The 72089-nt window shown below is 34.1% G+C and overlaps 1 protein-coding gene across 1 annotated transcript; it reads right to left on the minus strand.

Annotated features, from left to right (window-relative positions):
* Positions 1 to 9267: 9267 nt before the first annotated feature.
* On the minus strand, positions 9268 to 9579 carry LOC145669747 (ADP-ribose glycohydrolase MACROD1-like). The gene has a single exon (XM_081738083.1). It carries the CDS (start codon positions 9577 to 9579, stop codon positions 9268 to 9270), a length of 312 nt encoding a protein of 103 aa, XP_081594209.1.
* Between the last annotated feature and the right edge of the window lie 62510 nt (positions 9580 to 72089).

Below are 72089 nucleotides of genomic sequence, written 5' to 3' on the forward strand. Positions count from 1 at the left end.
AAAAGCGGTTGAATGTGGCACGGACCCCTCCAAACCTTTGATCACGAAATATGAAAAGTGCTAAGAAATATGTAAGAAATACCTAAAAGACATGAAGAATTGCAACGAAATTTGTGTAGTGAAAAACGAAAAAAAAAACAAAGGAACATGTGTTTCCTATTTTCTGCGGGAAAACGCTTTGAGGAGCAAAAGGCCCCACTCCAAAATTTGAAATTTCAATCCCGAAATGCAAAAAGAAGTAGACCGAAGTCAATGAAATTGTGCAATGGTGTTGTAGAATTAAAATGAGGGAATACGTGTTACGTATTTTCCTGGAGAGAAGGTAGAGTGGGGCACGGACCTCTCCAAACCTTTGATCATGAAATATGAAAAGTGCTAATAACAATATGTCAGAAGTGCCTAAAGTACATGAAAAATTAGAGCAAATCTCTCTGTAGTGAAAATATGCAAAAATAAACGAGTACGTTTTATTATTTTCTGCGGAAACACGGTTTTTAAGGGAACTCTCCACCGAAAATTAGGGACAAAATCTGTCATTCAGATTTTACTATTTTTCTTGCAAATTTGCGACAACAAACAATAGCTCATATAAGTTTAAAAAACAAAATTCGTTATATTTATGTTTTATCAAGTTCTCAATTGCACTTCTCCACTTCATAGCAAATTTTAATGTAATAACATCCCTGTATACAACATGAATATGAATCGGACTTTACTATGTTGCACCCAACCTTCATTATAAGGTTTGAAATGATATTTTCTTTTTAGCTTTGCGTGTAATTTATGTAAATAATATTGAAGAGGTCATCTTTTGTAAACCAAATTGCCCTAACTAACTATCTCCAATGATGAAGTTATAATTTCCATGAAAGAGACAGATTTATATTTCGACATCCAGCATATGCAACAACGATTTGTATTATGTTTAAACAGTGAATAGATTTGATAAATTGATTATGAGGTATTTCAGTATAAGTCACACACAAAAACATCGCTATTTCTAGAGTAAGTTCCTGAAAAATATCATATTTAAGTATCCCTTAGGATTGAATTTGGCATTTTGTCACATGCCAGTATTGAGAAAAAAATTAGAAAGCATTTTAAAGAATTATGTTAATAATCAGGAAATAGTTTACATTCTCTGCTACGAAAACATGATACAGGAGTGGAAAGTAAATGTTATTTACATAGTGTAAATATTTCTGTATGTATCAAAGAAAAGTCTGCATTATTATTACAAATAGCAATAGAATATGGACCACATGATAGTCAAAGATCAGACATACACCAAATTTAATGATATCATGTAGGGAAATGAAATTGAGATACGATAATGCACCGACAAATCGATGGAGATAGATATTAACAAAAAATACGTAATGGACATTAGTCCAAAGCGCCATGCTTTTCACGCCAGTAGCGGTTGGCTATAGCAAAGAAGCAGATATAGTTCTGAACATCTTACAAACAACGAAAGTGTTCACTAATGGTCAAACATATCGACGGATAAGGATTCCCCCCCAAAAAAGCTAGTACTCAAAAATGCTTAAAACAAGGATATAGTATGTTACAAGGTGTTACAATCTACTAACAGGGGCCCGGAACAGGTGCACAATGAATTATTTGACATGCATTAAATGACATGGAGCCAGAAAAATCGGGCATGTTGTAAAGGCATAGGATGTTTGCATCCCTGACGCTAAGAAAGCAAAATAACCCATTGCTGCGAGAAATTGCCACCAGTATTGCTAATGCACATATGGAAACGTACCTCTAGACCGGAGTATAAAAGCACTTCCGTGTAAATTGAGTTTTAAGCAATTACAGGACCAAACATCCTGCGTAATCCAGGATGTGACATATACAATTGGCGGATGATCGGAAGATTTGACAAGACGCAACTATTACTCGCATTATTTTGTTGACATCTTGTACCTTAGCATGTTCATGAGCGGAAACTTTAAGTCAACATTGTAGTAACTGTGTGTTGTTAAGTTAATTGATTTTTGAAGCGCGCGAAATGTGTAAATGACCAAATAGGCCCAAAAATTTCTCAAACAGGCACAAATATTTTTCATGCATGGATGGTCAAAGATCAGTAAGAATTGCAACACGAATAAGGATGACTAACATCATCATAATGCAGCAATTGAATTATGTACCTTCAACAGAATGAGACGAGGACATTTAAACAGCAACCCTGAATCCAGGGCGACAATATGTAGCACACACGCCTGCAGTCATCTTAGAGCACATTGTGAAATTTATATTTAGGCTCGGAGCTTATGACTTTAGTTATATATTATCTATGTCGAAACATCATGTATCCGTACCACTTACAACTTATGCAAGTTTGCCGGTTGATTACGTATCATTTAATTGTTATGATAGTTGCTTTTTCAGCAGGTCATCAACCATGGACCAATTATATTATCCCTGGTTCTCACCTATCAAGTTAATTTGAATTATCTGTGGCTTCAAAGATTACATTAATGTTCGTATATAAGTATACTCCACGTGTTCAAACCCACCACTATCTACGATGTCGTGTTAAGGTATGGGCTGATGTTGTCACGTGATACTTTTCTTAGGCCATACGCGTTGGCTCAATACCCACGGGCACAGTTTCTGCAGAAATAATTACAAGTGTTCTAGAGAAGGCGATGGTAAATGTACAATTATTGAGACGAATGTCATTTATGAAAGAACATTTTACCAGGCCTCTTGCATTTTAACAGAATATAATAGCTTTCAGTTGAATCGGCGAACTCTTTCTAATGAATACGTCAGAGTGTTACTCAAATGCGGACTTCACTTAGAAAGATTTTCATTCCAATTGATTATTATTGTATTTTTCTTTAAATATGATTTTCAAATCTAAATCTGCGCAAGATCAAAAGCACACATACTTATGAGTAATTCACTAGTGTGCAGCGTTTGAACACATCCTAGAATATTCGAATGTTTAGTATAGTAACTGAAGCGACGATAGACGATTGATATTCTGAACGCATAGTGCAATAGCTATAGATCAATATCGTACTTTCTACTGTTCAATATATTATTTCAGTTTCAGTTATTCTCTTGTAAATCTGTTCAACCTTGGGATACCATAGTATTTGAGCATGCCATGTTCCGTTTCCTGCAAGCTCCATAGTTCTATTGTTATCCCTACTATCATATCCATACTCCCAACTTGTTTTCCTATGTGCAGTTGGCTAACCAGTCTGCATGTTTCTTGTTCCATGATAGGGCTGTATTGCTATTGTGTCATATATTAATTGATAAGGGGTCATTACAACTTGTTTTTCTGTGACATAGTAGTTTCCCCTTTCAGAAATTGTGTTATCTTAAGCCAGCATTTGCCAGATATGTGCGTCCATGAGGGCAAGTATCATTTTGAGGAGTAACAGTCATTACAAATCTGTGTCTGCTATTCAATAACACAACACTAGTTCAATGGATTTGAGGGACTTTTGTGTGGATAACACAACCCTAAATCGATTATTTACCTTTCACATACACTCACCCTGACTTGTAGCAGCAATATCAATGATCTACTTACTAATTATTTACCATACAGACTCTAACAACCCTTTAGGTCTCAATACAAATCAGGATGGTATTCCTTTTCATCCATATATCTCAATAAAGGATACTGATTGATAATTGTAGCATTAATATTAGTCTCACTATGAAATACATATATACTAAATGAAACTAAAAATTTCATATCAGCAAATCCATTAATAACTCCAATCCATATTCAACGCGAATGACATTCTCTCTTTCCATATGTTAAATAATGAACTTGAAGGAATTATTTAACTCGTTAGACCTATTATTATTTTAAAATTATGCCATTATTTTCTAATAGAAGGATGCAAAGATCTCACCAAGATGGTTTTACCATGCTAATCAAATCGTATTATCGTACTAGGCATTATTTTATTAACTTGAATCTTTGCTCGCAAAGTAGAAGATACTTACATTATGACAGGAACAAATCCTCATCATTTATTTTGCTTATTTCTTATTTAGCCCTTATTTATCCAGCTTATGAGAGATTATTATGAATAAAAATTAGTTATTTGGCTGAATATAAGTAAATACGTCTTGGAAACGTACAATAGAGTATAACTTTAAAAAATTTTCCTCCTAATTTAATACAGTCAAATCAAAAGGAAAATGTAAACAACCTTTACAACGCTTAACCTCTACGGTCCCCTAGTGCTCATTTGAGTACATTCATTTTAATACTACGTAAATATGTGTTGTTTCATTTCAATCGCATCCATACACGTTTTGCTACTGAAGTACTTATTCGAGGACATATTTAGTGCACTATGGGTCTATTGGATGGCAGCATTGAACACACAGTGTGAGATTCAGAAGAATGGCTGTAGCAGGAGAGGAAAGGATTGAAGGTCCTGCCAAATAAACGTGAGTATATTCGTTTATTTACCTTCGGCATGGTTCAAAAAATTATTTTCTTGTAATAATTTTCTTGTAACTTCTTGATATAAAGGTATTATTAGTAGCAGGGACGTTCTCTACATTTCAGAACTAAGTAAAAACTACCATGTACTCAAATGAGTACTTTGGTACTTACGTATACATATTATTCCCCTGTACTCATTTGAGTACTTTTCATATTGCTAGATATTTTTTATCTCTCAAAAGCTATTTTAAGTTTTGTTTTGTTTTAGTTACATTTAGAAATAAATATACATTAGATGCTGGATTAAGAAAATGTGTTAAAAGCAGTTGAGATATAAATAATGTAACAAAATAGGGGTGTATTGTAATATTCTCTTTATAACAGTTTTACGTCTATTTATGCTGGGCGTAAGCCGTAATTGCCGTTACCGACCATTACATCGATTTTATCCTTTCTCTGTTTATGCTTTTAACTTGTTTTCCGATTAAGTAGTGTTAATGAAAGTTTTAACTGCTGGAATATCATGAGAGGTGATCGCTACTATAATTTCTAAATATTTTTATATTAAATTGCGCTCTTTCTTTGTTTTAATTTTACCAGTTTTTCTTTGCTTGCGACTAAATTCAAGTAACTTTCTTTTATGGAATAATGTTCAGCAGTAGCTACTTAACCCTTTCACAGAGGAAGTCGACTTTTGTCGACAGAACCAAATTTCCTTAACATGCGAATGTCGACTACAGTCGACGTGTTAAAATTTGTTTGTCCGTATCTTGGCTTTGTCGAGAGTAGTCGCCAAAGTTGTACCGTTCATTTTTGTTTGTGTTCTATTGTTTTCGATAAACAATAGAAATCACACAGAAAACCTTTGGCGACTACAATCGACAAACCCAAGATACAGACAAATTTTAACACGTCGACTATAATCGACATTCGCAGGTTAGGGAAATTTTTTCCCGTCGCCTTCCACATTGAAAGGGTTAAATTCTAAGGAATTGTTCTTAATTTATTTCAGGATCTTATAGAAGAAAAGTACTGTATAATCCTGATCACATTCTACAAATTTAGGTAATGTCTTAGTGACATTTCAATATCAGACGACAATGAGGCCAGCAATAGTGACTTCACAATGAATGAACCCAGCATCAGTACTGTATGAGAGTATGATGCTCAGCAGACTAAGGTGGAATTAGATTCTATTTCTTATTTTCCAAATGAAGCACCAAAAAGAGACATGATATGAGAACACAGCATGTATGAATTAAATCAATGTGATAGTTAAGGACATTAAGAGTGTTCTCGTTAAAGTTATTTTCGTGATGTAAAATGTACGATTGTTCTAATGAAACATTGACGGAATATGATTATAATAGTATCTTATCTTATAAGGTAATGAAGGTAAATATACAATTAATACATTTTCTTTGTTTCTTATTTTGTTACGATACATCACAACAATATAGCCTACTTTGTTCTAACTTTGTTAACAATATTTTTGTCATTAACATTCGATTTTTCATTTAATATTTGCAAAAGGTCGTTTATGGTATGGAGTGAATTCAACCAAATTCTCAGGAGTAATTATACTCATACTGAATGGATCTTGAATGATGTTAAAAGAAAGAATTCTGTTTGAAAACGAAAGCAAATAAATTTTTATTGATAACTATTGTGCTGCCAAAATGTCTTGAGCCGTGGCAAAAATGCGAACAAAAGCTCACACCCTCACACACCCACGCGTTGAACCAATAAGGGTTCAGCTGTTGCTAAGCGAGAGAAAGCGAGTGGAATTCCTTCAGCCGATAGCAGCGCTTGCAACGGAAGACTAGGGATCAAGTCAATGTGGCATTAGTATAACAGCTAATATTTGCCTCATTCCTAACAAAAACATCCTTTATTTATTTTTATATTTAGAATAAATACATGTAGTACGCCCCAAAAGTACTCAAATGAGCACATGCCCTACCTGTGCCCCTGTGGCACTTTTTAATAAGAAATTTCTTCTAATACACCCTAATACACATATTTAACCAGAAAATATTCAGAAATAATTTTTTGGTGCAGTAAAAAAAATTCAGGTCTGTAGAGGTTAAAAAAGACAATTTAAAGAAAGTGACAAAAATCACTTTCAAGATAGTTACATTAACTTATTACATCGAAATCCATTAGTTTATTGAATCTAAATAAATGCAAAAGAAATTAATACTGTCTTTAAAGAATATAGAAATATATTACGACTCAGGAAAGAATTCTAAGCAATGCACTTTTAAATAACACTGTAGTATATTCTGCAATAAAAATAAAAGAGCAAATAAGGCTCCCTTATACTCAACATTAAATCCAGTCACCAATTTCAACTCCACCTCTGCAACCCAAAAGGAGTACAATTCGGCTGTACCAAATGCAAATCAAGCATGATGCAAATCAAACTGATAAAAAAGAAAATCTAATTCACAAAATCCGCACTTCCTCCTTTTTAACCAAATCTCAACAACAGACCTTGTAAATGGACGAAGAGAGAAACGGTGGGTGGGAGCATCCCGAAAGGCGTTGTTGAGCAGCATGACAACAATTTCAAGGTGTGATGATGAAGACTTCAATCCTCGAAAACCCAGTTATGGAGAGCCATCCTACTAGACTCGTACTGATATTGCGAGTATGGAAAAAGGTAATTAAACGGTAGCTTGGAAACACTAAGATATGAAAAATGAAGAGAATGACGCCAAAAACTGAAATTCGTTTGACTAGAATTTAAGAAGCTACCTACTACTCAGAACTGGATAAATTGGACAAGAATACTAGAATCTGCTTTATAGACGCCACGGAAACAGATAGGAATTATGTGGCCTCAAAACTGTCAGTTTCTTATTAGTGTAAACAACCAACTTACCATGACGGAACCACAGCAATGTCACGGGTTAAGACGCAGAAGTAGAAATACAAAATATTCATAAAATATCCCTGAAAGCCTTAAATTCAAATTAAATTGGTTTTTCTTATATTTATATAGTATAAAATTAAGGGCTGTCTAAATAATACTACCGCCTGTACACTTCAGGATAAAGCCATTCTTAGTAGAGTGCTCAAGTTAGTAAAAGCTCATATCTGACTGGATTTACTAGCAATAGGTTAACTCATTTATCAACATGGGATGACAACGACCCACTTAAGTGTTGTGCCGGAGCTGTGCCATAAATTTAGGGAAATAATTTAAGATTTTACACAGTTATCTCACAGTCATGTCACTATAGTTACACTGATACTTCACACCCCCACCTCGAAATCGGAAATACACGAAAATTTCAATTTTCTCTAGTACAAAAAATTGTCGAAGATATTTAAAAAAGAATATTTGTTGAAGGTAAAGAGTTCATTATATAATATATTGTTTGTTTTGAATCAAGCTTCCATCGCAAACTGCTCAGTATGTATTTCAAAGATAGTTCAAGTCACCGGGTAACCATGAGCGTGAGTCAACAGCGTCTCCGGGAAAATGAAATGTAAGAAAAAGGAAAATAAACACTAGTACTTGCACAATATTATAGTGAGTGACATGTGTTTTTAAGGTGGTAGTGTGGAGTACAATTACTACTCTTTAGGATGGGATGGGCATGGTAAGAGTAATAATTTAACTATTACCAAAATTCAATTATCACTTATACAGATGATCTTAATCTTAGATAAGTATTATAAAAATTCACAATAAAATACAAAAATAAATAACACATAAATGAACTAAAATCCAATATATACCTCTAAACATTTATATATAGTATATGATCCTCTAATGTAGAAGAGAACTTATGTATAAAACATGGCTAATATGAGAGAAGGAAAAACGTTGTAAGACTATCTAGCTAACCAAAGATAGTAAAGTTAGACGACACAAGAAGGGTGCTGACTTCAGTTTAGAAAAAATGAGCTTTAAGTTATTCAGGCTTAAAGCGTCCGTAGACTGGAAAAGAGTTCCAAAATATGGTTATAGCCCCATATACTGGTTGTAATCAAATTATATGAATCCAGCACAATAGAACTATTCACCACATATAACCTAAAACCCTAACTAACATATAAATCCTTCTTGTCTTCATCTTCTCTCTTAAGTCTTCTCCTCTTCGGGCATCGAAAAAATTCTGGATATCAATAACCGCATCAAATTCTGGACATCTAAAAGGATGGAGCAGGGTTCTTGCAGTCTTGGCATTGGTCTTCGTGCATCTTCTTGATGTAATATCAAAATATCTTTTCATATAAATGACGTTAATTTTCTTCATTATTCACATACTCACATTTTTAAAGAAAAAATTAAGAAATTTCTGTAGTCATACGATATCGAATCAAATGAAATGGCAGAATTCTTGAACATACCAACATGTTCCAAATTTGTTAACGAGGTTAGTTGATTGTAAATAACCAGTAATTCAAATTTGAAGGTGTTCTAAGTTTCAAAGTGTTCTACCGGTAGATTTGGATCCACAATTCAAAACCAAGATAAATGAATTCCTAAGATAGGCCAGCGCTAAATAAGTGCTCAAGAAAGGTAATCCATATAGACGTTATGTGCAGACAGACGGACTAACAGGTTCTTCATCAATAGGAAAATATGTGGGGAGTAATCGCTAAATGTCCCAATTCTCTCTAACTTAAACACAAAATACGACACGGTCTAAGACCTCTACAAATATTCTTGTTGTAGCCAAGACAATTTTGGCAACTTCTAATTTCGGAAATTTAAATGCTCCAGTAGAAATGTTAGATAGTAGACAATTGTAGAAAGGTCATCCTCAACGTTACTTTAAAACAATTGTTGTACGTTTCTCGTAAAATCTTTACGAATTCCTTGGTCCACATGCAATAATTACATAGTTACCTGGCAAACGATAGCAACTGACAATCTTCGCTTCTTCTGGATTCAATAATGATCTACTCAAACATTCTTCTAAAAATTCAATTCCAGCTGCGTCTTGAATAGCTTTATCTGCACCATCTAAATGAGTTAAGGTTTTATTGATCAGATTTACTGCATCTGCTTTTATATCCACTATGTTTCTTTTATAAATGTTAATCTCCTGATTGATGGCAAAATTACAAGAAAATTTTGGTTCCTCTTCTGTGGATTTTTTCCATATAATTGTGCTCATCGGTAGATTTTCGGCAATCACCACATCCTTAATATGAAGAGAAGGAATGCAAATTTCTTATTCTATACATTATCTCCTAAGGTTGAAAAGCTCTTAAGTTGGTGGTCCTTGATGATCTTCATGTCTCGTTTTCTTCTCTTTTGCCGTAGTGTCTTCCTTGCAGACGTTGATACGCATCTCTTCGTCAAAGTATTGAAGGTGGTATTACTCTTCCGGGTTATGTTTCTCATAAAACCTGAATGATCTCTTGACTGCTATGCTGTCTATCTCGTAAGATCCTCGGGCGGTCTTATACTTAACAAAATACGAATTTGGATTTTTCACTCGTTCAATTATGGCTGGACCAATGAACGTTCCGCTGAATGCTTTGGCCTGACCTTTTCTCCTCGTAGTGTCCAATATCCAAACTTTTCTCTTCTGTAAAAGCAGGTTTCGTATGTCTCTTGTCAAAAAAAAATCTCCGTTTTATGACGTTTGTAAAGATTTTCTTGTGCTTTATCAAAGATCTCTTGTAACTGGTGTAAACGAATGGCATTATCTTCGTATTGACACGGGTTTTTTTAAATTGCCTGATGAAGTAAACTAGGTGTGAAGCCAAAAATACATTCAAATGGTGAAATTATTTGTAACACTAAGGGAAAAAACTTTGACTCGTAATAAGTCAATCCATACTCTTATATCTTTGTAATATAAAGCTGATTTCAGTCGTTGTCCTATATTTCAAACACTAATTTCACATTACTGTAAGGTAATGTGAACATTTACAAAACGCATCTTAGCACCAATCATAGCACATAATTCTTTAAATAGTCTACTAGTGTATAATCTCCACCAGGTTATAGAAGGATTTTTTGTGGACAGTCTGTATATTTCGTAAAGACAGTGATCATTATTTTCGATTTATACTTTATTCTGCAACGCATATAAGTTCTTTCTTCGGTGGGGATTGCTTCTTTCCCACACAATTGGACAAAGAAGTCTTTCATCGTTTTCTCATATATATATTTAAAACATGGCTTTTGCTGAGAGCATTTCAGTTAGTAACAAACCATTTCAGTGTTTCTCCCTGACTTATTATATGCACAGTGTATATTCTATAGTTATTTGGAACTGAATTAAGCGTTTTCTTTAATCGCTTATGGAAATATTGAAATAGATTTGAGAAATACGGGCTGACCAGATGTTCCAGTGACGAAAGTGGCACCAACTGCGTTGTTTCGTAGCTCGTTATCTGTACTTTCTCACGCCAGGGTTATCGCCGTGTCTAGTGCATTGTAGGCAGTTAACTAAAATTGACATAAATTATTTTCCGTATTCTGTCTGTATGTGCATACAGGTGAGTTAACTGAGTGATTTTTGGAATCAACTGCCAACACTTTTGGTTGAGCATTGCAACCCGTACCTTAAGCTTGGGTGCTCAAAGAGTTTGACTCCGATACTGTCCGTAGCCACCACGCACGTTGCGTCGGGAACCAAGTACGATTGTGTGTTAAGGGGCGCAAGCTATTAGCCGGTGAAGGACGTTTTCTTACGGCTAGCCCCAACTAGTAAAGTCCCAGGTCCGCAGACCTTGTGCGTCTAAAATGTTATACACGCGCCCTCCAACATCAGCATTCTACTTTGGAGAATTTCTTGTTTAGTTTGCTGAAGATTCATATTTACGCTGCACTATTGTCAGCGCAGCAATTGGATTCATGGGACGATCCAGACAATTTTTCCCCAGTGCTAATCCCCCAGGTGTGTCAATGGTGTGAGAGAAGTATTTACAGTGAAATAGGAATTATAAGCTTATATATTTAAAGGGCTATCGCGCACTGAAAAGGGCAAAGTGTGATTTCAGTGCCGAAAATTATTATACATGTTCAGTGTTCAGTGTTGTGTCCATTCCTCTTTGCTATTTTTTTATAATAGTGTTCTAATAAATAAGTATAGTGTTATTCAATCCATTGTTTTTTCGTTGTTTGTGTGAGTGATGTTTGTGTGCGTTATGGTCTGGATGACCGTCTGATCGTTTTCGAGACAAGACACCTCTCGGCGCGTAATGCTCATCTCATCATTGAGACCGACGAACGATTTGGGAACAGTTTGTAACTCTTCTTGGAGAGGTCCTTCATCGTCCTGTCCAGATAAGTTCCAGTCTCAGGAGAATACTTATTGGTAGGACCACGAACCACGAAAAGCGACTAGATTACACGAAACGGTTACAAATATAATGTTCACCCAAATAGAGGCCTCGAACAGAACGGTTACAAGTGAATGCAGTGCCTTTGTATAAAACAATTTCATACAAAATTCCAAACTTTAGAATTATTTTATGATAAAGAAATCAAGCCAAAGTACTTGCTGTTTCAAGTCAGGAAGGGAATCTGCAATTATGTATCTGGTACAACAGTCTACTACAACCACTAGATATTTGTGATTGAAAATGTTACAGGGAGAAAAATTTCCACCTGAATCTATGTGCAAGCGGTAGAAGGGCGAAAGTGAAGGATAAGTAAGAAATGTACCATACGGAGAACCAATTTTTGATTTCGCTTCTGACAGGTCGTACACTCACGACATTTATGATATATATATTTCTTCATGGTGGGAAAATACACAGTTTTCACTAACATCATAGGCTTTAGAATAACCAAAATGAGTTGAACCTAATGAAGACGTGCCACAAGCATTAAAAACTTTATAAAACAAAGAAGTAGGAAACACAACTAAAAGTTTCGAACATTGAGATGTTTTCTGTTTTCTATACAAAATACCATCTTTAAGAGTAAAATATAAAGCTTGGCGATCAATTTTAGGATTTTCATTTTTTTCTGTTCCAACCAAGAAGGCTATCTTTAAAAAACGGATCTTTACGCTGCTCTGTTCCCAAATTTGGTTTATCTAAAATTGAAAACGAATTCCCTATGTAATGAGTAAACAAATTTTTGGATTTTCTTGATTCTTTTCGTCATCTTTCAAATCTCTAAAGGGTTGGAAAAACGTCAAATAGCATCCTCCTCTGTGTTGATGCAGCTACTGATATATGAAATAGTAAAACTGTATGATTTAATTTCTCTCATAATCCGGAAATTTTATATACATTCTTTGCTTGCTTCAAATACAGTAAACCGTGACAATCCGGTTTCAAATAAAAATGACGCCCGGAAAAAAATATCTAATTGAAAGTAAAGAATGATTGCAATCTAGTAATTCAAGCTGATATAGGTGTAATTTTTTCTCGCTAGGAGACATCGCACGACTAGAATTACTAATAAGAACTACGTTTGTATCGTCTGGTGAGTTTTGAGGTTGATTACTTAGTCCAAAAAGGACAACTTTGTTGGCATCTAAATATAGAAAGAGAGAATAATCAGGCTTATATCTCATTAAACAAGGAGCTGAAGTAATTGCTTGCTTGATATTATTGAATGCTATGTCTTGCGCTCCTTTGCAGTAAAAAGGAGCATCTTTTCTCAACAAAGCAAGTAACGCCTCTGCCAATTGACTGAAATTAGGTAAGTATTCACTCACAAAAGAAGCCAATCCCATAAACCTTTTAACTTGCTTTTTAGTTTCGGAACGTTGATAGTTGGAAATTGAGTTAATTATTCCTTTCGAAATAGCCAAAAAATCTTTGTTAACAGTGTACTAAGATTATCTAATGAAAAATATCCCACTTTCTTTCTGGGGAAAGCTTTAAACCAGTTTTATTTATTCTTTGAAGCAACTGCACAATTTCATAAAAAAAAATCCGAATAGACTAAAAATAATCGTCAATATAGGCAGACATTTTATCCTCTGGAAGACATTCTAAGGTGAGTATCACTAACCTATTCATACCATTAGTAGATGTCTTAACACACTGGGGCAAAAAATTAAAATTGTATGTTCCGAGGTTAGGAATCGAAAAAGCTGTAGTATGTTTTGTCTCTTCAGTGAGGTGAAAACTAAAAAATGCTCCCAAAATATCACTAGAACAGAAATATTTGCGTCCTGCTAAATTAGTCAAAATATCTTTAATAGGAACAAGCGGAAAATTGTCAGGAACCATTTTTATTGATATATCTGACATACTCATAAATCGATGCTGTCCATTACCGGAGACTTATTTGGACTAATACTGGGCTCAATGATCTCACTTTTCAAGGAAATATCTATTCGTTTTTTGATCTCATCACGTAGATTATATGGGATGGGAAATTGCGGGCGATTGAGTGGAATATTGTCAACTAATTCAATTTTATGCTTATATCCTTTAGCACTACCATAATAAAATTCATTCCAAAAGAAACTAGAAGAAAATTCTTCTACTAAGTCATATATTTGCTGTTGTTGATGTGGCAACAATTCAGGGTTAACATTCACACGATATTTATCATAGCCTTCAGGAAAAGGTTTTGTAACTAGTGCGTTGACTTAGTGGAAATTACTGTTAGCGCAATTATGCTTATTTGAGTTGGTGCTACTGATAGCATGTTCGACAGAACCAAAAGCCACATCATTTTTCAAATAAAGTTTACTTTTAGTAGGATTAATCACATAAACTACTGGATGAGTTTGGTCTACAACAGATTTACGAACAAAAATCTGTGCTTGCGTATCTATTAATTCATTAGGAACAAGTAAATGTCGAGTTCCTGCGAGATCATTTATTTCTTCAAAATAACCTGAACACTTGAATTCGGAGGTAAAATAACAGAAAGAGCAACTAAAAATTGAGGTTTGTATAATTTCGCTATATGATTAGAAATGTTATCAAAAGATACATATGGCGGAAATTCGTCTCTTGGATTAATACCAAATTTAGCAAAACTGAAAGAATTGTTATTGTCATCAACCATTGCAAGATGATTTTTCAAAAAAATCTTAGCCAATTATACTATTATACTGAAAATCTTTATACACTCGAAAAGGGTGCGTAAAATACTGTCCTTGTAATTGAAATTTCACTAAAGCAATTTGATCACTTTCTTGAGAATTTCCACTAACGCCACGAATAAAAGTCGTCCCTTTGAGTATGTTATGCGTATTACTTAAACTATTACTAAGAATTATGCTGATAGTGTTGCCTGAATCCAATAGAAATAAATGCGGCTTGTTATCAATATATGCTTTAACATGAGGGAAATTAGTTTCAAATTGAATAGAAATATGATATCGTTAACTATTTCTAATATTATTACACATATTACTATCTGTTTTATTCATATTATTCAACTTAACATTCTGATTTACATTGACTGTATTAACTGAAGCTATAGGCTGTATGTGAGAGGAAGATGCAAAGAAAGGATATCTATGCTTCCAGCGCCAACTTTCATAATATTGTCTACACACATATTTCCTTTATGTGTGTGAGAGCCTTTTGCAAGCTCAGTTTGTTGTACGAGATTTTCTACTAGGACTTTGATATCGTTTAACGGAGATATCAAGGTATTTTTCTCTTCAGGCTGAATGACAACTTCATTTACGTTCAAAATGTTAAAATCTAAAATAATTTCTCTTCGCTGTATAGCATTATTACTAAAAGGATGTATATTATGATCCTCTGTTACTGCCAAGGACTTCGATCGTTCACTACGCATGCTGACAAGAAAATTAATTCTTTCCTCTAACCACAAAAACTTTCCTAACTCAGTAACAGTCTTAAATGATTTCCTTGCGACTACAGAATAGAACGAAGGCAATAGCCCGTCAATTATCAAGTAAATTTGTTCGATCATCGGCATCTTCGGATCGTACTCTAGTATTAATTTCCACTCATGAAAATGTAATCTAAAACAGATTCAAAATCAAAATGTCCCCTATTTCTCATTTCTTGCTCTAAAATTTCTGAAACTGTGTTATCTTCATTAACCTCTATTAATTTCTTCTTAATCTGAACATACATAAGATTATCATATTCTGCGGTTGATTGTAAAGCCAACAAAAAGGTACGAGCTCCATGTTTTAAACAATACGGCAGCAAATGACGTTTCTGTACATCACAAAGACTATGAAGGATAGAAAAATCCTCAAAATATTATAGTTCAATTTGCCAGAAAATCTGGTGGTTGTAGTAAACGATCTAACCCAGACGAAATAACACAAGTTTTCTCCATTATAGCTAGTTTCTAAGTCACACTTCCTAATCACACTAATAAATAAATACTGTATATGGGTTAATAATAAACAGCATAATACTTACATCTTCATTTTCATCATTCTTCATTTTCAACCTATTAATTTCAAATTCATACTATAAATTGCAATTAAATCGTCATATATTTTCTAGTACAAATTTACACAGATTAATGCTTAAATCTAAATATGATTATGAGCCTTGTCCTATTTTGAAACAAAGTTTAATAATAGTTTTCCAGAGGTAGTTAAATTGTTACAGTAATCTTTAACGTAAAATCTACAAATTATTTTAATTACGTAATACATGCTTCAAATTTTTTAAAAGGTAAATGTAGGTTAATATGATGCAAACTTAAATACATGTCCGAGATCAATCTTCACAGCTCTTAAATTAACAGTGAATACTTAAAGATAAGAATGAAACCTTATTCTCGTCTGGAGTCATATGTTTGGAGGCACCCACATCACAATTGTTGGTTTGGAAAGTATTCGTTTAAAACTAATTATACTAACGGTACAATTCTAGCGTATGAGAAATTTTGTGTGTAACGACGACATAATTATGTATAAATCCAATTTACAAAACATTTTGAATTTTAAACCATGTTATGTAATGAAGTGTTCTTTTAGATTTAATTTCCAATAAAGGACTTTAGATTCTCAAGTACTGCACTACACCTACTACAATTTTAATATTAATAAGAAATTCGATAAATTTTCTACAACAGATCTTCTAAGTATTGTTATGGACCATTAATCTGGAGTTCACTACAGTTGATTTATTATTTGGTTTGTGTTTTTTTTTGTCCTTTTTATTCTATTTATATTTACGATTTTGTTATCTCAACTCTTCTGACTTTTCCTTACATTTTTACCTCAAAAACTTATCTTATGCAGAGGATAATAAAATATGATCAAATGAAAAAAGGTGACAATCAATGTTAATATTTAATTTATGTTGGTCATACAATCTAATACGTTCAACTTATTTATGTAATTTTGCAAGGTATTAGAATGCTGTTTTATCCAAACATTAGGAAGGAAATTCAGCTATTTTTAAAGAAAGTATGGTCCAAAGAATTTTGGATAGTTAGTTGATGAAATACACCGTTAGATAGTTTATTGTAACGTTATGTATTCAATATTGTGCTTCAGTATATTACAAAATTTGATTATGGAGTGATAAGTATGTTACGTGGAAAAATATTCAAATATTCCTTTCTTCCAATAATGATGCCAAATGCAGACAACATGAACGATTGAAAAATTCACACATATTAAAATTCTATTATATAAATATTATGACTATTCATGGTCAGTGTCTCTTTAAAAAAATAAATATTATATAGAAACTATTTCTAATGCATTTTAAACTTTTTTCTGTAGAAAGATGTTCCTATTTGTGTTGTCAATTGTGTTGTGTATCGTCAATGTTTAACTTGCCCTTTTGTCCTATTATAATTGCTAATATAAAATTCTTTAAAGTGTGATGCGGTCTTGATATGTGATAAATCATGGTAAATATTTGTTTGGAAGTATTTGGTAGTTAACGCCTGTGTGATATCACAATTCATCTCAGCAACTGCCAAAACTATGGATTTGACACTAGAGTACGTTTGGCACACTTCCCGCCATTAGACTTGGTTGGCTTTTAAAGTATTTTCTGCTAGCGCTCACGCGAACGTTTTGATCAAACAGACGTCTTATTGGCTTTGTCGTGGAGGTGATTTTAGTTTTCAGCGAACCCATCAAATAAGGTCTTTGCTCTTTGTCGTGTAGTTAAACTGCTTAGTTGCAACACGAAAACAACTGTCTTACATTGATTTGTGAGTGATGTCCCGTTTTTCTGTGATTCTTAGCGTATTCCAGCTGTCAAACTAACTATGGCTTGCAACAATTCGTTGCAGACAGATCCATCATTAGGAAGGAAGCGTGCCAAGATAAAATAAATGTACTCTAATATCGGTCAATTTGTATTACTTTTACTTCTCTCGGTATCCCCTCTCAGGTAAACCTGGCACGCACACAATTGTAGCTGAATTTGAAACTCATTGCTATTGATCTTAGCGACCCTTGTCACAATTTGCCTCATATGGATTGGACACTAATATTTGCCATTTTAGATTATTCTCATATGTCTTGGTATCTCCCCCGCCGGTGACACCAGCCCGTACCCGAATAGGGTGAATTCGCAAGTTAATGCGATTGGAGTTTCAGCTTTGGTATCAGCCACCACTTAAACTATGAATTCGACACTAATATCTGTCATTTTCTATTATTTCTGCATGCCCTGGTAAACACCCCCCACTGAGACCAACTGGTTCGAAATTAAAAAAAAAACGCATCGTCTTGGTCTGAAGCCTGGACAAAGGTAACCGTGACAAAAAATAGGTAGTTCTCGGTCGAATAGTCTGGTTTCCGGTCCACACACAGATAGGCATACAAATTCTTTATTTTATTTATATTATTATTATTCGAAGTAGTAACCGCTTTATTGTTAAAGAAGAACATTAATTCGTTATGATTAGTTAGCACAGTTACTAGGAAATAAATTATGAGGATTTAATACTATGCCAGTAATTAAGGTATAGTACCAAGGTACTCATTTATTTACATTCCATATGACATTTAATGGAATACACACATTTTGGCATTTTTGAAAGAAAATGCAATATCCAACTTTGTCAGTGTTTTACTTGGTGACGTGCGATTTGTATTCTCATCGAACACCACATCACTACTCAAGACAAATATTCCTTCATTACAATCTCTCTTCATCTTTTTAGAAAAAAATATATTATTCTTATTAATTTTGTTCTTGATAGCAGACAAATTCTAATAATAATTGTTTCCTTCTAAGATTAGGTATCGTAGGAATTGAATGTATATTTAGAAGAAATGAGAAATCTAGATAAAAGCAAAAACATTTATATACAATTTTCAAATACAACATATAACAATACAACACTTTTAAGGATTAAATATCTTGTAAATATTATCAACGGTAAATTTTAAATATAATATCAAATGTGTCAAGCAAGTAAAAAAACAAAATATCGAATGATCGATCCAATAACAATCCAATCTAAGTTAAATTGCACAATTAGCAACATTTCCTATTGTATCTCTATAGAAAATATATTTGATAATATAACAATTAAGTTTTTGAATTACAATAATTAATATACACAAATATAAACTCAGCAATTTACTAAACACTTACATTCACAGCTAAATTTTAACTAATGTCGCACACTCACGTTAAACAAAAGTGCGGATTCTTTCAATATTTTTTTGCATCTTGTAGATTAGTATCTCTTTTGACCTGTTGGATTATGCCAAACAACTGACACATTTATCCTGACACATAAAGCATAAAACACCAAAACCGATAAGGTAGTTACCAGAATTGCCACGAAAAGCATTCCAGTCGAAGAAAAATTTACCGACCTTTATAAGTATTCTTCAAGGTGACGACAATCCATTCCGACCTGACAAGAAATAAGTTGATATATTTTTCACATTACATAATTGTCGTGGGTGTACAGAAGAACACCCTCAAAATGTCTAAAACTTCCAACTCTGAAATCATTCAGAATACCCAAATGTCAAAACGTTCAAAGCCCCCAACAAAAATCAACAACAAAATCATTTGTTACATTCAGAAAAGGATCAGAGTGTTAATAAAAATAATCTGCAGATGCTGGATGGCACAAGGGTCACAATACCTAAACCATAAATCGGATAAATTGTCCATAAAACAGTCAAATAGATGAAACGGTTAAAATCGCCAATTGCTAACACGATTAGAACACCGAATTGTCTCATTACTCACGAAAATCGTCAGATCAACCAAAAGTTCGGACACAACGCGTATTTTTTGTGAGAACATAAATTATCATAACAACTAAACGTAGTTACATATAATAGGCTAATTCAAAACTATTTCACGTGTCACTTCAGTAACATAATTTTTTTACTGAGGTTTGCTCAACAATATCATTTTCCCATCTGATATGCAAATTAGATTGTCTTCTTTCAAAAAGTAACGTTCGAAATCAATTAGGCCTACTGAAATTGTTAATTTTGTTACTCATTAGAAAACGAGCTAGAACAAAATACTAAAGAAACAAATTTTAAAAAAACCAAAAAAATCAAAGCCAAAACTATGAAACCTCAAACAAGCATATTACTTAAACAAAATGAAATATAACGAACGGTTTTACAGCACGGTAACCAAATCAGATGACTTTATAGAAACATTTCTCTTCTCATTATTTGATAGTGATATTCTGGATTTGCAATGAAAATAACTGAAACCATGATATGTTGTAGATGTTCTAATCCTGAGAAAAAGTCGCAATAAGCACAACCACCAATCACTACCGTTTGGCCACTAAAGAGCCACAATTTTGAAATCAGTAGAAGGTAACGTTATTCTGAATTTCGGTGGAATTACTTGAAACCATGATATGTTGTAGAAATTGTGATCCTGACAAAAAGTCTCAGATTGCACAACCATCCATCCCTGATTTTTTACCACTACAAGACCATATTTAAAAAAAAGAGAGCTAAAGGTAAAGGTATTCTGGATTCCGGTGGATTTGCTTCAGACCGTGATATGCGGAAGATATTGAGATCCTGGAAAAAAAGTCTCGCCAGGCACAGCCACCAATCAATAACCGATTGGCCACTTTACAAAAAAAAAAAAAAAAAAAAAAAAATAGAAGGTAACGGTAATTCTTGATTTCGGTGGAATTACTTGAACCCGTGATATGTTGTAGATATTATGATCATGAGAAAAAGTCTCAAGAGGTACAACAGCTCACAACTTAACGTTTGTCCACTATAAGGCCACTTCTTTAAAAAAGGCAGGAGTTACGGTTTTCTGGATTTAGTCGTAATTGCTGGAAATTGTAACATGTTGCAGATATTGTGATCCTGGGAAAAAGTCTCAATGGACACAACCACCAAAGTGATCATTTGGCAACTACTGGGCCACATCTTTTAAAATAGCAGAAGGTAAGGATACTTTGGAATTTTTGTAAAATTGTATGAAACTCTGACAAATCGTATCCCACATCCCGGAAAAGGGTGAGGAGAGTAGCGGCCAACATCATTTAAACATATACAACATTCAGATGTTCATCTTGTGGGACAAAGGAAAACCCTAGACATTTTGTCTCAGGATCACGACATGTACAAAATTTTACAATTTCATTCATTTACACCCAAATATAAATATCACTATACCGGGCTGTTTTAAAACATCTGGATCTGCAGTAGCCAAATAGTCATAATTCGATGATTGTGTCCATTAAGACGTATTCTCATGACTAGAAGATTTTCAAAATATCTTAGTTTTATTCAATCTTACTGAAATGCAGAACATCGTTATATCCTACTGTTTTCAAGAAAGTAGCACTGTAGTGACCAGACGATTAGTGAATTGTGATTGTGTAAATCGAGACTTTTTTCTCAGGATGGCAGTACAACAACATATCACGGTTTCTTTCATTTGACGAAATGATGAATATCACTATCTTCGGCTTGGCTGATTTCAAAAAAGTGGCCTCGTAGTGGCCAAACTGTCAGCGGTTAGAGCTTTGAGAAAAATCTGTTCTTCCGACAGCGGTATATTGTACAAATATACGGAAACCTTTTGCTTAGTATAGAAATCAGTACGGAGCATATGTTATCCGTATATCCTTAGGTATAACATTATGTCGTTGCTGGATGTCTGATCTCTAACAGTCTTCCTTATATTACATACATTTATGTTGTTACCCTCGTCAGCTACACGATATATACGTCCATTTGTATGTGAGATCGTGTACGCTATATTGTCTCATACGTAAAGTATGTACAGGTGGAATACTTATACAGAACGTATTATGAAACATGCGTTTCCAGTTATACGTTTGCTGTACGTTAAGTTAAAAAAACTACAGGATATACAAATGAAACAAGCGATTTTACGTACGACATATACAGTTTTTCTCAGTGTGTTTGTGCCCAGTAAGACCTTTTCTAAGGATCAGAATGTGTACAACTTATAACAGTTTCAATCATTTTCACAGAAATCTACAATATCACTATCTTCGATTGCTTTAAAAAATATTGCCCTGTAGTGGCCAAACGGTGAGAGCTTGGTAGTTGTGCCTATTGCGACTTTTTGTCAGGATCACAACATCTACAACACATCACAGTTTCAGTCATTTTTATCCAAATCCAGAATTTCACTATCTTCGGCTGCTTTTAAAAATGTGGCCCTGTAGTGGCCAAACGATAAGTAATTGGTGGTTATGTTCATTAAGCCTTTTTCTCAGGATCACAATATATAGACCATATCACGGTTTTAGTCATTTTACGAAATCTAGAATGGTGTTATTGTCGGCTCTTTTGAAAAAAAAAGTGACTCTGTAGTGGCCGAACGGTCAGTGATTTGTGGTTGTGACCATTGATACTTTTCTTAAGGAACACAATATCTACAACATATCACGGTTTCAAGCAATTTGACCTAAATTCAATTTCCGTAAGGATTGTGCGGAGTTCTTTTTATTTCTAAGGGCAATGTTGCCCACTGCAACACTTTTCTCGTAAAAAGGAAAAAGAAACATATTTCCTACTTTGAAATGATCTTTGCAACGACAGAGTTTGGTTTCTTTAATGTGTCCTCTTTACTACACCAACCCTTTACTCATTCACCCTTTGAATTTAACGGGTTTCTGCCCCAACATGTTCAATTCTAAGCAAGAAAATTAGAAAAAGACCTTAACAGTATAAGACTCTCAAATGTGGTACGAAATGTAAGCGTTTTTTATTTTTACACATTACACAGTTGCAAACCATAAAGAAGTGTGTAAAATTATGTTTTCTTCCATAAGTTAAACATTGAAGAATATGTTAAATTAGATTTTCAATATAAACTAACATTTTCAATGAAAAATGAGTTTCTATTTTTAGGCAGCCAATACCACAATGTAAGGTTAATGTAACAGAAATTGAGGTGTACGGTTCCAGGGTTAAAATCAAATCATTGGATAATCAACAGAACAAGAAACCAGTCATTCAAGACTGGAAATTGATCGTACTTAAGGTGTGTCTTTCTTTTTAACTGACTTAAACCTAGAAGTCATACATCGTTGAACTAAGCAACACATACTTTTTGGAAATGTATATCTACACTTACGAGTCACTCTCTCGTTAGCTTGGGATGTGTATTTATATAACCTCTCAACAAACCTGGATGACTGATCAAAGTTTCGACAATTTGTTATATCCTTATGTCATTTGTTACATCTAATTGCACACTGCTGTCAACGGATAATATGTTTTGTTTCTAATATGTTTGTATAGCTTAAATAACCTTCATTTAATAGCCAGGCTTGTGTCATATTGAAACACTTTGCCTTGATTTACCAATTGAGGAAATGGATGCAAGTGGAAGTAATTAAGTCCACTTCTAGAATGTTTCCCGGAGCTACCTGTTTCTTGCTTTAATTTCACGATAAACACTGTACGTAGGTACTTTCTTTGCATTATAACACTGAATATGATCATCGCATCCACATGACTCTTGCATCCGTCGCATCCGAATCAATCATACATAAGAGCTTATATAACTTGAAAAGAGTATTTCCGTTATTTTTTATGTTTTTCAAACTTCTTTCCACATCTCCGTTTCGCAACTATGACATTTCAATTTATTATTCTCTCTGTATATACCCTGAACATAAAATGGACATGATTTGTTGCAAACAATGTTCGTTATATAATTTGGAATGACACTCTGTTTATAACATTTGTGTTTTTCATAGTAATTATAGTTTGTAATATATAACGAAAGCACTTATTACATGTAGCACAAAATTATGCAATTTTTAATCTCTGATGATTGCGTGATAATTCATATGCAACGGGAGGATGTATGTTTCAAAATGCAAGATATGTAGTAATATCTCTTATGAAGAAACAAATTGTCGAAAGTGGTGGATAGATGTGCTTGAATGTGAGTAAGTATTCAAGTGTATGTCCTACGCAGAACCGTTCTATAATTTTGATGTAAGTTTTTCTTAGTATTCAATTTCGGCGAAAGAAATTATCAATTAATATATAGTCTAACATTGGTAAAAATGAAAAGTTCATATTATATTCCGCAAAAAGATTATAGAGTTGTACAAATGTGCACTTTATCCTTAATATCAGAACAATTTACAATACTATTAGATTAGTCAAAAGAAAATGTCACAAAACAAGACATACAAGAAGGAAGAGGTAAGTTGAATATGCCAAACCAATTATTTAACACTCCACTCCATGGTTTATGAAAGAATCATTAATGAGAAATGAGGATCTTTAAGATTAAACCGCACATCATTAACAAGATAAAGGTATCCATCTGATACAGTTATAAGAAAAGAACCAGAAGAGATCTACAGAAGATGATTCGCAAAATAGTTCATAGTGGGAAACAATATGCTATGGAAAGCAACATCAAAATGTAGAATATCATGGAAATATTCTCTGAAAACGCGCCCATACGCATCATAGTAGGACAAAGAGAACATGAAGAGAACGATAATAAGTACATAGGAAATATTTTGACGAGAGACACTTACTACTCCAAGGAGATCAGGTCAAGAATTGCTACAGCCAAAGAAAAATTTATCAAGAAAACATTACTCTTAACTAGCAGGTTCAATATTGGTCTTAGGAAGAAGTTGTTCAAGCATTAGGCTGTGTAGCTCAGAGACTTGAATATTATGGAAGTTAGAGAAGAAATATTTAAAAAGCTTCAATATGTGGTGTGAAGGAAAATGGAAGTTTTCCTCATACCGCAGTAAACGGAAAAGTGGAAGGAAAGCGACAAATAGGAAGAAGTAGAACACAATTAATCGATGAATTTAAAAACACAGGAAAATGTTTGCAGTTAAGAGGAGAAGTTAAGAGCAAGAAACGTTGAACGGACATTCCCAAGCCCAAATCTGAAAGTGAAAAAATCGTTATTATTCCGGGGAAATCGTGAAAGGCAAAATACTCAACAATAATAATAACTTTAGGTATTAAATTAATTCAAAATATGTTTAATGGTCATGCGTAAAAAGCGGTACAATTTCCACGTCAGGAGCCTTGGAAAAGTAGAAAATAAGCTGTATGTTGCTGATTACTTCACAAATATAGAAAGACATCTCTATCAATCAAAAACAATACATAAAGTTTCATATGACTAATGGAATAACAAGCTGTTGGAAGGGGCTTTGTAGCCACGTAATAGAAGGAAGAAGAGAGCTTTATTAGATAGAAAAGTGCTCAAAAATAGCTTTAGAAAGCATAATGAGATCACTAAACAGCGATACTCTACGAACAAGAGCCAACAACTGACTCATCAATAAACACATCTCAAAACATACATAAAATCACGCGGAATAAGAAAGACATGTTGGTCAGCGAACTCCGATCTTATATCCTTCTCGGTGACATTTAGGAGATCACAACAAGATATCTCACCGCGAGGGATGTTCAATAGATAATGTGGATCTACCAGCACGTTAACTGGTGCAAAGGTATTCAATTTAAGTAGCTTCGCTGTTTGGTTGCTGTAATGCTGAATATCTTACGAGTCACAAAATATTACTATATATAATGTGTGGCACAAAAAATTCCATTTGATATATTCAATGACACTGAGAAAAACTGATTTGTACTCTAGCAATGGCAACAACAAAAAGGAGGTATTGAAAAAGCGCAGTCAAAGAAAGATTGTGGTGAGATACACAAACAGCGACAGTGTACGAACTGGAGCCCCAACACACACACAAAAGAGGATTACTGGGATGTGCATAAATTGACATGGAGCCAGTAAATGGATGGCATAGGATATTGCCACCTCTAATAAAATCAATACACGCGACAGGAGCAATACAATACGAACATGCTGCGAAAAATGTGTTGCCAGTGTTGCCAATCAGTGAAATAGAAACGTAGATCCTGACCACAGTATGGAATTATATGATCAATAATTTCCTTTCAAATATTATGGTAACAAATGTCCAGCGTAAGGGTCAGAGTGTGAAATATATATACACACACACACACATATATATATATATATATATATATATATATATATATATATATATATATATATATATATATCGTGAGGCACCAATATTACTCGCATTATTTACTCTAGCATCTTCTCAAATCGGACGTTTAAGTCAACACAGTAATAACTGTGTGTTATGAAGGTAATTAAATTTTGAACATCCAATGCTTTCTGAATGAGCAAATGGTACAACAAAATTTTCTGAAACAGGCGCAAATATAACCCACGAATGAATGATTGAAGACCAATAGGAGGGGTCATACAATTAAACCACAGGAATAAAGAATGGGCTTATTTCATCCACGAAATTTTTAACATTGTATACCTTCAATCATGTGGTGGGTCTGTTTGTGGATTAACGTATTAACCAGGTGTAAAACGTAGGTGTAAAATACTAAGGAATCACAAAATAAAACCACAGGAATAACAAATGGGAAAATCCAAATCACGAAACTTTAACGTACGATACTTTCAATCATGTGAAGAGTCTATTTGTGGATTAACTTATTTACCTACATGTAGGTGTAAAATATCTTGCGTTGTTTTAAACAGTTTCAACAATACAGGCATTATTGCGAGAACTTAAAAATTGATTCTGCACTAGAACTACGGTATATGTTAATATGAACCTCATAATAAGTAAGCCACCTTTAAACTCTTTATTATGATGTTAGCAACGCTGAAGTACATATTTTGTTACTGATATATAGTGCGAAATCTTCACTACGTCTAAAAGTTTAATTTCTTGTGAAATGAACATTGTTCCGAGTCCATACATTTTAGTCGATAAACAAAATTGAAGAGAACAAATTCTCAAAGATTAGGTTAAACTCTTATTCAAAGATTTTGAGAAAATCGAGAAAAATATAAGTCTGTGAATGTAGATTGTTTGATATCAATCTGAAAAAGTAGATCGTTTGTAGTCTGCTAAAATATATCGTTTACTTGTATACCCTATGAGAACCTAATTCAATTAATGCACATATTCTATATGTTGTAGTTTGATACAACGTTGCAGTGAAGCACGTAAGTAGTATGGATCGCTGTTCGCTTACATTTGGTCTGAGCTAATTTGAGGGTATTTTACAGTCACGTGATAGAACACATATCCCACTCAAGTGATATAACGTCATTAGTTTATGAGGTTTCTGGTTATTGATCTCGTCGCGTGGTATGACGTTATAGAATCATGTAGTCCTTTACCATTGACTTGTCAACGTGTTATGACGCAACAAGATCACTTTGTAATTTTGAGGGAGATCTATGGTTATAAATATGTACCAATGGAAGCTTGGGCGTCTTAACTTGTTTACTTGAATGCATAAAAAATTGCTAAAAATTCAACATACTACGATATTTGAAGTTATTAGTCCTCTACAATGAACGTTCTTTGTCCATTAGAGTAACACCTCACACTTTTACATGGCTATTGACGACAGTTTATGTGCCTCTGTTATTCTCTTTCATGGGTTAGAAGATCAAACTTGTATACATTACCTGCACAATAGGACATATGATCTCTTATTTATTTGTGGGTGTTACTGTTAAGGGGTAAACACACTCTTTTATGTATATAGTCGAGAAATTAATTACTCGTATGGTTCGATTTTGTAATCGAGGGGTAACAAACCATGCACCCACTATATTTTAAAATTTATGCCTAAGTCTCTACATTATGGATAGTTTAGATCATATACTTATGTATAGACATTTATGTTCCTATAAAAGGTAGATTAATTTCTTTTATGTTTTGAGGATCACGAATACATCTCTGATTAAAAAAAAATGGTTTTCTGTCATCCTGTTTCTTAAGTGAATATTGACAAAACTTCAACTATTCAAAGTTTCTGTCGTTATCTGTCCTCCAAGATGTGGTCTTATTGTTCCATGAATGGACATTTTACTAATTCGGATGGGAAACTAGTCCCCAACACTCATTACATGTTTTGATAGCTTTAGCGATTCAATCTTGCACATTTTAAGCCTTAAGATGGGTGATTCTCGTTATGTAGGTATACGGCTATTGTGTGAATACTAATGCTTTTGGATGGTAAAGTACAACCAAGTTTTCTAGTGGTTTCTTTTATTCAGAGGGTGAGTCAATGCAACCTTCCCAAATTTTAATTAGAGTACATACTCACACAAATCAAGGCCTCTTATTGTCCAATATTTATAAGGATCTATGAATGAGTAACTTACTCTTTTTGATGGATACCTCAGATCTCCAATTCACTAGTGAATGTCTTCAGTCTTAAGCTTGGAATCAACTAACTGAACTCTCCATACCTATGTTTTTTATGCGAGGTTGTCGTAGAAGTATAATAGCAAGGAAATCCTCTGATTGGTAGTTGTAATTACACGATCCAGGTCACGTCACACAAAATAATTTAATATGATTAATTAGTAGCAACCGTTTGATTTAGACCACATGTTAACGACACATCTCCATGATTCTAAGTTCAATCACTAAGTTGATTCATTCATTTGGCAATATTACTTTGTGAAGTATGGAGATATAATTTATAAGTTGAAAAGGAGCGCATTATAAGTGATGCTATTGTAGTTTTAACCTGTTATGTCATAGATAGTCATGACTGCAATGGTTAAATAACGAATAAATCAAAATGGTCTCATTCCCATGAAGGTATAATGAAAATATAATGGTGTATAAACCTTATAGATGTCTAGAATGCCACCAAATATTTATGTGTCCTATTGATAAGTACTATACATTTGCTTGGACTAGAAAAGTCAACTAAACTTAAATTATGGTACGTAGCTTTGGTTTTCAACACCTTTGAAGAACCAGCCGCCTTTTTTAGATAGCAACATATTAGTAACTAATTGATTCTATTCAAGCTCATATTTGCAATACTCCACGCATTATTACTTCTTATTCGCTCCGGCTCTCTTTCTTCCTAGCACACAATATGTAATCTATGGATAAGTAATTTAAGGTTATCATAATGCTTTTAACATCACTAGTGGGTGGCTAATATCGTGTCTTACGTCTTTATAATGTGACCCATTCCTTTACCTCTCCCGTTAATAGATATCGATTCAGCTGTAATCATGTTCATTACTCACGACTTACGCATAAACTATCATGAAAAAACGAGTAGGCTATCCCATGATACTAAGCAACGAACAGTAGAAAGTCAGCTTCCGCACAGGCGAGCCAGGCGACATTTATCAAACAGCATTAAGATACGTGTAATTGAACGAATATGCTCAGAATCACCGTTCTTGAAAGAATCCGCATAAAAGGTTGTAATCATATTCTTGAAGACACCACCATGAAAAAATGACTACATGAAGTCATAACAGGTCGAGATACTTAAACTTGACTAAGAGCAAGTTTATACAACCTAGAAATATAATGTAAAAGGTTACTATACATTTATCGAAATTTTCTATACATAAATACCACTCTTAAATTTTAACAAATCATCTAATGCTGCAAAATAGAGGTAAAAGTGCATTAGATTCGATAATTAATATCTTACAAATTTGAATTTACATCGTAGAGCGTATTAGTGAACGTATTGTTTATTCTCCCTTATCAAAGTGATTGCAGATTAGAAACAAAGGAGATTCCAAAGACGTCACTTGATACAATTTCTTCGGAAGTCCGTGAAATTTAATTAGTAATAAGTATTAAGTAGCTATAAGCATAATTTCTGATTTGAGTAGTAGTAGTAGCATCATGATTTTGAAGAAGTTAGTAGTTTTGATAGTAGTTTAAGTTCGATTTATGACAGTAGTACAAAAGTATACTAAGAGAGAAGCTTCGTGAAGTCGAATTGTCAGAATAGTTTTTGTAGGCGGATAGTCTTATACATTGATGATTAACTCCATTGAATTCCGATATGAATTTAAAATATCGTTGCATTAAGCATATATAACCAAACCACACGTCCCAATGCTTTCTTCGTATATGTATCAGTATATCTTTTAGCTATTACGCATATTAAAATTACTTGAAGAAACACACGCCAGTCTAGAATTAACAAAACTCTATATTTGAAGATAATGATTTTTTCCCCTTCACAATTCCAAATTTTACATCTGACTGTTTTGGCGACTCGCACTATAAACATTCCTTGACAAAAAAGCTCTATTAGCATACCAACATACAAACAAATATATATTGATCAATCTACAAAATATAACATACATTATTTATTTCTTCTTGTTCTTCTTCTATTTTGTATCTAATGCTTGTAAATATAGCACTGCTGCCCTGATTACTAACGAAATATACAAGACACAACGTCATAGTTGCATATGCCTTCTCAATCACGGTAATTCTCAAATTATTTATAATTCACGAAACAATCCACGACCTTAAACTACTTTACATGACATGTATATATGACAGTCCCATCACTTTTGGACCAATCTTTATATAACAGAAAAAGGGAGACAGCTTTAGAGACATATGGCATAACCGGCCGCGGTCTTGAATTTGTACTTTTTAAAGGGGACCTTATAGTGTGATACATCAAATAGGACTGAAATATTTCCAAGAATGCAGAGGTGAAATAGTTTTGGCTCTACGACCAACTGTTAGAAGTTTTAATCGATTTTCTGCAATTTCCTGGAGATACGGTAACACTGTGAGCGATGTGTGATTCACTACCTAATGTTATAGCTATTATCTAATGTGCCTTCTCTCTTGAGCAATCCACTGCTACCAGTCATCCATTACCCTGCCCAGCTTTTCCTCAGGGATGTTGCACACGCGTGAATAATCGTGAGTTGAAGGCGACTAATGTCCCTGATTTTGGTAGTACACAAAATGAATTTCACGTAGTCCCACAGAAAATAATCAATAAAGTGAGGTCTGGAGAACGGGGTGGCTGTTCACAGTTCCTCGCTAGCTCTGTAAGAATTACTCATAGTGGTACTCACGAGTATATAATACGAAATAATGTCGTGCCACGTCGTGTTGATAGAACAAAGAGAAAGAAGCGTTACGTAATGCGACGGAAGGCATTATATCCTCCTCAAGCATGTTAGCGTAATTAATAACACTAAAATTACCCTCGATGAAGAATGCACAAACCGCACTGCACCATCACATTTTCGGAGCCAACGACAAAAGAATCATCATAAAAGTGTGGCTTGATATCACACCAATTTCGGTTGTTTTGCTCGTTCACCTCGCCCGTCACAAAAAGATTGACCTCGTCTGAGAACATAACGTCATGCGCGAATGGATGTCTCTGTCAGACTTGTTTCATGGCTTACTCACAGCATTCGACTCAGCGGTCTGGATGATCCTCTGTTAGATGTTGGAATAGCTATATTTTCTGTGGGTGCCACTTACGAACAGATGTGATAAGCAGGATAGACTTACGGGATACATCATATTCTTTAACTATATGACGGGCACGGAGGGTGGGACTTTTCGAGAATGATGTCAACACAGCAGTAAATGTACCTTCATCTGTCACTGTGTGAGACCTGCCTGACTTTGGTTTGCTTTCCATGGACCCAGTTTCCTTAAATGTAGCCATAACTTTCCACACTGCACTTTGAGAAATGGGCTCCCGTTCTGGGTGACGAGAGTTGAAATCGTCTGCGATCTGTCTGCTGCTGTTCTTTCCTGAGATCAACGGGATATCTATCCGCTCATCCGTTGTTAGTATCATTCAGTGTTAAGCCATCAGAAACAATAGAACATCGGTCAATATTTCAGCATTGGATGATCTCTCGAAACATGTCAGTCTTAGTTGATGCTTCACTCGATACAGTTCCAATTTAAAAAGTTCCCTCCATTTCAAGATGGCGCATTTTAAGACGGCGGCCAATGGTTTTATGAGTTTCAAAAGATTTTTTTCTTCGTCTGTTATCAGCACTATTTCCTTTCTCCAAATTCTGAGCGGTTTTGATTTTATTTGGGTGTTTCCACACTCTTGGATCACCATGAATTACTATTGTAATAGATCTAGATTATGAGATATTTGTAGTGTTCTTTATTTCTAACACTGAATAATAAATGCAGATTGTATACTGTATTCTCCTTCATGATGTAGATTGGAAACCAGAATTAATTTGAAAATTGTTGCAAACAATCAACTTTAAGTTGACTTGATAACAGTGATAATTTGATGGTATAGCAGATTTTCCAACAATTTCCGTCTTTCGATATTTGTGTTGTACAAAATTTCATCTGTTTTTACTCGGTACATCAAAAGTTATAAGAGCGTGTCAAGATACATGTTGATCACTGTGAATGGCCGTTTATATATAAAACGTTCAATCAAGTTATGTAACAACGTAAGGCGTATGTGAAAGGCCATTATTTCAGGAGCAGTCTGTTTAACTGTTTAACTACGTAGTAACATTTCATATTGCTTATCAATTGTGAAACAAAGTACACCACAGATACGGTATAGTTAATGACTGAGCAACGTGCCTTGCGAATTGCTATTAATCATACTCTCTGAGTGTTTATGTTTTTTAGTTACGAGTACCATTCTCACCACAATCAGATTCGATGTTATTCAGGAAGTTGCGAATGGTAGCAGCTTACGTTATTATTATCTTTATCGGGTACATTAAAAGTACTAACTATAAACGTGACTTGAAGTTTATTCTCGGAACTAATGAAGAGTTGATGTAAATGATGGAAAGAAAACGTTGAAATTTTGAACAGGGGAAAATGGGAGTATTGATTGGAATAAAAAGAGGTTGAAAGGTCTGGCACTGTAGATTTTACTCTCCAATATTAGGGTTATGGGTAACCATCTTACTATTCATTGGTCGCGAGCCTGGTAATCTCTGGCATAAAGATTAGAAGAACAAAGAGAATTGTGCCAAAGTCGTAACATTTGAATTACCGTGTTATTACAATTTAATAAGATATCTACCAGTCGGAATTAAACAAATTGGAAAAAACCTCTGAGCATTTACCGCCATAGTCGATACCGGAGTCATAGAAGAGTATGTAGCAGTGAAAGTGTCAGTTCATAATTAATGTTGAACATCGACACGAACACCGAGGAATTCCCTAAATTTCACACTGCTATAAATACCTAATATTTTTGAAAGCATCAGATTGAGAAAAACTGATATTTACAGTAGTATAAAATTAGGGAATCTTTATTATTACTATAAATTAATGACAACAAGATGTCATCGCACTACACACTGCTTATTAAAATCGTTCTTAACAGATATATCTGATTTAGAAATGCTCATACCAAAATGTAATTGCGGTTCATGGATTAATAATAAGATCATAATATTCTTTCATCAATTTATTCCAGAAGTCGTACTATAAAATACATTTAAATCTTAATATATTTCACTAAACAAATACACAAAGAGTAGTGCTCTTCTCTAAATACCATTAGGGACGAATTAATTATATTGAGGCAATAGTTCTCAAGCTGTATTTAAATCGTCAAAACAGTATTAAATTTACGAACATTCTGCCTACTTGCTTCAATTATGGGCATCAGATATGCCCGCAACACGATTAGCGAGACCTACTGTCGAGACTGTTTACTCTTAGGCAGCGGCGCAAATGTTTTCAACATTCAGTGGGGGGTTAGATCGTTAACATAATTTATGCTATTTTTTTTTTTTTTGAAAAAGCGGTGTTCAAAATATTTATAAGTTGAAAAACAATATTGTGGAAGATCAGGGGAGCAAAATTGCATTCAATATTTAAAGGCGGCCAGATTTAAGGCTTATTCTGAAGGGACATCAACTCATCTCATTTTCCTTTGTGGCAATCGGACGCAAATCATCACAGTTCTCCCCCAGAACCAATTTGAAATCTAATTACTGGAGGCCACAATCCCCGAGTTCCAAGATTGAAGGGTCCTTCCGACATTTGTGTTAGTGCTTTTATTGATTGTTGAGTAATACTGTGTTTTAACTTTAATAAAGAGAGTAATACTTTAATAAAGAGAAAGTATTTCAGTATAGTTGTATAATGAAATAAGCGCTTAGGAATAATGACCAATTTGATTTCGAAATGAGACAAGGATAGTGTGGTAGTACATAGTACGTTTTATCAAGGACAGAATATTTGAGCAGCGTTGTATTTGGGATATTTTCTGACTTATATATATATGATTTGACTTTCATTCCAAAAGGAGTATTTATATCCTGTTGTTTCCAATGCGTTTGAACTATTAACTATTTCTATGAGTATTTTTCGTGTTAGATTGTAATTTCAACTATAAAGCGTTTCAAAATCCAGAGTTTTGAATTTGGTGTTCTTCTTTCTTGTTAAAGTATCCAAGAGAGTTACAATAAGATTTAGTTATAAATAGCATCATTAACAGTTATTCAATGTCAGAAACATAAGACGAAATCTAGTGAAAAAGCACCATATATTCAGAATAGAAGGAATTGCTAAAGGAAGACAAATGCTTTTAGGTTATAATGTCCCTTTTGATGTACTAATAATTCTACGGAATGGAAAGATTTAAGAGTTAAAATTATACATAACATTGTGACATATTCGACGTTGATAGAGCATAAAAAATGTTGCAAACGATTACAAAGAACCGTTGTTATCTTACTTAAAGTTACGAAGAGCTATTGCCATAAATCACTTTTACAGGCCCCTACAATTGTCTATCTACAATTACGCTACGCAACACACATTTTGTCCTTGTATTATAATGGTGATGTTCTGCCTTGTTACCTTGAAACTAAGTAGAAAAGGTGTATTTTTACAAGAAACTTCGCTTATGTAAGTAGTAGCATCAATAATATGGATTCTGCCCAATATTAATGAATTTATATGTGCATGTTAAAACGTTGGTTAGGTTAAGTTGCATTTAAATTTGATTGAAGAACCTGCCAACATTGATTGAGAGGTTCACGATAGAAACAACATGTGTCACACTGGCCTCAGGGTTTTGAGCTTACCTTTAAAGGTATTTGTATATATATACTTTATTTCACTGGTTTACTTTATGAAATATGAATACGTGTAATGCAATTGCTCCATAAATTTACGTTACAAATGTTAAAATGTTCATATCCGCAACAAGATCTATATTCTAATTTGTAATATTACAATCATGTCGAGGTCCATCCATTTTGTTATGCCTGTGGAGAGTTCATAAGGACAAGAGCCAAAGGTTACTCCAAACGTAATTGAAATTTTGTGATGTGTATAAACTCTATTTTGGAATCTAGTGAATGATCAAGATAAATTATGTGTGCCATCATGTGGTCTGTGACCTGTGTAAAAGTACATAGGAAAATATTTATGACACTGCTTATTTTACGTTACGCTTCAAGACTTTGTTTTAACCACTTTGGAAATGATATTGAAAACAGTGTTCACCTCATGTAACATACCTAAAGTGATTGGCGTGTAAACTAGTATTGCCAAAGCCTCCATGCACTTAACAGTACATCACTCAGTTGTCGTAAAACTTACATTTTTTTCTCTACCTTAATATCGAAAGTACTGCAATAAAACCTCGAACTTCATTTTTTAAAATAACTATATTACTTAAAAAACACTAGAATTTTTAAAAGATGGATTGTGCTTCTGCCAAGATTTAATGCTTTAAAGGTATCCTGCATCATGAAGGAGTGACCTTCATTTATAGACATCTCATCTAGAAGTCTGAAGACTATGATTCTACAAAATGGAAATAGGCAATCCTCTGTTCCTGTGGTTCATTCCGTCTCTACGAAGGAAGAGTTTAACAACTTGAAGACATTATTGGACAATTTACTGTATACAAAATATGGGTGGCAAGTAATAGGGGACTTCAAAATAACTGCCTTACTCACGAGTTTGCACGGTGGTTTCATGAAATTCGAGTGTTTTCTGTGTTTATGGGACAGAAGGGAGACAGATGCCCACTACCGGATGACGTACTTTCCACAACGGGTGGAGTACTATGTGGCAACACATAACATAAAATACAAGCCTCTTGTGCACACTAAAGTGGTATTGTTTCCCTCTACACATAAATCGTGGTATTACCAAACAATTTGTGAAAGCCTTAGATAGGGATTCTGACGCATTGAAGTTATTACAAGAATAGATTTCGGAGATATGACGTGCTAAGATGGAGGCTGCAGTGTTTATAGGATCGCTAGTGAGAAAAATGATCCAGCCCACTGGGCTGTCCCCGCTGCTAACAGATAGCAAAAAAGGCTGGAGTACATATTCAGAACAATATGGTGAGCGCTTTCACCAACATATTATGACATTCGAACACCATTATCGATAGTAATATAACTAGAACATGATGGGGGACTGCATCTGGAGTTAATTCGTGAATGAGATGTACGCATCAACGAAAATGTACGCATCAACGTTTCCAAGGTATACACAGGGACACATGGGTATCTACGTACTTAAGGTATGTATTAAAGGGTCTACACTTTTGATGTTACAGTGTAGGTGCTGAGGAACTTTGTAGCAAAATCCATACTTTCAATTCAATGCAATGCCTAATATATTTCATAGTGTTGTTTGTATTTACATAGAAATCGATCTCATATTTACAAAAACGAAGTTTCATGAGAATTTTTTACATTTTGTTAAATGATCGATGAATATGACTAACGAATTAGCAATTTCAACTCATGGATTTTTTAAAGTGTTGCATAGTGTTATCTATCTAGTGCAAAAGTGTAGTTTGCACTAAATTATTTTATATGAAGACATTGGATTATGTTCTTTTGTAACAATAGGATTTTCAAATATATAAGTAATTTCCATATTCATAAAGTTCCCTGCGATCGAATTTGTACTAGACGAAGAAATGCTGTACTGTGCCAAGAAATGTGTGACATGTGTTTTGTTCACATAATTAAGAAAAATAATCAGTTGAAAGTTATATACTAGATATATTACAAACATGAAATGAAAATTCATACGAAAATGCGAAAGTTTACCTGAATTAACTGCATGAATCTACGATTTATTTTCTATAGGCAAAATCCAGTAACTCTTGATCTAATGTTCGTATTTTGGTTCTACATTTGAAATTTTTCTAACGAGTTATATATGAATGAACGCTGGTCAATCGATACTACGAATCATTTTAACGCACCAAGTTGAAACTTTGAGGTGATTCATGTAACTATAATTCTTAGTCAACCTCTTCACGGGTATGGCATCATTTGATGCCATATATTTATCCATAAAATAATATGATTTTTTCACGAAGAAGATTGAAACTTGAAGGAAAGTAAAAAATATTCCGAAGCACTTGCTTTTCTTATATTGAGTTTGCATTGTTCTTCGTGAAAAAATATTCGAATTATTTTCCAGATAAATATGTGGCATCATTTGATGCCATATCCGTGAAGAGTTTAAAGAAACAATTACACTTCAATTTTCACCACATAATATTGCAATTACTCAGTAAACGATTGGGATTAATGACAAAATGGAAACATTCAGTTTGGGGTCCCATTGTTATGACCTGTTGGCTAAAGGAGACGATGATGAATTAAAAAATATAAAATAATGTAACGAAGAAAGGGAAAGAAAACGCGGAAACTGAACAATCTTGTACACCGTATTTGCCCTGCTGGGCGCTTTCCTTCAATATTTCAGGACTTCTATTAATACATATCAGAGGGAAACCACTGATCTAGCACGGCCACAGTATTTAATGACAAAACAAGTTTGGGGTTATGGATGTTAAGTATTCCTTACTTAGAAGTTGTACTACCGGGTTATCACGAAGGGTATTTACCTAACAAGATGCAAATCAGATGCAGGAAGAGATAGTATTTGGCAAAAGACAAAAATAATAATATTGTAGTAGATTATTTAGTTTCTTACTGAAACTTAGCAAAAAATGTACCGTCTTCTAAGAAACACAATTTCGTGCATTTTTGAGAAATATGAACATACCATTCATGCATGTTGACTACATTTGGAAGCTTGCAATGAAGTGTCATGTAGTTTAGTACTTTAAAGATTCTCAGCGATGTTTTAGCCTGGGCGGGAAGGCAATGATCGATCTTCTTCATCATAGATTGCCATACTAGGAACAAGACATTCTGAGGTTCAAGAGTAGTTTTCAAAATCATAGTGGACATACACCGATTTAACTATTATCTTTATTATCTGTAATAATTGAAGATCATTAATGTTTCCTTCAGATGGGTAGATATGAACTACTAATCTTCCTAGGTATTCTGTAGAGTCAGAAAATTGTACACCTCCGAAAAAGGGTTTTGGCTTCCGGTGACAAGTGCAAATTTAGAATCTAGTTTCTCAACCTTGTCGATTGGACAGAGACGTCAAAACAGAATCGCATGGATTATGTCAAACTTATTTGAAACTTCATATTTGAACACTATATTTGAACTTATTTGAACACTATACCAAGTGTCTGCTGCCATACTCATCCTGAAGAGTTAATCTAAATTGGCTGTTTGCCGATGAACATGGTTTGTATTCTCCGATACCATAACCGTAGAAAATATTACAAATGACTGAAGTAATATGTATTCATTGCAGACTATTTGCTGAAATATACTGACGCTAGTTTTGTGGTAAATATAGATAATGTTCTGATTTGAACTCATAAACAAAATAACTCGTAATTCTGTGTAACTCAGGACACATTTCTACAACAAACAATAGTTGTAATTCTATATGACTTGTGATTTCACCTGCTTTAAGAAATATTTTTGTATCGTGACGTTTTAAACATGATATCCATACAACCACTGTTTAATTTACAAAAATAGTTCCGATTAGACGTAATATCACACACATCATTTTCTCTAATCTAGTAAATGAAAATTTTGGAATTTTCATTAAAAAAAAACATATGGAATAACATTTACAGAAAGAATTAATTTTATTTCAAAAGTGAGCCAAATCCTTTTCATAACATTCTTTTTTTGTTACCAATAACAATATGCTGATTTTCTACCAAAACGTAATACATTTTGAGGGCGAAAAGTATTTCGGAGGGTCCATATTTTATCCCGGAAACCACACTATCTATTACTGTATGATTAACTTGAAGTTTGTATTTGATTACCCGAAACAAAAGAACATGATATTCGGATTTTCTTGAAACTCGATTAGTGGCAGTGAAAAAATATCCATTCATCAGGAAATAATTTTTTGCAATTGTCATGTGAAAATAAGTTAGACTTCTATTGTAAAATACTTAATGAAATATTCATACTGCAAGGTTAAATTAAAAAGTTAAAATTCACACTGAAACAAAGTAGTGGAATATTGTTATAAATTTTATGTAATATTAAATGTTATGTAGAATCATAGTATTTAAATGTTTCCAAGTAGTATAGCTTCTCTTCATTTCTTTAACAGTTGGATATTCATTTAAAATATCTTCATGTTGTAGGCTGGGTGTATAGTCACTTTGGTGAAAGGTTCACATATTATATGTGTTTAAAGATTACGTACGAATTGTTAAACAAGGCGACTTAATATATTTCCCGCAAATATTTGAAACAAATATTTTAAAACCTTTTCAGGCTATGGCTATATTTTATACAGATTATATCCCGATGCTGGAACAAATTAATACGAAAGTCATAACACTTCAAGCTTATATACTTCAGTGGTAGAGCGTTCACCTCTGGTGCTTCGGGTCCCGGGTTCGATCCCAGCCCTCGCCAAGTGAACTTTGTGGTGGACAAACACCGTGTGCGTGGGTTTTCTCGGGGTTCTCCCGTTTCCTCCCACTTTCTTCATTCCACCATTTCTTTCATCACTCATCATCACCGTCTCCTTTAGCCTAACCGACATAACCGTGGGACGTAAAACTCAAAGATTTCGTTTCATTTCATTTCAAGCTTATATACCGTAAAAATAGTTTTTTTTAAACCGTTGTTCGGATCTAATTTCATTCATTTCTTACAATATACTTCTAGAATATAGAACATTTTATTTCGAACTACAATTGTACTTTTTTACAGCTGATGTTAGAACGAACTTAATATCAAGTAGTTTAGCAATGTTTAAGTGTAATATCATTATTTGCTTACAGATTATTTCGAGATCCAGAGTAAACAATACTAGAAAGGAAGAAGTATGTTAGATTTACGACATTACCTTAACGAGACGTCATTTCATGGTCTCAGTTACTTACTGAATAACAAAGAAATAAAATTCTGGAGATTGTTGTGGATTCTTGCTTTACCAGTGGTGTTTTTCTTTGGTGTTTGGATAGTTATGGGAAGCTGGAATAAATTCCAAGATAATCCAACTGTTACCTACATACAAGCAAATCCAGGAACAGGTCATTTACAGTTAAACCGGTTGTCTGTATACATGTGCCCAAACAATGTTAGAGATGATGAAAAGTTTAAGATTTTTTTCCGAAGGTAAGATTTATAATATAAATTTAGTTTTTCAATTTCACTAAATTCCCACAACCGACAAAGACTGGTAACATATTACGTGCTTAATGGGAAATTCATATGAAGTGGAAAAGACGATAGAAAACTTACAAAAAAAAGAGAGAAACCTACATAGAACTTTATTTTTAGCTTAAGAACTAAATTTAATTATACAGTACTTCTTTCATACCTAGGTTTATATTAAGCCAAATTTGTATGCGTTGTGATCGATCTCTCGTCACCTGTACTGAATATTACTTTGCATAAAACGAGATTGTGTCGGAGCTGGACTATGGTCACTGCATAAAACTCCTCCTTACAGGATTTCCACAAGTCGGTAACGATGCGCACTCGACGATGTAGCAGGCGCCGCTTGAGTAACTCGAAAGCACAATAGTCCACTTTTCTGGAATATTGACTCTTCACATGAATATCAGAGAATGGAATAGCTGATATGACAGTTTCGTGTACCACATGGTGATAGAATTCCAGCGATGTTTTCCTTGTGTGGATGGATGCCTTCTCTTGCTACATTTCAACGTTGTATATGTTTTGTTCGTACAATGCTAGGATTTAATGTTAGTAGGGTGGCGTCACCTGACCCCCGGTAGCTGATAAATCGCCTTTTCCTCCAGGGTCTCCTGAGATCAAGGACTCAATTTTCAAGTGTCTCAGGATACGCCATGACCCACGTACCGTCCACACATGGTCTTTTACGACCTCCATTTTAGGGGTGTATTCATTCTCTTTTATGAGCACTTTTTAAGAGGGTGTATTCATTCTCTTTTATGAGCACTTTTTAAGGGGGTGTACTCGTTCTCTTTTATGAGCACTTTTTAAGGGGGTGTACCCGTTCTCTTTTTCCAACCCCTATGTTAACATAGCAGAAATTTCAAAAGACTACGAACATATAGCAGAGCAGAGAATACATAAGATTCGTTTCCTTTTATGAGCACTTTTTAGCAACCCCTCTATTTGAACATAGCACAGCTAATAAAAGAGTATGGCTTATTTTTCATCACCTATTTTAATATAAGAGAAATCACACAGAGACTACGAAACATAGAATATCTTCCAACATCTCTATTTGAACATAGCATAGATTATTTTCTTTTACGGGGATAGCTACCTCCAACCCTCTTCCTTTCTCATCCGGGGCTTAGGACCGGCAATGGCGGATTTAAAAAAGTTAGGCTATTCATTTTGTAGACATTTTAGCAGAGATAAAAAATAACATCTGGTTATTCACACACACACACACACACTCTTAATCTCGTGCCAGTCACCATCACACATCAGATTTACGGAGAACTTAATCTCGCGCCAGTGACCATCATACATACATCGTTTACGGAGAACTTAATCTCGCGCCAGTGACCATCATACATACATCGTTTACGGAGAACTTAATCTCGCGCCAGTGACCATCATACATACATGATATACGGAGAACTTAATCTCGCGCCAGTGACCATCATTATTATCATACTCTCATAAATGAATAAAGCATGATATCATTACCATCAATAGTGGTAATTGAGAATTGGTTTAAGAAATCGCGCAGTCAATAACCAGACGGCATGCTAGATATAGAAAACAATAATGTGTACAAAATTGAGATAAATCACCTTGAATTCGTCTATTATTCCATGTATAAAACAGACAGTTTTGTTTTAAAAACCTTATATTATGATGTATATAAGGTAGTATACCTTAGCTATAGAAATGCTCTCCCACACGCATATTAGATATAAACAGCAACCCAATGTTCCCCAGCCTTATCACTAGAATGTGTATTTATAATTATGGCTGCTGGAAATATATGAATAATCAGCTTTAGCTCATCTGCAGCATATACACCAATAAAATGATTTTTAGGAAATTTTTTCTGTAGCGTCTCATAAAGTTAAAATGTATTTAACATTTTTAAATTAAATAATATATGTTTTTCTCTGGAAGTGAATTTCTAATTCTGAGGAGAATTCACCGTAAATAATTGCTGTTACAGGATATGGCAGTGCTTCTTTAAAGTGAACCTCTAAACATACACTTCCTTGCCATTGTGGACTAGCATGAAATGTAGCATTAGCACTAGAATCTGAAGTTAAATCAAACACCAGTAGAGTATAACCATTAGGATATTCGGCAAGTGAATTATCATTACCTTGATTAGAATAATAAATACCTGAACCTGTAAATAACGTGGAATATGCCTGTATATATAGCTTATTATCAAAATCGGGTTTTAGTGGTTTGGATGGTACAAAAATGCTTTGGATGTTAGTGCTTTGGATGTAAAGAAATGACATACTAAAATGCTGAAAATTGAATGGATTTGTCTGCTAAGTACCATTGAAAGCAGTATTACAAACAAACCCAATAATAATACGTTGGGGCACTATGCCGGAAAACACATCTGGAAGTGTACTATCCATAATTCCTTGTGGCAGAGTTTCTGTCTTCACTTGCACTTTTGTTATGAGATATTTTATTCTAAATTTAGGAATTGTAATACTTTATTTTGTGCTATTTAACTGCTGGGGATACATCAATCTTTTTCACAAGCAATGTTGCATCTGTAATTACAATTTTTCCATTGGCATCTGTGTCACCCATTAGGCAAATTCCAGGTTTAGTTGGAATTAGTTTAATACGCAGTTGTACACCATTCAGTAAAAATTTATCCTGATTGAATATATCAGCATGAATATACCTCAATAATTCAAATGACTGACTTAAAGTAGTGAGAAGAAAACGTTGTTTAAATCCTAAATTACCATCGGACACACTGTCCATATGCCCTGCAGTATCTTTAAACCACATTGATTTTTGAAGATGTGTTGATTTAGCATTACATTATAATTTAGTAGTTTTTCAATATACGATCGATATGGATATGTAAGTTAAGAGTAGGAAATAAGTTGATTAATCAAATATAATTGCAGTTCACTGAACATTGCATTGAGAAAATCATTTACAGGCCCGATTTTCATATCGGCAGAAGTTAAATTAGAACGATCTGATTTAGTAATTTTACCTTAAATATATAAAATTGTGTTCGGTAACTCAATATAGTCATCTCCATGACAGGGGACTACAAATTCTATTGGTGAATTATCAATATTGAAGCCACAGGCTTATATGAAACTATTTTATTACCTATAATGGTAGTTTGAGTAGGTAAACCAGCAAATCAATCTAATTCTGATTTCATACATTCACACTGCATTTTTGTTTCTTACTATTAATATTACTTATTTACAATACCGTATTACGTCTGCGAAAATGTAATTTTACACATACACTGCCATATTGGAAAGGAAGTGGGTTACCTGTACTATCTCTTAAATCAATAATAATTTGATCAAATTGTTTACGTTGCACGGTGACATAATGAGGACTGTTAAAAATATGTACATTATTAATACCATGCTCTGTGATATTTGTATTTATAATACGTAACAATGGAGCTATAGTATCACCTATCATTTGTGATTCTACAGTGTCACTGTAAATATACATAAGTGTAGTTAGCGATTTCTGTAAATCTGGTGGATAACGAGCATGATGCACAACTGCAATATCTTCTTACTGAATATGATCAAAACCTAGTGTTCTGGCTACTTCGGGAGATAGACGTACTTCTATATGCTTCTCTTGATCCTTTAGTACTCTACTAACATCAATTCCTTTTACTGATGCTTTAACTTTTAAGTTGAAATTAAATATCACTTTTATGATTAATTTCAGATAGAATATCATCAACATTATAATAGTTTCCTGGTAAGATTTTAGTTATGTTCCAGTTTTTTGTATTCATGATACGATAATAAATATTACTGGTATATTTGGAAACATTCTAAAATGAATTTGTATAATGTACTTCAACAGCTGTTGTCTCCCACTCACCTTTATCTAGCACAAGTGGATGATATAGTTTGGTAGTATAACATTACAAAGTATTTTGTGGAAAATACTCCATAGAACTGTTACTTGGTAATGTAAGATAAAGGCTAGAAGTACTCTGCTCCATATTAATCAAAAATATCACTCTCTCCCTTCCTTTTATTTCTCTTATTATTTTTACTACCAGACTGTGCAAATGAACATTATAGGTTTTCTTCTCTTGCCTGATCCAACTAATACTTCATTTATTTTATTTTGCGTTTAGTTTTTAAATTATTTTTTGCTTCTTGCCAACGTGATTTTAAAGCTTCGTCAATAGGTCTATTATCACCTAATACATCTCCAGCTACATTAATTCCTGTACGTAACAGTTCCTTACCAACAGCTTTTGCACCTTGTGTAAATAATTTAAATACACTACGAAATAAAACACCTAAAAAAACTTCCAATACCATAGCCTTCCTGATATGGCGCACCCCTATAAACGTTATATCCACCTCCAGCTTGATGTGTATAGTATTTAAAGTATGGATCATGCATTTATTTAATTCCTATATACACAAATATAGCATTAATGTATAATATTGTATTGCGGTTAAATGTTCTTTAGATGTGACACAGGAATTAAAGGAAGGTGGTATCCCCGCCAACGAACAAGTACACGTATACCTTTAAGTTCTAAAATTCCGTCTATTTTATAAACTTTAGGCATAGGCACTCCTTGTAATTCATTTTCGTAAAATGTACCATCAATTACCATTTAAATCCTCCAACACATAAACCACCTTCTTTTCCTTATATATCACCTGTTTTATTTTAAATATTTCTACAATCCGCTTTTCTTTGTACCCTTTTTCAAAATGCCGCGTTGCTTTAGCAATGCGTACAGTATCACCTTCATTATATTTTGCAATGTTAGTATGAGGCATCGGTTTTATTAATTTATTCCAAACTTGTTCAAAAGTGTCTTTGTTCACACTTGCAGGTGGTAATTGATGAGCTCTATGTGGTCTAGAATTATATGCCTCAACAAGTTTCGATAGCACATCTATGTATCGGTAAGTCTTCTTTGCTGTAAAATATTCCCACATTCGTTTTTTAAGAGTTCGATTAAAACGCTCCACTACACTTGCCTTAAAATCGTTTTTTTTTGTTGTGAAGATTTTAATATTTCGCTTTTCTAAATATAACTGAAATGGTTTATTAACGAACTCTGTACCTTTATTTGTCTGTAGACGTAAGGGTCTACGACGGGTAGACGCAAATATTTGCTTAAATGTTCTATAATGTTATCACCAGTTTTTGTACGTACAGACACAGCCCATGCATAACGACTAAACAAGTCAATCACTTTTAAAATATACCTGTAGCCATCATTATACATTTGCAGACTCTCCATATCGTTTAAATCAGCTTGGCACTGATCGTCAATATTGAACACTAAATAGAAATTACGTGGAAACTTTTTACGTACTGGATTATACAGTGTATAAGTCGGATGTTCTTTTACCCACCCTGGCACCTTGTGTAAAGGATATGATTTCTTCACAGCTCTCCATAATGTCGTAGCAGTTGAAAACGAGGCGGGGTGTGAAGGGTTATAATAAATATCGGCCAGTTTCTTCATATTTTATAATCGCGCCATCTGTTGACAACTTTACGTTTACGTGGTGGCTCCTCTTCTTATTATTTTGGAGCAGCAGCAGATGATGTCAGCTTAGGAATATATTCTACACGCTGTGGGTTACCTATATATTCTAAAGGTATATTGGATTTGGCTAACATGGTTCCCAACCTGTAGGGGGAATATTTTTATTGCAACACCTAACAAAATCTGCTGTTAGATATACTATATTAGCACCAGAAATTAATTTATTATAAATATTAACATTACCATTGTCATCCCAATGAATGTTGGAATTTTAATTTACGTAATAAAGGCCTTGCTTTAAGCAGACAAATTTCAGGGAGAGTAGATAGTATTTAATCGTCCTCCTCCTCCTCGTCCTCCTCCTCCTTAGTACCAGCACTAGTTGATGTTGCAGTAGGTTTTTGCACAATGTGTAAATATTTTTGTAACACCTCTTTATAGCGTATCCACTTTTCTTCAACACTCATATTTTTATTATTTTAAATATTTTTCATCTCATCATCTAAATTAGATATAGTTTGATATTGATGCAATTTTTCTGGTGCTATTAAAACAAGTTTTTGTGCATGCTGCATAATTATTTAATTAAACTAGATAGTACACCTCCTATAATAGGTGCAAACAATGCAGTAAGAAACCCACCTTTTTGTACAATTATTCGTTTTTCCTTGTTTTAATGATTTCCCTTTTTCACTAAGTACCTCAGTTCCTTTTTATATCTTTTTAATTTATTTTTCTCTCTTTTATTTAACGGAACATTTCCATGCAATACGTTATAGGAACATTCACAGATAGAGCGAATTAATTCGGGATCAGCATTTTGTAAAATTGTTTTGCATACTTTAGGTTTTGCATTTGCTAAATCTTTTAGTAAATTTGCACTCTCTTTGCTAATCATTTTTATTTATTTATTCCTATTAAAAAAAATTGGATATTAAAATATAAAAGTTATTGAGATTATTTTTTTACTGGCGCATAAACATAATTGTAAGAATCTGAAGAAAAAGTTTTGTTCGAACACGATGTTCGTCGGGGGCATCCTGTTTTAAATCAAAATCCAAATAGCTATGAGGATCTCGAGTTGCGTCTTGGTAGGCCTCGTGCACATTTTTGTGTTACCAGGATATAACTGTCGTGCTAGATAATTAATTTGAGCCTGGTCTCTGGGATTTTTAAAATATATTATAAAATGGCAATTTAATGATATCTTTCGCATACCTTTAGTTTGGATAAAGATGTTTTGCGTTATAAAAATAACACTTAAATTTCAGTGGTGGCTACCTTTAGTAAAAAAGTCAACAACTCGTGTATCACACTCCCGCATTAAATCATCAATAATTACAAGGTGCGGACCAGTTTGCGCTGAAAAATCATCTATTTTTGGAGACCTTCTTTAAATGTACAACCTGAGTGTAGAGTTTCATACAGAGGTTGCCACACACCTTAACACCATACTATATTTTTCCGTTTTTCAGCATAATGTTTCAAAATTTCTTTTACAAAATATGATTTAAAGCACCCAGGAGGTCCTCCAATAATGCATGTGAAAGGATGGTGAAACTCCATTTTTCTCTCTATTTTATATTTCTTGAAAAATAAAATATTTATCAATCACCCACTAACATAGAAACTAATTCTAGTTGAATAGGATTTGCTGTGACAGTATCTCCAACAAAAGTAGCATTAGAAAATTTACCCTTCAAAACACATTCATATAGATATTTACTTATTAGAGGGGCAAGCGTAGATCATGAAGAAATTCTCTCATCAATACAAGGGAAATAGTAACATATTTTTTTCATGTTAAAAAATCTATTTCAACTCTACAATTATCATCATTTGCTCAAATATACATTAAATTAACATCGTCATTATTAGCGTCAAGTATAACTTTCGTTTTCTCACTTCGTGGGTATTCAGTTGCATTCTCACCTTCTCTAAAATAATCATTTATATACATGGAATATGATAAAAACCTGGACCATTCATTAATTGATAACACAATATATTCATTAGCAGTGCGTAATTTTACAAACACACAAAATTTATAATCACTACCATATTTCAAATATACACAAAGATCTGTTTAATTATCGATGAAGTAGAAGGAACTTAAAAGTTGTTTTTTATCCATAATGTATATTGTTCTATTTACGCAACTTATTCTTTTTTACACTAGTCTATTTCTCTTAAAACCATAAGGCACTGTATCATAACTTCCTGCAGCTCTTTTACGCTTGGTATGTACCAATTGGTATGTTTTCGTTTCCTCATTACGAATAATTCGGCTGTCTTTTGTAAGAACAATTTTGCTGGGTTTTCTTACAGTTACCGGAGGGGCATCGTTAAGAATAATATTTTTAATTTGATCAAAATTAACTATTTTCATTGTTTCACTTTTGAGAGTAATTCCTCGTACATTACAGCATGTTTTTGTAGTATCTCTACTACTCGTAAGCATAATTCTTTGTCCCGACACTGCAAAATTCTCTAATATATGCATCGGGACCTACATTATCTAATTCATCTTTTAAGCCACCAAAATAATCACCAAGAGGTAATTTTGCTCCTCCAGGTCTTACTACTTAAATAAGACTATCGGTATCCATGTATATGACATCTTTATCTGCCTTTTCTGAATAGTTGTATAACTCTAATCGAGCAAGCATGGTGGTATATGCCGCAATAATTACATTGGTATTTTTGAGTGTAACAATTGCGTCATCCAATATCTGATAACTTAATAATAACGCATCCTCATCGATTGGAATTACTTCGGTTACCTCAACATTACTATCTGTTAATCTATCATAGAATGAGGCAGGTTCTCGAATAATCTCAGTATGACTCATGATCTCATTTTGAGAAAACTTACCCCATAAATAATTTAATGTCAATTTACATATATTTTTTTTAATTGTTTTGCTTTCCAATTTTAGTACTGTCTAGCTGTACTCCCTCTCTTTCGTAATAATCCTTAATATATTTAGTTTTTTGTTCTTCACTTTTACACCATTTAGGCCAACCATGAGACTTTGTTTTCAATTTTATGAACATGTTAATATATTCTGTAAAAATGCCACCTTCTTTTTTAACAGGATCATATTGCACTACTTTATATTCCCACACCTCATGCATTTCTAATATTTTATAACTTTTCAATTGGGCTTAACGTACTTCGTCAACCACCCACGTCCCCGTGAGGGCCCACTCCTCATCACTATGGTCACATTCTTCTGTATTTAAAGTTTCGGCACACAAAAGTTTATCTTTACTACGAAATGGTAAAACGGGATGATACAAATCCCGGGGAGGAAGTACTGCACATTTCAGCATCCCCTCGAATTTATCGATTGTTGGACATTCAGCACCCACATAGATTTTTGGGGTGCCCTATAGGATATTTTTTTACTTTGCAGCAGTACGGGTATAGTGAAATGACGTCTACGTAGTGCACCTCCTCCCCGGGGGCAGTCTTATAATAATATTTTACAGGTGAACACCGTCCCCCATATAAATCATCTCTCGGTTTAATAGGATCTTTCCTACATAGCGGGTAATGTGTCACAAATTCTGCAATATGAGGATTTTTACGCAGTTCATTCTTCCATTCACATCCCCACATTTCATGTACAATGTAGTCCAAGTTTTTTAAATGATTAATTTTTCTAATGGTGTTTTCATACCGTATTTCAAGAGTGGTATGTGGATCGTTATATATAGATTTATTACGACCTGTTTTAAATATTTAACTCATCCGTGATAAAAAAACAACCTTCATATTCCCATACATCGATCTGATCATTTATACGTGCGTAAAAAACTACTTTCAAAACACCCATTAGAACCATTTCCTTACCATTTGCCGCGTGCTTGATTGTAATACCTAGTCTTTCTTGCTCCTAAACCAACCATTGAATCGCTTCGATGGACTGTTGATCTGACCAGCGATAACCATTATGAGGAATAATTCCTATAGTCTGTTCTTTGAGAAATTTGCGTTGAAATACCAGATTACAAGCCGAGGCTATACTAATTGCCTCGGGTAATGGATTAACATCAGTTATTTGATGGAATTCTACCAGGAATTTAACACATGCCTTCCGTAGAAGGTCAACATCCATGCCACAATAACGAATTAATGTTTCTTTAAAATTAAATGCTTGATTATTTGAGGATTTTTCATACCATTGTATAAACTGCTTTGTTCTTTTTCCTTCATATACTGAAAACAATAGAATTTAGGTTCGGGCAAAGGCGTTTCATAACTTTGATTATTTTTCGTATTAAAATAGTGCGGGAAATAACCTTTTGTTTCTTCATTATTTTACACCCCTTCATTATGACGCTTGGACTCCATCGTTTAGCTGATATCATTGCACGGATAATAAAATGTGCATCATATCTTTTTGCATTATATGCAATGCATATAACTTTATTAATATTGAATGGTTAACTACATAAATACTCCAGAAAACCGTAACACACTCTTCACCATAAAAAATGTTTTCCTTTCTGCGGCAAATAGTACATGAATTACCTTCGCTATTCTTAAAAGAATGATGACATATTCGCTGTGTGATTAGCAAATTAGGCACATGTTCACGGAATATTTCATCTTGCCTACATTCTATGTCATAAAATACTATCATCCATTTTCCTACATTTGAATATTTTCGTGATTGCATAGTAAAATAAATTACGGGGGCATCATATTTTCACAGTTTATACAGAATATCTCCCCACACCGGAGAGGATTTCTATTTTTGTTGATAACATACGCTTTAAGGCATATTGTACATACTCTTAGTTGCGAACACAAACCTGTTTTTATATGATACGCCATACATTCGTTTCCGTAAAAACACCTGTTACAATTATTACAATTGGATATTTCATCTGTTTTCTTACATGGAGTATTTTTTCGACATTTATTGCATAATGCCTTACAGCGAAGTATATGCCTTTCTATGATCATATTTCTTATAGCATGTATCGCAAAAGTACACACAACTAAATGAAGCACATAGATTGCTAAAGACATTATAATGATTATTTACAAGAAGTACATTAATTTTCTTCTCACCACCGATGCCCTCGAAAAATATTTTCTCTCCCGTAAAATCATCGTACGCTGTAGTCGTATAATCAGTTAAATATTTTTGAATTAGTTTTAATTCAGGTATGTCACCACCATTCATCAAATTAACGCCAGAGCTCTTACACAATAATTTTCCTTCTAAATGCATAAAGTTCTTTTTTGATTATAATAAGGCTTACATGCATTTTTATCCCCTTTATTATCAACGAGACCTTTAGCTACTACAAGTGCATGAGCTAGGCAACTACTATATTTGTTTTTAATAACGACTGTACCATTGCATTTTTTCATATATTCCTCATCAGAGGTAAAATTTTGACTTTTCCTCCCTTCCCCTATAGGTAAAGCCACATGATGAAAATCAATAACAAAACGATCTTCTTCCATAAATTTTGCATTAGACTCTATGACTCGATTCAGAGCCTGCCAGACGAAGTATTCACCGACATTCGCTGCTTCTCGAAATGAAAACCAAAATGATCTATCTGGGTTATTCTGATTGCATCATGTCAGCCCTACCTGATGGTGGGAATCTACATCTACCATTAACATGTTTAATAGCTGAGCAATTCCGCTTCGCAAACAAGTAATTGGGTTTTCCTCTTCAGGGGTTCTCGCAAGTTGTGCAGTTATCATTGTACCATTCATTCGGATTTTTTGTGCTTCCCAGTTACTTGTTAATAATTGTAATTTTACTAGAAATTTCCATTTTTTAAATTAAACACTATTATTGTTTAGAGTACTATAGTATATAAATCAGATGTTTGTAACAAAAAAGTAACTATATTATTCTATCAACTAGCGATTATTATTAGTAGTAAAAGAAGTAGTATTATTAGCGATTTTTTTTACAAAAAACTATATCTCAAGTATTTCCGCTGTTTGATGCTTTTACTGTAATTGGGGCTGTTCCCATATAAAACACCAAAAAGTGTTTCTTCAATAACGTATTCTTCCTAAAGTTTTTAGTGATATTTTCTAAACCTTCAAATAGAAAAAAACGCAAATAATTATATTTATTACATTGCAAAATCATCCAAAAATCGCATATTAAGCGTATCCCACATAAACTATTAACTCTGGGTGAAAAAGGGCAGAATATTCGTAATCTCCATGATCGAAAACGTCGTATATTTCACCAAACAGACAACCATAGGGCAACTTACAAGGATCCCTAGAAATTACCACCCAAAATTCTGCAAGTCAAGTATCTCATTGGCAAAAATAAAACTATTTACTATTGGCTCATAAATAACAAAAGTGTTTGGTTAAAATAAAACTATTTACTACTGGCTCCAAACAAAAACGACTAAGATATGAGCTAAATATTTTCTAAGTTAATTTGACTGTCCAAAATTCATAAAATGGCCCATATCTCGAAAACGGTTAAAAATATCAAAAAATAATCAAAAAATCTCCGCAGTCACTTAAAACCCAATCACTCGTAAACGAAGCAACATATCGAGGTGGTGTTTCCACATTTAGAAATTGGTCATTAACTACTACAAGCTCAAAAAATACTGACCATTGAGGTCAAATGTCAAAATACTGAAAACCCAATAACTCCAAAACGGAACCACATATTGAGGCGGTGTTTCCACATTTGGTAATTGGTCACCAACTACTACAAGTTCCAAAAATAGTGACCATTGAGGTCAACCGTCAAAATACTTAAAACCCAATAACTCGAAAACGGAGCCATATATTGAGGTGGTGTTTCCACATTAAGTAATAGGTTCTCAACTACTACAAGTTTCGAAAATGCTGACCATCGAGGTCAACCGTTTTCAACATGTGGCTCAATATGTGGCTCCGTTTTCGAGTTTTTGTTTTTTAAGTATTTTGACCTTTGACCTCGATGGTCGGTAGTTGATGACCAATTAGTAAATGAGTAAACAGCACCTCAATATCTGGCTTCGTTTCCGAGTTATTGTTTTTTAAGTATTTTGACCTTTGACTTTGATGGTCGGTAGTTGATGACCAATTAGTAAATGAGTAAACAGCACCTCAATATCTGGCTTCGTTTACGAGTTATTAGGTTTAAATATTTTGACCTTTGATCTCGATGGTCAACACTTTTGGGACATGTGGTCTTAGATGACGTATTACTAAATGGGGCTCCGTTTTTGAGTTTGACCTCTGTTCTCGATGGTCAGTAGTTTGGGCACATGCTTTTGTCATTTCCGCTATGTTAAATTAGGGGTTGGGAAAGAATGTTTTTATATAATCAGTGCTACGTTAAAATAGGGGTGGAACGAATATACTCCTGCTATGTGCTAAGTTAAAATCGGGTCACAAAAGGTAACGCGTACACCCTCATTATTGTCTTAGTAGTCTTTGCTATGTTACATAGTTGTGTGTTCGTAGTGTCTGTGTAATTTCTGCTATGCTTAAATACGTGTGGAACGAAAACACCCCTGCTATGTTAAACAGTTGTGTGTTCGTAATCTCATGTACACCCCCTTTGCTATGTTACATAGGTATTCATTGTCTGCTATGTTTATAGTTAAAAATAGTGGTTGAAAAAATGCTCATAAAAGGGAATGAATACACCCCTGCTATGTTTCGTAGTCTTATGTAATTTCTTCTATGTTAAAATAGGAGTTGGAAAATAAGTCATACTCTTTTATTAGTTCTGCTATGTTTAAATAGGGGTGGAACGAATCTTATGTATTCATTGCTATGCTTGTAGTCTCAGTGTTATTTCTGCTATGTTACAATAGGGGTTCTGCCATGTTCGTAGTCTTCATAAAAGGAACGAGTCTTTGTTATGTTACATAGGTGTTGGATAACGTGCTCATTGTCTGCCATGTTATGTTAAAGTAGGGGTGGAAAAAGTGGCCATAAAAGAGAACGAGTATACCCCCTTAAAAAGTGCTCATAAAAGAGAATGAATACACCCCCTTAAAAATTGCTCATAAAAGAATGAATACCTCTCTAAAATGGAAGTCGTAAAAGACCATGGGTGGACGGTACGTGGGTCATAGCGTATCGTGAGACACTCGGAAATTGAGTCCTTGATCTCAGGAGACCCTGGGAAAGAGGCGATTTTTCAGCTACCGGGGGTCAGGTGACGCCACCCTACTATTGTTGTTACATTTCTGTGAGAACATGACCTTGGTAGTACGCACTATTAGTTTGGACGTGTAACTGCACCTTTATCAGATACAGTTTGCCCATGTTTGGGGAACCAGCTACAATTATGAACCAGTTACATATCGCAGTTCATATCGATAGGTTGCGCTCATGACTCTGTGCTGCATATTTCCATATAATATGCTTCACAGTTACACAACCTGCTTAAAAATTACACATTTGACATATTCCTAATATGCGCGATATTGTGACATTAAAGTTGGATAGGGACACAACGCATATCCCACCCAAAACTCTGTTTAGCTTCAGCGGCATCAGACTACGTTAGATCACACTGCTATACTGAGTGACTGCTGATATATTCTTTCCTGCATCGGGGAAATCTTATGGGATGTGGATTGACTTGGGCTTAATATTACTGTATAAATCCCTGTACCAACCTATACAGTCTTTACATCCTTTCATAAGATAATAAAACATTGTGAGTTACCTAAGAAAGAAGATGGATAATGAGAACTATATGTAATTCGAGTACATGTTTCTGAAATAATTTTAAATCTTTATATTTATTTACCTGTCGATTATTTTTCCTTGGTTAGTATTCTCTGATAGCCGTTGAACTTTCCATTTTGCTCTTGAAAGCAAGTTTATAACACATAGAGACTAGTAATAGGAACAAACTTGCGTTTACTCGGAGATATGGTTCATATAAAACGTTCAAGAATAAATTTCATAAGGTCATTCGAATCTGTGGTCGAATAATAAATATGACTGGCACCATAATGCATGAAATTTCTACAATATATTACTGTGCAGATAAATCGCTTTGACGACCCAGTAATTCGTCAATTAACTATTACAATGAACTGTCTATAAAATAAATCCACAGAAATTTAAATTTACCTTCCTTTATGCCAAAAACACTTAATCATTCTAAAACAATAACGGAAAATAATATGGATTTGGCACTAACAATAGAGGTAGCTTTGGCTTGAAATACTTCTTATCTGAACAGTTTTCTTCCCCTGGGTTTTGCTGTCTTGATTTTCGACTAATATATTTTTTTATCTTGCCATGGAGTAGTTGGCTTGTCATCGATACTCTCGTTGTACGCCGTAGGGCTCTAGACAATTTCTCACCTCAGATATGATTTTGAGCTCTTTACTTTATATAGTATGAGATGGAGACTTACCACATTCAACATTTGATGTATTAAAACCTTCAAAATAGTAAAGCATGAGCACACATTCAGTGTATTTAGTATGATATATTAGAACACTTAGATTCTTGAATGTAAAACACGTGAGTAATTTTACTCCTGTACCTATTCCGTAAGCTATAGTCTTGCTTCGGGATACGGACAAAATCTCGCGGCCGAAACATAGCCGCCCAAAATCTCACCGGACCAAAACCTCGCCGCTCAAAATCTCGCGTGGCTAAAACCTCGCCGCCCAAAATCTCGCGTGGCCAAAACCTTGCGTAGCCAAAACCTCGCCGGCCAAAACCTCGCGTGCAGCTTTATAAAAATTCAGTGTAGTATAGCAATATCTGCTGCTTTCCTCATAAGTAAAAAGAAAAAGAAAAGGAGGAGCTTGCTGTGGTGAGAGTAGGGGCGCCGAATTCTACTTCGCCCCGGGCGCCGAAATCTCTAGCTACGGCTCTGTATATATATATCTCCAACTCCCTTTCCCTTTTGTTGTGCCGTCAAAGTGAAATTATAGAATCATCCTAGGCTCGAACCTCATCTATGTTGAAAATTTGATTGAGATCGGTAGGATGGCTCAAGAGATATAATGTAACAAACATTGTCATTTAATTTATATATATATATATATATATATATATATATATATATATATATATATATAGATAGATAGATAGATAGATAGATAGATTTCCAAAGCAAAGCATTAAAATTTTCTTGTCATTATTTTAATGTAATTATAAGTTATTACTAAATATATACATGTATAGAACATTCTACATTGAAGAAATCGTCGTGAAGAGGTTTTATCCTGACGACATTTCTTCCCAGCCGACACTACGTCTCGCTTAATTTAGACCAGGCGAGATTCTCTGTCGCGAGATCATTACAACGAGGTTTTGGTCAGGCGATATTTTGGGTATTGCGATATTTTGGGGCGCGAGGCTTTGGAAGACGAGGTTTTGGCAAGTCGAGATTTGTGCCCCGCGAGATTTTGGCCCGCGACGTTTTGGGCGGCGAGGTTTTGCCCAGGCGGGTTCTTTTCAGGCGAGATTTTGTCCCGCGAGGTTTTGGGCGGCGAGGTTTTGGCCAGGTGAGGTTTCGGCCGTCGAGGTATTGGGAGGCGAGGTTTTAGCCAGGCGAGGTTTTGGTCCACGAGGTTTTCGCCGCAAGGCTCTGGCTGCGAGGTTTTGTACCCAAAACCTTGCTTCAAGTAAACCTCTTTGGTCTTTATCCACGTATGGATTTAATTCTTCATAAAGGGATATATTACGTGTAGCTATTGCCCTCTTTTAAATTAAAAACGAACTATATTTTTTTAAAAGTATTTTAGTTCTGATTAATTATACTGCTCTCACGTTTTTAGAGATATATATTTCCACTTTGTTTAACATTTTAGTATTAACCCTAGTTCTTTCTCTAACTCTATTACCACAATCCTTCATTTTGGTTCTAATACGAAATTTTAGACAAGGATTCCTCGACTAACGCCTCACTGGCACAAATATAATAAGACTTCCCGAGTTCGTATTCTAAGAATTATCCTCAATAATATTAAATAGATAAGCAAGACATCGATATTATTGTGTTATCATTGTCTACCTGGAATGGTCTTGTAAATCACTTGTGGCCGATAGCCTGTTGTTTGAGAAACACAAGTCTAAGAATTGAAAGTATCATTTTAACTCTGAATCAATGAATGGTTCATTTTTCTTTACTTCATTATGGAAACTTCATTTAATGTAACGTAAAAACTTGAGATGTCCTTCTTTCCGTGCCATATATGTGCGATTTGTTAATAGTAACTATAACGTACTGTTCAAGAACTTATTATATTGTTTATTTACATATTCAGAACGATCATATTCCTTGAGTCTATGTATTCACTAAAATACATTGTTTTATTTATAATAAATTTATATGTTAACTCCACACTTAACGTTAGGACATGAATTGTATATAACGATTAAGATATGATATAAATTAAATGTTTGCATCGTTCACAATTTTGCCAATCAATAATATTAAACAACTTATTTTGTGAACTCCGTCTTTCTTTGGACAGGTTAATGAAGTAAACCAGAACTATAGAACATATTGTTAGAACAATAAAAATGTGACGTATTATGAACAATATATCCTCAAAGTCTGAAGAAATATATTTTATTCGTAATATTTATCAGTAGTATTTTATTATTATATTTTTTCTCAATATATTTAGACAATTTAGAAATGAAACGAGAGAGAGAAAGAAGATCTATTTCCGAATATTGAAGAATATGGCATATGTTAATGGAAGTAATATATATAACTTTGCAAAGTACGAAGATTATGATGACTTTCCATTTCTCATCACGAAACTACATAATGAGGTATGATTTCGTTTAGATTTCTATATGTCTTATTAATTTGAAAGCATTTCCTTTTCGTTTGATTAAAATATGATTTTACACACGATTATATAAATACTGTATCATGTTGAAGGTACTAAAGAAAATTAGGTTTTAAATTTTCTAATGAGTTTCGTCCAATTTTGTCACATAGATTTATACATTACTAGGTGCCAGAAGCAAACTACTTAATTTCATAGTAATTTCGTATATAAAGACAATGTTATTTAAGAAATGTCATTTTCCATAAAGTGTCGAGAGAACTTATTATAACCAATATTAAAATAAGTGCCTTAATTTCAATTTGAATGGTAATCTTGGAGATTATCAATTTTGTTGACTGGATATGTTCTGAAGTAATAACTGCAGTTTTAAAATGTGGAAAATTATATAACAAAAAGATGTAAAATCTTTAAATGACATATACGTAAGAAAGAAAGATTGATGGCCTACTATTTACACATGTAGAAAAAGTCGATTAAAAATGAATATTCTGTTACAAGAATGCTTCTATCTTGAAGTTAACTTTTCTAATCCATATAAGTACTAGATACGACTATAAACGTTTCTTAGATTCGCCTTCTTAATTCATATCTTGATAAGAGGCAAATAAGTGTCAAACCGAATTTTATTGGATGCTGGCCTATGCCCATGTTTCCACAATAGTAATATCCAAAAATAGTGAATTTCTTGAACGCGTGCCACTAGAAGTCAAAAAGGCTCATATTGTCTGTATTGAGATCGGCAAACCTTACTCTGGAAGCAGTTCGTGGGTTCGTATTTTTTGTAAAAGCCCTACTGTATTTTCCCTAGTTTCTTGACGCAGAAAGAGCATATACATGCAGTGGTCCTTTGCAGGTGAAAATATAGTTCGGGGGGTAAAATATCCTCCAACTGGAATCCCAGGGGGAATGACTTGTGAAGGATGACAAATTAACTAAAAGGGAAGATATATTTGTGAAGAAAGACATGCAGGAGGAAAAGTTTAGGATACAGATATGTAGCGTACATACTATGTTACAGGGATGGAAAGTATTGAAGAGTGAAGAATATTCACTATTTTAGTGCGTTAAAAAAAGGTGGTCATGATAGTGTGGGAATAATCCTTTGAAGACCTTAAAAGATACGATAGTGAATGTAGAATTTCTTGATGATGATGCTTAAGTTATGAGTTATGATACTAAAGCTTACAATAAAAAAGACAAGGGTAAAGTAGAGATGAATATATAGTAATAGTTCACCGACGATTTCGCATGCAACTGAAGAAGTAGAGGAAAATTATGAAAAAATACAAAAAATTGTAGACACAGGGAAGAGGAGTACATATGTATTCGTAATGGTTAATTCGAATGCACTAGTGGGAGGAAAACAGCGTGGAGTGTCATAGTTGATTAAAATATAGAAAAGAAAGGAAGAGAATAGGCAATTTATATAAGCAGAATTTACTAACAATTGGGAATACGTGGTTCAATCACCCCATGGAAGATTATATACAAAGAAATATTCATGAGACGACCGAAGATATAAACTTTGTTGTAATTCAGAACATGTTTCGGATTAGCTTGATCAACGCGAAAAAATTTCCCGGGATTGTAATTTTCTGTGATCATACCTTATACAGGGAGAAGTGGACATTCAACTCAAATATATAAAGCATAATAAAACTAGGCAACATATTTAATACTGAAAAGTTGAGAAACGAGGATATAAGATATTCTTTTGTTGAAAACTTCGAAGAAAATACTCAAAGGAAAAACGAATAGGTGCGGGTATTATCAGTCGGTGAGAGCATATTAAACTTTCAGTATGGCAAGATGCAGAAGAAATAATAGTTTAATACGAAACCAAGAGATATAGAAAAAATGTTGCAAAATATTGAGAGAAAGAAGACAGAGAAACTTGTTGATACTGAACGGGGTACGAAGATGTACGAGAAGTAAAACAATGAGATATGTTGAGTAAAAACACATATTAAGGTAAGAATTTCACAAAAGGAAACGCGAGGACATTGAAGAAATAGAAAGTGTGAAAAATGGAGAATTAATATGCATGGAGGTGAAAGTTAAGGCACTTCTGTGGAAACAAAGTGGTATTCCGATGGAACTAAAAATAAGAATGGGAAAATAGTCAGTGAGAGAATTGAAGTCTTATAAAATGTAAAAATATATTGAGGATTTATATTATAGTAGTTTTACAATGTGAATTCTTATTGAAGTAAAAAGTGAAATACAGTAGGATGATAAAGAGTTTAGTATTCCTGGGGATGAGCTTGAAATAGCTATATCCGAAATTAAGAAGGGAAAGACAAGTGGGGTAGCTAATGTACTAATTGAATTCATTAAGAATATGGAAAACAAGGGAAGAAAAAACTTTCCTTGTATTCAATATATGAAATATATGAATTAGGAGTGTCAAAAAGACTTCCTGAAAGCGAGCATGACACTATAGCTATGAAATCCAATCCAAAGAGAAGTGAGTATTATAGGACTATTAGTCTTAAATTTCGTTAATCAAACACTGCCGCGACTTCTCAACAGAAGGTTGTATGGAAGAGCAAATAAAAAGATTGAAAGAAACAATTCGAGTTCAGGAAAGATAAATACACATCAAATTCAATTGGACTGTTCAGGGTTATCGGTGAAAGCTAGATTTTTACTTGTACATGAAAAAACGATTGAATGTTAAAATAGGTAAGGAAATAGCAGAAGAGATTGTAATTGAAAGAAGAGCTCGAAAACGATGCTGCTTCTCGCCAACAATATTTAATATCTACCTGGAGTAAATAGTGAAAAACACTCTACATAATTAAGGGGACAACACGGTGGGAAGTAGAATATTACGATGTATGCTTTTTGCAGATGATATGTCGTTATTTGTGGAATGTGAAGGGAAAATCAATAATGTGTTAGAAAACTTAAAAAAGGACTATAAACAATTTGGAATTTAAGAAACATCTGTGTCTAATATAGAAGCAGGAAACGAGAATCGGTAATTAATTTTCAATATCTGGGTAGATTGTTAGTCGTGATATGATGCGAAAATGAAATAAAAGCAAGATGGTCAGAAGAAAGAGGACTTTAAGAAAATTTTATTATTTGAGGAAGAAACATGGCCTTTACGAAAATATATAATGTAAAACGACAGAAAACTTTTGAAATGTGAATATGGAAAGAAATGGAGAGAATTATCTGCTTTGAGCGGGTAACGAAAGAGGGGTGTTAGAAATAGTCTGGGAAAAAGAAACAGTATAACATATAATTAAGATGAAGAAAAGAATCTTGTTGAAACATTGACTAAGAAGAAAATGTATCATGAAGAATGTTCTACAAGATAAGGAAGCAGGAAAAAGAGGGAAAGGAAAAGAGACCTATTAATGGACAATATCAAAGCAGAAAAATGTACGTGAAGAAGAAGAGCGTAGAAGCTTCTCACTTCGGCAAATAACCTGATAATGATGGCAGAATATCTATGACGATGATATTTGGGTTTATATTTTAATCACAATTGTGTTTACTTGAAAGAGACACGTATGCATGGAGACATCAATAAACATTAACTAATTTCCCCTAGTAAGACATTTGCTCACATATGACAAGTTGTTAAACTCAAAGTACGCTTACTTATAAAAAAGCCTAATATTTATGTGTATACAACAAGCTGTGGTCAAACTCACATATGAACAAACTGTCATTTTGACATTAAATCATTGAGAGGGTTGTGTTAGCGTTTTGTCCCATAAGACAAAATAGTTAGTTGAAATTCCAGCATTATGTAAAAGCTCAGCGTTACAAATGTCATATTTTCTACTTTAAGAAAAATCCAAATTGAACATAGCGAGCAATTGAGGTTAAATAAGGTACTAGTACAGGTTTCTGAAAGCATTTTAAGTACAATCCCCACAATTAGTATTTTTAACCGCCTGTAGTGAGAGTACTTAATAATAATTGTAAGATTATCTAATGCGTTGAATAAAAACACTCTTTGTCTTTATTCTGTTACAATACGAATTTATCTTACGGATTCTTGGAAAGATATTTTCAATTAAATGTACATGATATTTGATATTGCATGGACAAATAAATTGTTATGAGTCCAGTATTTGCTCTCAATTTCCACTCCTATGTCTTGTAAAGTGGATGGAAACAAACAGATGTGCTTTTTAGGTATGTATACGATAGAACGTAATAATTTTAACATAAATTTTAATTAAGGTATATATTATATTTATTGTTATTTCAAATCTGTGAAATGTATGTTTGATTTTGAAACAGTAGACTTTGAAAAGATAATATGTAATGAAATATTTATTATTTTCACTGTACTATGTTTTATTATTATAGTTTTGTTGTTCGAAAATCTGCAAATACAAACAAAAGCGATTCTCCAAGTGAGTAATGAACTTGCATGCAGTGTATGAGATCTCGGAATTCTGAAACAATGAACCTAGATTGACTTTATTTTGAAACTCAATTTTTTCGTTCATTTCTTGTTCTTGTCACAAAACTTCACAAAATCAATACTCTTACACGGTCTTTACTAATAAAAAACTCAAACATATTCCCCTTAGAGGAAGCAAATCTTTATTATGTCAAAAATGTAAAAAGGATTAGTCTATTTTATTTAATCTTTCAAAAATAAAATAAATGAGATATACGATTTACAATCAAAGTGTTGAAAATATTTTGAATCCTATGTTTAAGTGATATCCATCAGTAGGAAAAGGAAAATTAATTAATAAATTTTGAATATGTAAAACGGGTATTATAATTTAACTCTGAAGATGTGTAAATTTCTTTATAGGTAATGTATTCTTAATGTTAGAAAAGATGTCCTAGTAGATGTAAAGCTAGTTCCACATATACTCACGTTCCTATTTTGAACTTTATAGGAGAATTAGGCACATGTTTGGTGCATTAATGAAAACTGGAACGAAAACAAATGAAATCATCTTTCATGGTGTTTATGAAGGGTTAAAATATACTCTAAAATTACTACTAATTATGTTTGAAATGGGGAATAATGTGGTTCATAATTTAATTGCTTTTAACCTTTCAATTTGAGGTGTACCTGGCCAATTAAACTAGATAAATTCAGTTTTAATTTAAAACTCCTTTCTAGTTCTTATCTTGGTTCTTGTATGATTTGTTTTGTTGTCCGTACAGCATAGTTGACTTGTTTCTCAATCAACATTTGTGAGACTCAAAGTAAATATTCAAATAAACCTAAAAAAAATCCAATGGATGGACTTTGTTTAATATACGAGAAAATGTTTATTTTTATGTAATACAAATATTAAAAATATTGAATAGTTCAAACTTTTTCCTATTTTCTATTGGTAAGTAAAATACAATTTCTAATTAAAACCTACCCTAACTTTACCTAGCGGGCCATACTGCATTGAAGTTAAACCTAAGTAAATTACATTAACTTATCTTCACATTTTGACGAATCTTTTCGCATTGTCTCTAGTGTCAAGTTTTGATAACATACTAATTACAACAACTTATTTATCATTTACAGATTCACGAAATTAAAAATCGTTTCATACAAATAACGAGGCGATTTCGCAGTTTTGATTCCATTCACTTCACCGAAATAGGAATGTGCTCTGTCTTTAACTCTGCCTTTGAGAGTTCTATCAGGTAACAATAGTTATTAATTCATAAAACAATATAGACATATATAAATAATGAACATTGTTTTCATATAGACAATAGAAATTTAGAATTAACTATCAGGATCATCGATAGTTTAACAATTTTTAAGGATTCCTAATGGTAAAGATGGTAAAGCCCATGAGACGGTCACCTTTTAATTGGGACGTTGTGTTTCAATTTTACAATTTTCTTAATAATGATTCCCTTACGTTTCTGTTTATTTGCAACTCATACATCATGTATAATTCAATTTGTCAACACAACTAAATTTTATATTTCAATTTGCGAAAAACTAACAATACCAAATACAGTGCAAGTAAGAAAAATGTGAGATCCAGTTGTGTCCTCAGAGTAAGGAAAAGCGAAACCTTGCTATATTTGTTAATTTATTATTAGAGGTACAGCCTCCTCCATTGTAATTCTTGTTTCTTTTTTCTTGTATCAACCAAACTTCATGCCACTACAAAGGCACTTCCAGTCCAAATCTCTCTACAAAATGTATTTGTAATTTATTGTCACAACACTAAACATCAAGTTCTGTACATGGTTTCTTCGATGGGTTCGAGGCAGTAAATTCCGTTTCAAATTTAATATATTTCTGAGATGACTGGTAAAATGTTTTTCCATACATTTATGCTAAAATGAATTAATGCACAACTAAACTTCTATAATAACATTGATGTAAAAGTAATGTCCCCTAGTCATTTATGTCAGGTGATTCTAGTATGAGTTTCGATTTTAGTCATTGTGTTCTAAATGGTGTTGTTCGGATTTCAGTTTCGTTTATTGTCGCAGGCGGTAAGATAAAACAAACAAAATTTCGAAACTATCATTATTTTTATTAAGAAGTCTAATCTTGAGAATTACTACCACTCGACATACTAGAGACCCGAAACCCCTTACTAAACCGACAGAGAGCTATGTAGTTTGAAAGATTTGCAATTTTAAGGTAATATTGGAAATGTATCTTCTACAATGCCGTGGAAAGTAGAAGGTACTAGCATATATTACCAGCTTCGCTGATTGAAGTAAATAATTTAAATACACACTGATATTTCTCATTTTTTCGATCATTTTAAGGAATGTCACTCTTCGACACCCCCCTCCTCTACATTCCATTGTTAAAATTAATAGCCTAGAATAATCCCTTTCTGTAAACTCACGTATATTGAGAATTTGATTGTGATCGGTTGGGTGGTTCAAAATTGATGAAATTACAAAGACAGTCCTTTTTAGTTGATTTTTACATACACTTAATTGATGGTGATCAGAAAAATGGAAACACCGGTAGTTGGCAACACGTCATATATATGAGTTGGCAGTGGTGTCGTGGCGCCCGCAGCGCCGGACTGCTGGTGGTGGTGTATAAAGTCGGTCTTCATACTACGTCAGGCGCAGTGGAACAGCAGTGTCCAGTGGCTGCAGCAGACGGAGGTAGTGTAAAATGGGAGACCTCTCAGATTTTCAAAGAGGACAAATTGTTGGTGCGCAGTTATGTGGAGTGAGCGTGACGGCAGTGGCCACTGTGTTAGGTGTGTCGCGTGGGACAGTGTCGAAGATGATGACGGCCTACACAACACACGGGAAAACCACATCCGGGAAGCGGAACAGTGGGCGGAAGAAAATCATGAGTGACAGGTCACGCCAGGTATTAAAGCGCATTGTCACGCAGAACCGTCGTGCCACTGCGGAGCAAGTGACGGAGGAACTCAATCAGCACCTCCCCCACTCTGTTTCGACAATCACAGTCCTCCGCGAATTGCATGACATTAACTTACGGGGTCGTGTTGCACGGGCCAAACCGCTCATCAGGACCATAACGCTTTCGCACGCGCAAATGGTGACGCGACCATGCAACTTGGACCGTTGAGGACTGGAAACGTGTAATATAGTCGGATGAGGCATCCTTCACCCTATTCCCAACCACGGGCCGTGTTTATGTGTGGAGAACGCCCGAAGAAGCATATGTTCTGCAGTGTCTCCGCCCAACTGTAAAACATGTCGGCGGCTCGGTGATGCTGTGGGCCGCAATATCATGGTTTTCATTGGTTCCTGTGGTCACACTTAGCGGACGAATCACTGGCAAGGATTTTGTCGCAATTTTAGGCGACCACTTGCATCCTATGGTCCGGATGTTGTTCCCGGACAATGACGCCATCTTCCAGGATGATAATGCACCCATTCACACAGTTGGCGTTGTTGCAGCGTGGTTTGAGGAACATCGAGATGACGTTCAACACCTCCCCTGGCCAGCACAATCCCCATATCTCAACATAATTGAATATCTGTGGTCCGTCTTGGAAATACGACTACAGGGACGATTTCCACCTCCATTCTCTCTCACAGAATTGGCCGATGCCCTGTACGAGGAATGTTGTAAAATTTCACTTGCAACCATTCACGTCCTCTATGCCTCCATCCCACGTCGCATCAAGGCTGTTCTGAAAGCGAAAGGTGACCCGACACCATATTAATCTGGTAAGTTGCAATTTCGTTCAGATGTTTCCATTTTTCTGATCACAATCTGCATGTCTCTCCCTGCCTTCCTTTAAGTTGGCACGTCAAAGTGAAACGATAAAAAAGCCCAAGGCCCGATCCGCATATATGTTGAAAATTTCATCGAGTAATGCAATTTCGTGTTTGCACCATATCTACAAGTTACCAGAATTAGACGCCCCCTTAAAACATTCCTAGCACTTTCTAATCACGAAGATGACTATTTTTTCAAGTTTAAGCACGTGTTCGGAAACTACGCATGAGAATAAACATCAGCTCGCAATTTCGACGTTCTAGCAACAGCCATTACAAATTTTACTTTTTCTCGATTTGCGCCGCCAAACAAAAACGAATTTAATGCTTTTTTGTCTAACACAAACTACCGTATTTACTCGCGTAATTTTCGCACTTTTTTAGACGAAAAAAGTTGTTTTGAAACAAGGGTGCATAAATTATGCGGAGAAAAATTAGCCACACCAGTGAACATCATCTAAATTTTTCCCCAGTCAAAATAACACGAAAAAACCGATACACATTTTCTATATAGCAAGAATTGACAACAAAGAACTAATTCTAAATTTGTAGTAAAATAACATTAAAAAATTGATTAAGAAGCTGTGTGGTTTCTTACCTTACAAATCACTGTCATCGTCGCTGCTATTGCCACATCCTACGTTGGTACATTATCATTATCTACGAGTCGTTCTTCAAAGCATGCATCATCTTCGGAACCATCAACAGCATTGGATATCCCTGTCTCGGGTGTCTGATCTGCATTGCCAATTTGTGACAACAGATATCCATTCCGTTAACGTATTCGAATTACGTATTTGTGAAATTCCACAACTTTGTCGGTATAATCACGTGACAGTTTCTGGCTTAAAGTTGTACGTCTTCTCAGGGACAAGTTCTTTCTTCTCATGAAGCGTGTAACCCATCCCCTCCTCAGTTTGAAGTCACGGTGCGGAATTCCTTTTGAACGTACGATTTTCCTTGCGCGACACTAGAGCATTTCGTGCCTGACTGCATTGCCATCATTACGCAATTCCTGCACATAACGCAAAATCTCATTTTCCATTTCTGGATATTTCCCGTCTTTTGGACCTCGAAAAGCACGGCAAGAACTTTTTGCGGTGGTTAATGACGCTTTTTGTTTCCTCCGGTATCTCACGTGAGATTCGGATATACCAAATTCCCTCTCAGCTGCTCGGTTCCCTTTCTCTTCGGCGAAATTAATAACGCGAAGTTTAAAGACCGCAGTATAGCTGCTGTACTTCGGCACCTTCGACATTTTTCTCTCCACACACAAACACACGCTCTCTCATAAGCACTACGCTTAGCACGAGCTTGTAACTGGAAGTGGGATGAGGAAAAGATAAGACGCGCGAAACAAGCTCCTTCGCACAGCAGACGAGGGGTGGAGAAAGTTGAGGGTGAGTATGGAAGTACTTGCTTTGTTTTGTTAACAGTGTTCAATGGAATGCAGCAATGGCTTTGCTGCATTGCCAATTGTTTATTAGCTACCGTAATTGATTCCTGGAAAAATGCTCTTACACAAAAAGTTTCCGCGTGCATAAATTACGCGAGGAAAATAAAATATACAGAAAATGCCCTTCGAAATTGGGATGCGAAAATTATGCCAGGGCGAAAATTACGCGCGTATTTACGGAATGTTGCCAGCTTCACTGCCTGACGAAATATGACGTTTCTATGATGAATGCAACTACCATAAAAACAGCAGTTCGAAACGACGAAAAATTTCGACCCTTCGTTTACATGGAAAATCTAGCCTTTTCAAGATATCAGAATTTTTCCGTTATTCACATCACATAATGAACATGTGTTCTAAATTTGGTGTTTGTATGTTTTGTTGAATTATGCAAACAATTAGGTGCCATTGCGACTTTAGAGGCATATAATTCAGCTACCTTTCAAATCTACATACACCAAGTCTCAAAACAATTACGTCATACTTTCTTATTTTATCCACGTTTTCTGGTGTTTCAGAGCGAGCCTTGTTCTAATATTTAAATGGACGCCAAACCCCCTACAGGGCGCATTTAAGCGAGATATTCCACATGTGAAATCTACTCGGTGTGACCTTTCCTACGATATATAACACGTGCCGATCCCTGCGTGCCATTTCATGTACTTCCCTAGTTAGTTTACACGCAAAAGGATTAAGTGTCGGTATTGATTGTTATTAAATATGATAAAGTCGTTTTTCTGTTTCATAAAAGGTCATCATCAGGATTAGACGCTTACCTCTAAGTGTGTAATAGAATATTTGTGGGATTAATCAAGCTTATATCTCGTAAGTGTGCAATTTAGTTTCTGAAACAGATAGTCTATTTGATGTTCAATTAATTTTAATTGTGGCGGAGTTTCTATGTGCTTGAATGTACTGCCACTACGCAAAAATTACAATTACAGCCTAAGTGTTGTAATTGGAGTTTGTTTAAAAAGTTACCACACATTTTCTTCCATCGCTTCGGGAAGAATATCAGAAAGTTTTAAAATTAAATTAATAATATATTTACTATTTGTACATAAGCAAATCTTTATCAACTATAAATGTTGAAGTGCTCATATACTAATGTCACAGCTGGATTGTTCTGTTTTCTTGAAACTTTCTAACATAGTGTAAAATGATGTAATATATCTTATATAATAATATATTTTATAAATGTCTTATGTTAAAATGCAATTCCTAAACAGCAACGTTGAATTCACTCTGTAGCTAATTACTCAATTTTGCTTTCATCCGTTCTAGGGAAGATTAATAATAAACATACAAATTAGCCAAATATTACGTGCATTACAATGCATCCACTTCGTACATTGTTTTGCTGGAACTACAATAACATTTATTTTCTTGTAACTTTCTAAGTCGAATTTCTAAATAAAATCTTGCCAGTGAAGGACTATTTGTTTGCACCTACTGTTGAATGTTGCTTCTTATCTTTACAAGGATTCCTAATTTTAAATTTGAAAAATAAATTATATATTGATATCAATTCAAAAAGTGGAAAAAGATCTTTAGGTTATCATCATACAATGTGCAATCGTTTAGCAAATAACCTGAATGTGAATATAACAAACATTGTAAGTCTCTTCTATAAGAGAAAATCACTGAATAACTCACGTAGTATTATTTTATGCTCATTCAAATTTGTATAATATACCGACTTCCACCCTAGTAAAAAAGACGACTTCTCATTCTTTAGTTTATAAGTAAAAAGTTCGAATTTTGAATATTATAGAAGTTGCATTTTTTTCTCTTTAAAGATGCACATTTTATAATGCTGTAACACGTCTTGTGATTTCCTTTTGATGCCGAGTTTCCCTAACTTAAGTTATTATTTTAATACTCAGTGTTGCCAACATCCTCTAAAAATAGGATAGATGATCTTCAGAAATAAGCTCTTTTACGCCAGAAATGGTTTGATTTTGAACTGCTAACCTATAACACACATTGTAGATTTTGTGTGTAAGATTATAAGTGAGTTGTAGTAAAACTTGAAATATTGAATTTTATTCGCCGAAGACTAGCAGGCAACACACATTACTTTAAATTACAATAAAATCCATCAACAACTCATCTGATTTGTGGAAGTCAACAACCGTCAGTTGAATTGAACATCAGTTGAATTGAAATAAGTCATCATCAATGACGTCACAGCTAGCCGAGTCGTTGAAACTGTATGTACCATCCTGGGATTATGGATTTGTTTTGTTAATGTAAACTGTCATTTTCTCAATTTTCAGTAGTACGTCTTTCGGTAAGTCAGTCGTTACAAACACTTTTTTATTTCCCCGTAGAACCTCATGAATAATCATGATTGCATTGAGAGTTTTCAAGCTAATTAGACATCCTATTTATTTTCTTCAATTAACAGAATCTCCTAAAAGGGGCTTAAAGAACCGAACAGTTTACTAAATTTGTATTACAAAACTTTTTATTCTTAGAATGAAATGGGAAAATAAAAACAATTAAAAAGTAGCAAACGGGGCCGTTAAGGGAGCGACATTAAAATTCCTGCTGAGTCGATAAGTATTACTGAGAAGGTATAAAAATGTGGGTGAGGGGAGAGAAGAAGAAGAGTGCATAATAAAATACCCTCTGTCTAGGGAAAACAATTAATACGATAATATATAATGTCAAATAGGCTAATGTTTAAAAATCTCACTTTGTTTCTCAGAGAAAAAGAATTTTTAGAATTAATTGAAGGACTAATAAAAAAGGCAAAAAATAAATAAGATAATAATGAAAAATAATTTCAAAAGATAAGCTATATTTAAGACTATAAGCGTTTCATAAATATGTGTAGCTAAATGCTCCTCCAAATGGGCTAGATTTAGACAAAAATAGGGTAAATTAACATCACTGTTAGTACTATCTTCTTGGCAATGAAAAGAAGGGAATTCTATGTATATACTTATGAGACATGAGCATTAAAATTCATTGTTGAACATTTGCATCCGTAACAAGAGAAAACATATGCCTAAATTTCCCGTTTCTAGGCACAACAATTTAGCCTGTAAGATAATCGTTTAAATATCATTACTTTAGTGTAGATTTCTTCTCATATTACAAAGTTAATATTTTCGTTTTACTTTTTGTTACAGTGAAATGAGTGCTGAGGTGAAGTGGCCAAGTAATAGAGCATTAGAGGGCTTTATTATTATAGCAAATCCAATTAAAAACTCTAAGGTATGTTTTATTTTTTAAACAAACTAATTTAGTTCTTATCCTTACAGTGCTAAAGAATAATTAGTGGAACGGCTTTTCAGTTTATTATCACATTTAAATAATTACTTTTCAATTATTTTTCCTGTCACATAATTAGACAGGCGTTCATTCAGAATATTACAATAAGTGAGTTTTGATGTTGAATGGTTAGTAACGCACGTGAAATGATTCTATTTCTAAGACTGGATAGTATATGATAACATATTTTGCAAAATTAAACACTTATTCAAATCCTTATGTTATCTAAAACTATATATATTCAAATGCTATATTTATAGAGATTACAGAAGACTAGATGGAGAGATCCATTACCAGGCCGACCGACAGAAGAGATCCATTATTAGGCAAATTTCGTGTACTCTAACTACAGTTAGAGCTCCTCCGTGGCTAAGCGGTTAGCGTACGCGCCTTTGGCGTGGGAGACCCGGGTTCGATTCCCGTCGGGAGCTCATGTGGTTCGGATTCCACGTTAATCACTAGGTCCACGTCTCATATAGCCTCGCTGCTGAAAGGGACGCTAAACTAAAATCAACTCAACTCAACTCTAACTACAGTTAGACATACCAATTCATGCTTTTTATAACTTGGATCCTGACAGACACATTAAAGAGTACGCCTAAATATTCAGCACAAAATTCAGAGGTGCAAATGTAGCTAAAATACACCCATAAGGTCTACGTTGAGTAAATGATTTGGTACAGAATTTCCTACTCCCACATATTCTAATGAATTATATATCAATATTTAATCCTGCTCCTGAGTTCCACTAATTGCTGAGGGTTACTTCGCTCAATCCCTGGCTCTTTCCAAATACTTTAGGATTGTCCATTTTATCTTAGTCGGAGAAACAGAATTAGCACCTAACTCAGAGTTCTAAAATTAAACGTAAGTTTCTTGGGGCATAGCTTTTGGTTTCTATTTTGGCATATTTTTAAGATTGTTTCATTTTAAAGTTGTGGTTAGAGTTAGAATCTCCATGAGAATTTACTATTGAGTTTCAAATTTATAATCACACTCACATCCATTTTTGTTTTGACTAGTAACTCTGCTTTAAATATTCGAAAATACTGCTAGAAAAACGTTCTCCAGTTTATTTCTTATACCACATAAGAAAAGTCTTACATTTTAATATAAAAGCTGATGACAATGGAAGGAAACTTTTTGAATTTATTTTCCTAAGTCAGCAAGATTTAAGTAGATCAAAAAGACAGATACGAAATGGAAGTTTTTCCAGTGACAGTTTGTTTCTGTACAAAAAATAAAAACAAACAAACAAACAAACAACAAGCTCAAATGCTAACAGACACAACTAGCGAGAGCAGTGTGTTTATGGCTCGTGTTTGTTGTTCAAATTTCAGCTAGTTTAAAATTGAAAAGCAACAAAGCATCATACCATTTTGTTGTAAATATTTCCTCCACATTATAGAGCAAACAGCTACGACAACATAACCTGGGAATCATATAGCTACCAGGAAAAGTATCTCCACTCCATTAGTGTTCTAAGTTCATTAATTGGGATCCAGATAATTTGCAGTTTGTAAAACGCCTTCGCAAATGAAACCCAACTTACACATAACTTTTCTCCGCACTGACAGCAACTGGTAGCACTAAGTAAGTTCTTTGTGCAACTAAAATTGTAAGTCGATGACGCACGAAACATTTCTCCATTCTGAGATGAATAGCTATGGTTCAGAATGTGTTGT

Source organism: Thermobia domestica, chromosome 14, assembly GCF_964235325.1.
Source record: "Thermobia domestica chromosome 14, izTheDome1.hap1.1, whole genome shotgun sequence".
NCBI classification, from domain to species: domain Eukaryota; kingdom Metazoa; phylum Arthropoda; class Insecta; order Zygentoma; family Lepismatidae; genus Thermobia; species Thermobia domestica.

Bases quoted from the DNA above. Each gene is read 5' to 3' on its own strand.
- LOC145669747 (XM_081738083.1), bottom strand. From the start codon at position 9,579: ATGAGCACAATTATATGGAAAAAATCCACAGAAGAGGAACCAAAATTT.